This window comes from Megascapheus bottae, chromosome 11, assembly GCF_031878675.1.
Source record: "Megascapheus bottae isolate mThoBot1 chromosome 11, mThoBot2.hap1, whole genome shotgun sequence".
NCBI classification, from domain to species: domain Eukaryota; kingdom Metazoa; phylum Chordata; class Mammalia; order Rodentia; family Geomyidae; genus Megascapheus; species Megascapheus bottae.
In genome coordinates this window covers 36653040-36725128 of record NC_143519.1, presented here as the reverse complement: position 1 = coordinate 36725128, position 72089 = coordinate 36653040, and the positions used below count along the sequence as shown (strand labels likewise).

Sequence of the window (72089 nt, the reverse complement as noted above, 5' to 3'; positions counted from 1 at the left end):
ACAACATTTCGTATCTTCCTATGCTGTTGGCTCTGCAAAATCATTGCCTTCCTGATGATGGAATTTGGGTAAATTCACTTATTTCTTTAAAGAAATTTACTTGTCTATAAGAACTTAACATGCATCCAGAGCAGAAGCATAGAAATTACAAAAGGGTAAGGAAATATTATTTATTATGCAGTGAGGATGCTGACATCATCTTGGCACTGAATGTAGACCCCATAACAGAACAAACAAAACCAAACAAACAAAAAATTGAAATCATTCAAGAGCTCCAAGGCATGTTTATTTATATTCCTCCTAAGGTGAAGAATGAGTTGTATTTGGCCCCTCCTACATTAAAAAAATGCACAAATCACCTAGCATACTCATGGATTTTGGAGGGAATTTTTCACTCATCTCAAACAGGAGCTCCAATTTTCCACCCAAAATCCACAAGTGATGTCCAAGCTCAAGTGGGAGAGGACTGATAGCCTTGAGCAAGGGGGAAAAAAAACCCTCAGGCACAACACCCAGGCTTGAGTTCAAGTCCTGGGACCAACACACACATACTCACACACAAAAGAATTACACAATAAAAAGGAAAGAACGCTCAGTCATCACCCATTTCACTCAGAAAGCAATAGGCTGGCTTTCAGCATTTATTTAGCCAGTTCTGGGCTTTGAATTCAGGGCTGAGCACTATCCTTGGGCTTTCTCAAGGCTAGAGCTGTACCACTTGAGCCACTGCACTATTTCTGGCTTTTTTCTATGTATGTGGTACCAATGAATCAAATCCAGGTCTTCGTGCATGCTAGGCAAGCACTCTATCACTAGGCTAAACTCCCAGCCTATTTTTCAGCATTCTTAAGAAAGTTAAAACTGAGGCAAAGAGCATATCCTAGTGGTAGAGTGCTTGCCTAGCATACCCAAAGCCCTGGATTTTATTCCTTAGTATCACATACACAGAAAAAGCCAGAAGTGGTACTGTGGCTCAAGTGGCAGAGCGCTAGCCTTAAACAAAAAGTGTCCACGGACAGTGCCCAGGCCTGAGTTCAAGCCCCAGGACTGGAAAAAAAAAAACAAAGCTAGAACTCAATAACTCAGTTCATTGGGCAAAGAGATCTGACCCAACTATTATAAAAAAAAAAAAAAACTCAAAGAAAACCACTTATAAGAAGGTATTTGACAAAAAAACAACATCCATTCATGTTGAAAGCATTAGAAAAACTAGGAATACATTCCTTAAAATAATTAAAGCCATAACTGATTGTTTGAAATAGGAGAGGGAAGGGGGGAAATCAAGTTGTGAGGGGGCAGGGGGAGGGAAATGGGAAACAGGGCATGAGAAAGGGTATCAATATTTGTGAAGTAATGTACCCTCTATCTGATGAATATAATGTAACCCTTCTATTAATTACAATAAAAACACATGAAAAAAATAATTAAAGCCATATATGACAAACTTACAGCCAGGATCTTACTAAATGGAGAAAGACTAGAACCATTTACCTTAAAAACAGGAAATATACAGGGATGCCCTCTCTCTCCACTTCTCTTCAATATAGTGCTGGACCCCTTAGCCAGAGCAATATAGCAAGAGATAAACATCAAAGAGATCCACATAGGGAAAGAAGAAATTAAACTATCCCTATTCACAGATGACATGATCCTATATACTTGAACAACCCAATAAGCTCCACTCCCAAACTCCTATAACTAATAAACCACTTTAGAATATGACAGGAAAAGAAAACCAGTTATAACAATAAAATAAGTGTTTTGGATTTAATTAATTAATTAATTAACAAAAATAGCAGTATCACATACACAGATGATAAGATGATTTTCATCTGGCAGTTTGTTTCCCAAAGGAACCCAATATCTGCATGTTCAGAATCATACATGGTAAAAGGAAAATGTTCCAGCAACTCAAGGATACTATGACAGTTCAATGCCTGTTGATGATTTATAAGTTGAAAATATCATATAATCATGACTGGTTCTATAGTTCAATGATATTTAACCAATCACAACATTTTTCTTACAAATATATTTTTATGTCTCCAGTTTTTTCTATACAGTACAAGAGATAATTAAAAATTCAAGCTGGTAATTTGTGTTGCTATTATTTTTCCTATGGCACCTTCTAATGGACAGGTGGCCTTTTTTGATTATGATTATTACACAAATGAATAGCCGTTGCATTCTGCTTTTCTAGTTACAAGTTTAAAAATAGACAACTTATTGATATTCCACTTATATTCTTTTTTCTTGTAATGATTTGATAAGAAAGTGTTCATATTAGGTAACTTTCACAATGTCCTACCTACCCTGGCAGGCAGACTTCATGGAGCACCACTCTTTATTGTCATTGAACAACAGCATGGGGTGGGAGGAGGGAGGAAGGGACGATGGGAGGAGGTGAGGGAAGTGAGTTGAAAGTACAGGAATCCAGTTTTTGAGATACAGAAGCTCCCAAAATGGAATTATTTTTCATTGGATGTGTGTATATCTATACGTATATATGTAGTTTTATATATATATTGAATTGTTTAAAGTGTGGTATAGCATATATATAGTATTACAAAACTTATTGATAATAGCTGGTGTCAATTCTCAGTAGAAAGTAATTTAGGTACATTACTCCAGTAATAGTCATTGAAAGCTCTAATAACATCAGATATTATTTCAAATTGAATTGGAATGTAACAGAGTGGGGAATTCAAAGAAAATTAGACATAAAAACCATATTATAGTTCTCAATATATAAAGTTTATTTAATTTTTTTTCTTTGCCAGTCATGGAGCAACTCAGGGCCTGAGCACTGTCCTTGGCCTTTCTCAAGGTGAGAGTTCTATAACTTGAGCCACAACACCACTTCCAGCTTTTTTCCATGTATGTGGTAACGAGGAATCGAACATGGGTCTTCGTGCATTCTAGGCAAGCACTCTACCATTAGGCCAAACTCCTGGCCCTTGTTTTAAAATGCCTTATCACTATTGTATTTGTGTTTCAAATAATTTGAATGTTAAAACTATTTTTTAGGCCAAGAGGTTTTTTTTCTGTATCTATTGGTAAAATATGCAAAGTTTGAATATTTAAAATGACAAAAAGTTTCAATATTTAAATTAAGGTAGGAGATTATGCTTATTGAAACTGTTTTAGTGCCAAAAGTGATGTTACTATTTTTTAACAGAAAATGTTATTATCCATTCATGTCTTAGTCTTTATATTAAAATTATGTATGAAATATTTAAATGAAGAGAGCAGATTGTGAATACATCAAGGGATGTTTTTATTTAGAAATTTCCCAGATATATAAAATTGCACAATAGCTTAATATTTAAATATACATTCCACTACCAATGCTTTATTTACAATATCATTTACAAAATCTGACTTTTTGATTCAGAAGTCAGTTAAACTATTGAGACCACTGTGGGAAAATAAAAGAAATGCAAGGTTTCTTGACATACTAATAAACTTTCCACTGAACAGAAAACTTTTCTTTGTGCTTTTTAGATAGTATTCAATATAGATGATAGATAGCCTATATAAAGTAACATATGCACAATTAGATTAAAAAAGACACTGGGATAAGATATATGCCAATACTAATAATATTGAATAGTAAGTGAATATATTATGTTTATAGGTAGTATATTCAATTAAAAAAAGCATATAGTATCTAGCTTCTGGAAGAGTTTGAAATTATGGTTTCAGGCCAGTATGAATGGAAAAATTTAGTAGGTTCCATCTCTAAAAAAATGTCCCCTTATCTTTTGCGATAATTAATATTCCAGATAACAATTGGTATCAGAGAAGAACTGGGTAGAGATGGAAAGCCTGTAGCCACTTCCATGGCCTGAGATTTAGATTCACATGAGTGACAAGCTGAGCAGTCAACTACTACCACTGTTCCGAGTGATAATTGGAATTACAATTGGATGTTAGTCAACTGAATGCAATGTTTTTTTATTTCCATTAAAGTAAGGAACATTATTTCTTTTAAAATTAATGACACTCATCCATCAAAAGTAATTAGATCAGTAATGTGAGTTTTTGACAAGATGAATGATTTTATCAATAAATATTCAAAGACAAGTTCTCATAGTATTCTGAATCTACAGTGATAACTTTAAGGTATGACTGCCTCACAGTACTAGAGATTCAATTTAATATTGCTATTAATCTTGCATGTGGGAAATATAAGGAAATAGAGTTGCTACTAAATTCAGTACTTTGCCACCAAATTTGCCTCCTTATGTCCTGAAATTAATGACAAATTTCCAAATATAGTGACATAGATGTCACTGAGAATGGCTAATTTCCACCACCTTAGATATTTAGAAAATTTGTAAAAGAATATATCTAAATAGTATGTCCTTTGATTAAACTATTGAGTGAATGATGTGCAGAACAGAGCTACAAAACCATGGATTCCTTCTTTTTGTGTATTCGTGTATATATATATATATATATGTATATATATATATCTATGTGTATGCTTAAAAAAACTTAGACTTTTAAAGGAAGTTTTGGATATACTCTCTAAAAAGACAATCAATAAAATGATACAATAAAGCCAAAGATTTTCCTAAACTACAATATTCCATCAGTAAATCCATATTGGTGTAAGCATTTATTAATATAGAACTGCGTATCCCTCCTTTACAAACAGCACATTTATTGCTTCAAACTATTTGAGAACTCTTCATTACAATATATTCTGCAGGCCAGAAAACCCTACTACAATAAAAGCCCATATATTGTTTCATATTTCTGCCACCTCATTATGTGACTTACCCACAATGCTCTACCCCATTCCCACTGATGTCATTCTTGGTGATCCAGAGCTTCTCTCCTGCTGTTTCTCTGCAAATCACTTGTCATTCAAAGGTTAACTCAAATGCCAAATCTGTGAGCACTTCTTTAATTTTCTTTATCCTGTCAAAATTCACATTTTCTTCTGATTTATCACAACCGTTTTTGTTTGTTTCTTGTAGCATTTAGATGATTTATCTCCTATTTTCTTCATTCTTTAAATCTGCTACAAATACCAGACATATGACCACGTTTTTGTCAAGTATTTGTGCTCCTGTATCCCACAAATTGCTCAGACACAGACACTCAATACATATTTAATGCATCAAATCCATGTATTCATAAGGGATAACTGTTATCTGTATAAAAATGATTTATTTAACAGCAGAAGCAGCACCTAATAAATTGAAAATAAGAGAAACACTTCTAAATTTAACTACATTAGGAAAATGGGGCACTTGCAAGCAGAACTTGTATCTGTGAGTATTTTTTCATAAAATACATTTTATCTTAAGAGATGTTTTCCTTAGTACTGTCATTTCTTGGTACCAACTTTTATATATGTTACTATCCTTTAGATTTCTTGATCAAGATGCATTACATTCACGAATATTAAATTTTTACAAACATTTATGGATAATAAAAACAATTAAAAACAAATAATATATTTTTAGTCCTTGACATTTTTTTCATAAAATTTAACTTAGTGTTCTTAAAGATCTCGTACTAAATGAACAATTTTAAAATCTAAAATGTCTTCAGACATAATAATGATTTTACTACCAAACTTAATTAATTATATATTAAGTGATATAAAAGTTTTACATTCTAGATATTTATGTAAATCATGTTGACATATATTATGCAACTAAATGGAATACTGTCTTTGGAAGTTGAAGTAAAATCCACTGTGATATACTGCAACATGTTTGCAAACTCTTACAGGTGAACTTTATTTTTCTTCATAATGACATATTTTAAAAAACATGTACAACCAGAACTACACAGACTATAGATATTAAGATGATAACTTTTCTGCATAAATACCAAGGGAATTATGCAAAAATTTATTTCTCAAGCAGTACAGGGAATGATTCTTGATTTTTACTTGCTTGGAATACAATCCTAACTCAAGGTTTCAAACTGTTTGGAACAGTAATGTCTTATTGATATAAGCACCTAGATTATTTGAAAGACAGTATAATGTCCTGAAAGTTTCTCATATAAAATATTTCCATAAGATTTATTCATGACAAGCATGTTGAATGGACTTTTATTCTTTTTCCCCAATCTATTACTGCATTCTATATTGAGTTTTATATGCTGATATGTACAAAACTATATCTAAAATTGCTTCTTCAAAAAGAGTGGTATTTATCTTCTGGGTGTTTTAAACATAGCAATATTTTGTAAGTTATTAACCATTTTGGATTTTAGTCATTCCTAATTCACAGTAGAGTTTTGTACAACACTCAGCTATTAAAAGAGCACAGGGTTCTGTTGTATTTATGGTTTGAGGAATTATATCCTAAGCCAATATGACTAGATGGGTCAATGACTAAATCAATAATTTTTGTACTATACTTACTCATATTTGCCAAAATATTAAACATATTATGAGTTTATTAACATGTATTAATTCTTAAAATATCAAAAAACAAACAAAAACATTTTAAACTTGTCTAATTTTTATTTAGGATAAAGATTTCCAATTTTAGAAAAAGTCATATACAGAAAACATATAAATAGGATTTATATTAAAAATAAAATTCTATCTTACCACAATAAACATACAATGATAGAATTTTTACTATGGTGAATGCAAATTACATATCAAGTAATCTAAAAGACCCATTGCTTAGCAAATACTACATTCCAAAAACCATCTTTCATTTACTTCACAACTTTTTGAAAAATTGTCTTCTGGGATTTGATCCATAAACTTTGGAGTTGGGAATTTTTCTCAAAATTCTTATTAAGTACTAAAATCTTTTCACTAATTTTAGAAGGTAAGATGGTATTAGATAAAATTAGTTTAATAGCTTTTTACAAAACTACTTTTCTAATGAGACAAAGGAAATATGTGAGTTTCTCTGAAAACAAGTTTTATATAAAATGAGTTATACCTCATTGCCAAAACGATGTTATCCATTGAATTGAGGATATTATATTATCAGGCTCTAAGAAGAGCCTGTAAGGTAGAGTGGTTTTTCCAAGCTTGAACTCTAGAAAAATGCTTAAATAAAACTGATGATTACATTTTTTCTACTAAATATCTAAATTGAATTTCTTATATTTTAATTGAGAGCTAAATTCTATTTGGTTTATGATATCTAAGAACATCAAGCTATTTTATAAAACACTCCTGTAGATAGGTGACATTTTAAACAGTAAGTGCATTGTTGGACACTAAACTGCAAAGAAAAGATGTTCCTCTCAATTGGCTCTAAGTCCAGTGAAGAATGTGATTCACAGAGTGCAGAAAACAACTTACACATTTGGCTATAGACACAAAGTGAAAGAGAGTACAGAAAAGGGAAAAGGCCATGGTATGCTAACTCAAAAAATGTCTTCAAAAGCTAAAAAGCAGTATCAAGGACAGAATATGATTTCCCTATGCAGAAAAACTAGCACTAGCAATTTTGAATGAAGTGCTTAAAATCCAAGAGCCTTATATTCCACCCATTGCAAAAATTTAAAATATCACATAAAGCTCTTAGAAAGATAGCAAGGTTAGACTTCTAAATCCTAGAGATTATAATCTAATTAGAAATATATGTAAAAACAGACAATGAAATGATGTCGTGTGTGTGTGTGTGTGTGTGTGTGTGTGTGTATGTATATATATATGTGTGTGGCTTGGGTTTAGGTGGTTATTTAGAGATAAGTTTCATGGACCTTCCTGACTGGGCTTGCTTTTAATCATTATACTCAGATCTCAGCTTCCCAAGTAGCTACAATTGTATGTGTATGTTTACCTGTCTTTCAACCACTTATATTTGAGACTTAGGAGGAAGAGAATGAATTAAAGAGCAAGAGAATATAAAATAACTCAGTGGAGAAAGCAAAGCCTGGCTACATTATACAACAGCAACTTATTTTTCTTTTTTTCCTTTTGGTCAGTTGTGCAACTTGAACCCTGGGTCTGGGCATTGTCCCTGAGCTCTTTACCTCAAGGATACCATCCTACCCCTTGAGCCACAGCCCCACTTCTAGTTTTTTTTTTGGTGACTAACTGGGGATAAGAGTCTCTGGAATTTTCAGTGGCCAGGCTGGCTTTGCACCATGGTTCTCAGATATCAGCCTCCTGAATAGCTAGGATTACAGGCCTGAGCCACCACACCACACACAACAGAAATTTCATAGGAGTGTATCAAATTCAGATACTCAGGTGAGAAAGGTTCATGACCTTGTCATGAAATATGTAGATTTGGGTTTTTTTTTTTTTTTTTTTTTTTTTTTTTTTTTTTTTTTGCCAGTCCTGGGCTTGAGCTTAGGGCCTAAGCACTGTCCTTGGACTTTCTCAAGGCTAGAGCTCTACCACTTGAGCCTCAGCACCACTTCTGGCTTTTATCTATGTATGTGGTACCGAGGAATCGAACCCGGGTCTTCATGCATGCTAGGCAAGCACTTTAACCACTAGGCCAAACTCCCGGCCCAGATTTGTTTTTTTTATTGATCTATTTTTAATTAATTGTAAAGTGACATCTGTGTACAAAAAACTGTGAGTCTAAGTTCCTGCAGCCTAGAAAGTGTTGTATAGTAATGAGCAGAAGCTGACCTGTTAAAAGTGAGTGTGTTCTGTCAGGCCACGTAAAATATGATATAAAGCAAAGGAAGACACATGTGCAAAATCCATCTAGTGTTATCTCTTACTAGTACTTACTTCAAACATCGTGGAAGGGGAGCTGTGACTCAACTGTATAGTGCTAACCTTGTGAGGAAAGAGCTGAGAGTGCTCAGGCTCTGAATTCAAAATACAAACACACACACACACACACACATACACACAATGGCACATATACATGCATGCATATATACACACACTCACACATATAATCTGCCTCTTGCATTCTTCTTTTAGCAAATCCATTAAAAATTTCATCCTTCAGCAGTTATTGATTCTGGTCTTCTTTACTATAAAACTTTAGAAAATGTTGACGGGACTAATGGCTGCCAAATTCTTTGTCTCTTCTGTTTTGAAATCAATCCAATTAAGCTTTTATCTCCACTATTTTATTTAAAAAATACGTTGGTCATAGCTTTCACCAGTTCTTTACTTATCCAATAACTTTCTATCATATTTGGAAAACATTCTTTGCTTCATTTTAAGGACATGATGCCATCAAGTCTTTCCTTACACCTATTGGTCTCATTCTTAGTCCTCTTACATGCTCCTGTCCTTGTCTTTGTCAGCAAATTTGTTCTTGGGCACTCTCGGTTTTCCAGAAGTACTCAGTTTACTAAGGAGAAAAAATAAAAATTTTGCCAATAAAAATTTCTGCCACTCAAAATCATTTCTTATACCACTAGTCATTTATATGCACACAATAGCTGAAGTAGTAAAAGAGTCTAACTAAAATAAGCAAGATTTTCAACATGAATAGGACTTCCTAAATTTTCAAAAATGAATAGGAGAACATACTTGCCTTATAAAACGATGGGTAATCATACCAATACCACTTTGTTTCTTTATTTCAAGTAAAATTGTATTTAGGTATTCAAATATGTATCCTTCAAAATTCTACTCATTAGATTGTAAATATCAAAACATTAGGATAGCAAACAAAAAGAATTATGGTAATCAATGTGTTCTCTCAAACAAAGGACTTGAGTTGATACTACAAATGGTTATGCGTGATTGTTTACAACATTGATTTCTGTCTAAAGTACTCCAAAATCTAATAAAAATAAGGAATGCATGAAGAACTTTGGTAGATTAACTAGGACTGGCTGTAGATGCCTACCATCTGGTGCCACAAAGCATGGATGGATTAGCTCTAACAGCAGACAGAATGAAACACATTACATGATCAGATGGTAAACAGTCAATGAGGAGGATCTCGGCATACATTAGATGCACAATGTGAGCCAGACAGAATTCTGACTAGATGTCAAAGAAAGAGGCTAAGTGATTCTACCTCTGGAAAACTCCCAAATTAGTATCATAAGGACATTACCACATCTAAATGGGAAAAATGTGTACTATATTCCACTGGAAAGTTAGAATTGGAGAGGTTTTTCCTTTTCCTTTTAGATAACTGTGGTGTCTGTTGGCAAGTCAGTGAATTACACTGGGATTTGTAAAACTGAAATTATAACACAATGAATGTATGTGCAGATCAGATTTTCTGTGCCACTCTACCAAAAGTCTAACATGTAGGAGGTACAAGAGAAGGGAGTCAACTGAAATGTTGTGGAATGTTGTAAAGAATCAGCAATTGGGAGGAAGATGGTGCCGAGACAATAGGGACCCAGCCTAGCTCTCTCCCACAAAAAGAGAGAATCAGGGAAGCCCACGAGCCAACTATCTTAAAAAAAACCCACAACTACAAATTCAAGGAGCAACTGAGAAGTACACAAACCTGAAAAGAAACCCAGATAAAGCTGTCCCTTCCCCCAACAGCTCCCTCCCCAAGGCCATTGACTGGAGACTGACAGGCGGGCGGGCACTAAGACCCAGCACCCCACCAAAGGGGGCAAAGGTGTCCCTACTCCCACCTTCCCAACAGCCTCCTCTCCCAGGCCACTGAAACTGGAGACTGAGGGGCACTGAGACTCTGCCTTCCAACAGCAGGTGGGGGTGTGTGGCAGTCTGGGAGCCAGCATCTGACTGACCCAAACCTAAGTGAGGCACTCTCCTGCCAGGAGTCTCCAGCAAGACAACACCAAGGGGCCCCCACCCAGTCACAGAAAGACTCTCAGCCAAAGCAGCTGAAACACTGCAGGGAACTGAAGGGCAGACCAGCAGGGGCTGAGCTCCACCTCTGAGAACTAGAAAGGTGCAGCTCCGCCCTCAGAGCCCATATCCTCAGCTGGGCCCCTCCCCTGGGAACAGGGGGGAGTCTAGTCAGCCTGGTTTAGCTGAGAGCTACCAGAAATTTCCAAACCCCAGGCCCTCAGCTGGGTACTGCCCCTGGGGACAAGGTAGGAAAACTAGCCATCTGCCAGGCTAGCTGTAACCAAAGTGCTCAAATCCATCCTACAGCCCACTGTGGTTGGGCTGAGAGCTTGCTGTGCAGCAGCACACAGCTTCTGGGAATGGGCTGAACAACTGTAAAAGCTGCAAATTCTGACCTAGTCAGTGGCAGAAATAATTTGGCTGAGAACCACACATATACACAGATTCCCAGAAACACCAGTCCCAAACCAAGTAAAGACCTCCACCTACCGACCACAGAGTGAACCTACAACAGTATACTATGCCTTGGAAAGCACAATGACGAATTATGACATGTAAAAATAATCAAAGTCCCACACAAAGCCCAAAAGGAAACAAGAGTGAAGGGACGTGAGAGATGTCACCATTCCAAGAAATGACACCTGAAGATACACGAAACAGGACTCTATTCAAGGAGATGATTGTGGACATGACTAAAGAGATTAAAGCAGAATTTCAAAAACAAAAGAAGGAAATTACCAAGGAGCTCCTCAAATTCAAAAAAGAAGTGGAAGAAAAGACTAATATCTCTCAGCAGACACGATCAGCTCAGTGTCCACAATTCAAGCAAAAATGGATGCATTAAGCAATAGATTGACTGAGATGGAGAACAGGACATCAGGAATGGAAGATAAAACACAAAAGCTGGAACAGAAATCTTCAGCCTGGAGAAATCAGGCAGAATTCGCCAAAGAGAACTCCAGGACCTGGCAGATGCAGCCAAGAAATCTAATCTTTTTATAATAGGGATCAATGAAGGGGTGGAGTACCTTGATAAAGGAATGCAACCCTTATTCACCAAAATCATAACAGAGAACTTCCCCAACCTTAAAAGGGAAAATACTCACATTATTGAAGGTTTCAGGACTCCAAACACAGACGCAAAACTCCTCAATAAAATATTAGCCAACAAATTCCAGAAACAAATTTTAAAAATTATACAAGTAGGCTTCATCCCACAGATGCAAGGCTGGTTTAACATTCGCAAATCAGTCAATGTAACACATCACATCAATAGAGCTAAGGATAAAAATCATATGATAATTTCTCTGGACGCAGAGAAGGCATTTGATAAAATACAACTCCATTCATGTTGAAAGCACTAGAAACAATAGAAATAATAGGTACATTCCTTAAAATAATTAAAGCCATATATGGCAAACTTATAGCCAGTATTATACTAAATGGTGAAAGACTGGAACTATTTACCTTAAAATGCGGAACTAGACAGGGATGCCCACTCTCTCCACTTCTCTTCAATATAGTGCTGGAACTCTTTTTTTTTTTTTTTTTTTTTTGCCAGTCCTGGGCTTGAGCTCAGGGCCTGAGCACTGTCCTTGGATTTTCTCAAGGCAAGGGCTCTACCACTTGAGCCTCAGCACCACTTCCGGCTTTTTTCTATGTATGTGGTACCAAGGAATCGAACCCGGGTCTTCATGCATGCTAGGCAAGCACTTTAACCACTAGGCCAAACTCCCAGCCCAGTGCTGGAACTCTTAACCAGAGCAATAAGGCAAGAAAAGGACATCAAAGGGATCCACATAGGGAAAGAAGAAATTAAAGTATCCCTATTTGCAGATCACATGATCCTCTATTTGGGAGCCCCAATAAGCTCCACTCCCAAACTCCTAAAATTAATAAACTTCTTTAGCAAAGTGGCAGGATACAAAATTAACCTTCAGAAGTCAGTAGTCTTCTTGGACACCAACAATACACACAGAAGGTCAAATCAAGAAAATGATCCCATTTGCAATAGCTCCCAAAAGACTAAAATACATAGAAATTAACGTAACCAAAGATGTAAAGGAATTATTTAAGGAAAACTATAAAAGCCTAATGAAAGAACTTAAAGAGGACACTAGGAAATGGAAAGATTTCCCATGCTCATGATTAGGGAGAACCAACATACTGAAAATGGCTATACTGCCAAAATTGATATACAAATTCAATGCAATCCCCATCAAAATGCCAAAGACATTCTTTACTGAAATAGAATATACAATCCAAAGGTTCATGTGGAACAAGAAAAGACCTAGAATAGCCAAAACAATTCTAAGCAAAAAAAGCAATGCTGGTGGTATTACAATACAAGACTTCAAAGTCTACTATAGTGCCAAAATAACAAAAATAGCAAGTTATTGGCACAAAAATAGACCAAAAGATCAATGGAACAGAATAGAAGATCCAGAGATAAAACACATACCTCTAGTCAACTTGAATTTAGCAAAGCAGCCAAAGATATACAGCGGAACACACACGGCCTATTCGATTATTGGTGCTGGCAAAACTGGGCAGCCACATGCAGAAAACTAAAAATTGACCCTAGCCTTTTGCCATCCACAAGCATTAACTCAAAGTGGACCAAGACCTCAATGTGAGACTGGAAACCGTGAAACTGCTACATGATAGAGTTGGAGAAACACTGGAACTTATAGGCACAGGCAAAAGATTCCTGAACAGAATCCCAGGGTCACAACAGATTGTAGAGAGACTCGACAAATGGGACTACCTAAAAATAAAAAGTTTCTGCACAGATAAAAGCATCGCCACAAAAGTAGAGAGACAGCCAAGCAACTGGGAAAAGATATTTACCAATAATACATCTACAGGGAGCTCAAGAAACTAATCCCTACAAACCCAACAAAGCATTCACTAAATGGGCAAGGGAACTAAAGATTCTTATCAAAAGAAGATATTAAAATAGCAGAAAAGCATATGAGAAAATGTTCATCATCCATGGTCATAAAGGAAATGCAAATAAAAACAACCCTAAGATACCGCCTTACCCAAACAAGAATGACAAAGATTCTGAACTCAGACAATGACATATGCTGGCAGGATTGTGGAGAAAAAGGAACCCTACTGGACTGCTGGTGGGATTGCAAACAAGTTCAGCCACTCTGGAAAGCAGTGTGGAAGTTTCTTAAAGAACTGAAAATTGACATTTATATACAATGGAATTCTACATAGCCAACAGACAAGATAAAATAATGCATTTACAGGGAAGTGGATGAATCTAGAGCGAATCATGCTGAGTGAGACAAGTCAAGACCAAAGGAACGAAAGGTGCATGGTATCCTTATTAGGTCCAAACAGTTCAAGAGCCAGGACTCAATAATTGCATACCCAATGGTATGGACATGGTACTGGAAATATAAACACAACTACATAGACATAAAAACTTATGATTCTATAGACACAATATTTTATTACATAGATTAATATGTATGTATGACATACAAGCCCTCAGCCTAATTTTGAATATGTTCTAAAATCCAAGTGCCAGTCATTTTATATAGAGATTCCCTTCTTGAATACTTGTTTGTCAGACACGTTATTTGAAATACGATGTAAAAATCAATGTTAATAAATTCTGTAATAAAAATATAAATTAGATACATCATATTATTTTATGATAGAACCCAAAATACATATTTATAAATCAGATATTTTGATATGAATGTACAATGTAGACAAGAACCTTTTGACACTGAAAAGGAAAGCTATATTTTGCTCTGCTAAACAGAACTCTTGCATATGCATATAAAAACTATTTTCCTATTCTGTAATGAATAACTTATAGAATTGTAATTTTTCTTGCATATAATCAATATATGTTTCCCATGAAGCCACAAACTGTTCATTATCACACCCAAGCCACAAAACTCTCAAAGACTAGCTAATATTTTTTTCTCCTTAGAGACAAAATTTAGTCAGTTTTAGCTGGATGAAAATTTCACACTGCTGGCTGTGGGGATGGACACTTAGGTTTATTGCATTGGAATAATTATTTGAGAAAAATTTGTAGGAGGCAATGTTTCAGGTAAAGCCAGCAAGGTCAGTGTCAGCTTACATTAACTGCTGCATGGTATCTGTCATCCAAATTAGTTCTGCCTAGGAGGGAAGTTTAATGTGAGTATTCAATGCTTCAGGAAGGCTGTCCTTGAATCAGCAATTCTTTCTGCTTCTTTTCTTCTCTGCAAGGTCAAAAGAGTACTACTATCCCTGTAGGACTTCTCATTGCTGATTACTTTTCACCTTTTTGTAGCTGATGAGTAAGTTGTTGTCTGCTGTATTTGACAAAATAGTGACAAACAGAAGTACATTAGGATGTGAAAAGAAGCATATGTGTTTGTGCTGTATAAAATTTTAGCATACATATGAACCGAAGTCCTTCTTGGATATATTCTTTTTTATCATACAGATATATGGAATGGTTTGCTAAAAGTGAATCCAGAACGAATCTCAATCGAATTGTGGTCAGATCACAGATCTTTACTTGGAGAACTTCATACATTGTACACAGTTCTCAAAATCTTCATTATATGTTGGGCAAGCAAAAGACAATAAAGAACAAAAGCTTTTAAAAAGTCTTCTACGATGTATTTGTCTCAAAACCTCAAGGTTTAAAATATTGTCTGCCAATGCAGTTGTGCAAGTGGTTAGCATAATAATATAATAAATGGAAAGCCATCTTTAATGGTGACTTCTTCCCAGAGATAAAACTCTTACACTGTTTCACCTGAGTTCTTGCCTTTTCAAGACAAACAAGAGACAAAGAGGGTTTGCTATGGCTTGATTATTTCTGTCCAGATGGGGGTCTTCTATGAAGTGATCTTTTTTTCTCAGATTCCTTTTCAGCTAGCTGAGATATTCTCATTAATGTTCTACAGTCCTTGGCATTTCCAAACATTGTTGTAATGGGAGAAATGAAGTGTGTTGCTATATCACTTGAAATCTATAGCAGGGCCACATGATACTCCAAAGAAATGATTTCCAAAATTATACAGAGAAAAAAAAATGACACACAGAAAATTTACATTGACTCAGGTGATCCTTGAAATGACATTAGTGCCAAGTGGTCCTGGAGAACCAGGAGATGACATTATGATCAAATTAAAAAAGAAATTTTTGCTTAATTATATGGTAGACATATTATAACCTATTTCCCTAAGGAAATGCTTGATTTTAAAATACATGACAGATTTTGCTTAAAATTTCTTAGTTCATTTTTTGCAAAAGTATGATGGATTCCTATATGATGTGTTGCCATTTCCATTTCTATATAAATGAATTGGAAGGATGAAAATCAGAAGTTATGTATTCATTCCTCTCAAGTTCTATTGTGAACAAATGATGTGACTTGGAATAGCTTTCCATGAGAAGGTTTATAAATATGCTGTTAAGTTCACTAGATTACTTTTAGTAAAAGAAAATAATTTATATCCATATTGAAACTCACACAAATTACAGAATTGTCTCACAAAACTAGTAGTATACAATAGAAAATAAAGCAAAGATCACTACATTTCCAGACAAAAACAATAAAATAAAAAGACCAGTTGCTTAATTAAGAAAAAAAACAACCCATTTGTTATTAAGGATAGTTATCAAGTTAAATTCCATTCAAGCTACTGAATTATAATATTTCATTCTCCTCTTATAAATTATACTTACTTGGAGAGTAAAAGAAGCTTATAACGTGAATCAAATAGTTCTATTATGTTCTGTGGCATTCCTCCAAAATTTGTTTCAGGTGCAAACTAATAAAAAAATGTGTGAACTTATTTAACTACGTGAAAAGATTTGTCTTGATTTTTTAACCATTCTATTGGTTCTCCAAAGTAATGTTGAGAAGATATGCACTTCTGGTACACTCAAAAAAACTTTATGTACATTATCTTAATTAGTTGTCACCAAAATCTGGTTTGTATAATGAAACTTTTTACCTATGGAAATAATTTAAAATAGAATGTCCCTGTCCCAAAAATCCAAAAAAAGAATAAGAAGTTTAGTTACATTATTTGTGACTGCTGGAGCCAGATGTAAAAACATTTTTTCTAATTGTATTAAATAATATTTTCTGGGTGCCAATGGCTCATGCTTGTAATCCTAGCTACTCATGAGGCTGAGATCTGTAGTTTCTGTTTTGAGGCCAACCCAGCAAGAAAATCTGTGGGAATCTTATCTCCAATAAATTATTTGGAAAAAGCTGGAATTGGTGCAGTGAATCAAATTGTAGAGCTCTAGCCTTGAGCAGAAAAAGGCTCAGGGACAGTGATCAGGATTCTCAAAATAAAATAACACAAAATAAGAAAAATAACACTTTTCTGTGCATCTTGGTTACTCACATATTTTGCATCTCCTCTATTTCTCACCCTTTTGCTTCAATCTGGTGTGTGTTTGTGTGTGTGTGTGTGTGTGTGTGTGTGTGTGTGTGTGTGTGTGTATACCTGCCAGTGCTGGGCTGGAACTCAGGGTCTTGTGTTCTCACCTGGCTTTCTTCTCAGAATACTGGCCCACTACCACTTGACCCACAGTTCCACTTTCAGAATTGTGCTGGTTTATTAGAATCTTGGGGACTCTCCGTTCCAGTTAGGCTTTGAGTCATGATTCTCAGATCAAAGCTGAAGAAGTAGGAATATTGATATACATACCCAGCCACCAGATGTTTAAACCATGCTCCTATTGTCAATAAAGTTTACATTTCTGGTCCATGTCTCTGGGTTTCATGTCTGTTTATTTTCTGTTGTGGTTATTATTGTTTTTTACTACTACCATGCTAATTATATCATGAGTATGAACATTTCTTGTCTCCAGAAGTGGGTTTAAAATTGTTCTTTCAGAATTCCTGTATGTTTAATAATACAACCTAAATTGAAGATTTAGTTAAATTGCAGCTATTTTAAGGCCTTATTCATGTAGATAATATTAGCAAACATTTTCATTATCTATCTGCTTACTTCCGGTACAAGCAGTGTTTTGTAAAAATCAACATAATCTAAACAGAAGTAAACCAATACAGAAGGAAATATTTTTTATTATTTCTTTTTTCCAGTCATGGGTTTTGAACTCAGGGCCTGGGCACACAGTTTTCGGACAGTTTTTTGTTCAATGTTAGCACTCTGCCACTTGAGCCACAGGGCCACTTCTGGCTTCCTGTGTATTGTGGTCCTGAGGGTTGAACCCAGGACTTCATGCATGCTAGGCGAGCACTCTACCACTAGGCTATGCTCCAGCCCCAAAAAAGTGTCTTTGAAGAACTCCAACAATAGCTTTTCATTAAGCTCCATATGATATATTTCTGTGCATGTTATTATCAAGAATAGAGGAGGTATACTTTCCTAAATAGAAAATACAGTGAATCTTGTCCTGGATATATTTTTGGTATGAACAAAAGATTTTCTATAAAGAATTTCTATTTATCAAGAGTAAAGCTCCAGATTCAAATCCCAGTACAACAAAAATAAGGACAAAATATATATGAAGATCCAAACTATCAATATTTATTGTGGTTTTTTTTTTGTTACTGCACTATCCAGAGTAAACTAGCTTTATTTTTTATTCAGCACATTGCTTTCAAAATGCAATTTATGTTGGATATGTGTTATTTAGCTCTTAAGTTTGAAAGAAATAGAGGGTAAATTAGATTTCTTCAGGTGATAAGGTTTTATTGTAAAAATGCCCAGGAAAACAAACATGCAAAAGAAATTGGTTTAATCAGTTGCAGAAATCAGACCTATGTCTAACCATAATTGCTTTGGTGTAGACTACAACAAAATTCCTAAATACCCTAATAACAAGTCTAGTGGTCTACTATTATTTGACTCCCTCTCTCTCTCTTTCTCTACTCTCTCTCTCCGTTTCCCTTCTCATCTTTCTCTCACTTTTTCTCTCTCCTTCCTCTCTCTCCCACATCTGTGTTTACTTTTTCCATTGCTTTAGACTTACCCAGGCTTTCTGTTTGCTGGAGCCTCTGTGTTGTATGTTTTAGCTTATGCTCTTCCTAACTGACTTTGTTGTTGTTTATGTGTCTCACATTGGAACTTTCCAACTGTGAAAAATAGATTCAATATTTTTATTGTTTTAGAACATCTTTATTGATTCAATGGTTGGTATATAAGCACTTCATGAAGTTCTATTCCAGGCAACAATTTTCCTTTATATGTGATGTATATCATCAGACATACATCATTATACCATATATATCATCTTTTATCCTTCATTGTTGAGGAGAAGTTTGAATAGCTGAGCAAAACATATGCTGTAGACTGTACAAACAGGCTTGTTCTGATAAAGAATTTTTAGCTACTCTATGACTTCCTGAATTTGTAATAGAGTGAATTTTTCCTCAATTTTAAAGTTTTATTAGTGGTGGTGTAAATAAATAATCCAAAATGCTGGTTAGAATTGAGGTATTTCTGTAAACTTATTGGGATGATGTACTCTCTCTGTCTTAAATGGCATCACTAATTCATGCATCGTTTATTTTTCACTCAGGGTTTTCTTTGAAGAATTATGTAATGATATAAATTTTTAAAAGTCTCCAATAAATGTGCATGATTTGACTGTCAGATAAATGCCAACTTAAAACAGAATAAATGCTACCTTTGAATTTCAAAAACAAACAAGAAACACTGAGAAAATGAAAGCTTGTTCATTATGGAATACGGTTTTCAAGTTCTATTTTGTAACTCAATCTTTAATTGCTGTATAGAATTTATTGAATTTCTAATGGTTCATATTTATAGAGTATGGTAATGCTTTTGGGTAAGCACATGTATATATCCTTTTATAAAAATTGATTGATTTGTGTATCATGTATTACTCAAATCCACATGAAGGAGAATCTTATTAAATTAAGCTGAGTTGATGTTTTTAGATAAAAATTAATTGATATATTGAATAAAAAATGAATACGCCCTACTTTTAACTTGACACACAACCAGTGTCAGAAAAGAATTGTGAAGAAGTCATTTAAAATGACATTTATATGAATTATGCAAAATATGCCAGAATAAAGTTTAAGAGATTAGTCTTCTGAATGATGGGAGAATTACCCAATACTGAAGTAACTAACAAAAATTCTTACTAAAAATGTTAAACAACTTCTGAAAGCATATATTTCTTTTTAAAAATATTATAGACTATTTGGCCTTTTGTAAATCTCTGCTAGGAGAGCCCAAAGTTTCTACTGATTAGGACAAATGAGGGAGACTATTGGGCCTATGTTCCTTTGAGTCTGGCTTACTTCACTTAATATGATTTTTTCTAAGTCTTTCCATTTCCTTACAAATGGGGTGATATTCTTTCTGACAACAGCATAGAATTCCATTGTGTATAAATACCACATTTTGTTGATCCACTCATCAACTAAGGTCAAATAGTATGACACTAAATGTAAGGACCTCCAGGATAAGGAAACAAAAGCCATATAATGAGTAATTGTCCTTAATGTACTATGTTATCTCTCATCTCTTTTGCCATCCCTTGGTTATCTCATATTGTTACAATATTTCACCTTGTTATCTGATATATTTTATATGTGCTTAATGGTTATTTGAAATTGGATAGGGAAGGGGGGAAATCAAGATGAGGGAGGGAGGGTGGGAGGGAAATGGGGACCATGTCATGAGAAAGGGTATCAATGTTTGTGAAGTTATGCACCTTCTATCTGGTGAATATAATGTACCCCTTCTATTAATCACAATACAAAAAATAAAAAAGATTATAGACAATTGCTATAAGCAACAGTAAAATAATCTAGGAAAAACAAATATTTATGTCAGTTTGGATATATGCCAAAGAATAATAAATAATTGAATGTTTTATGATATCTACTTGATGAATAAATGTAAACTGTGTGTGTGTGTGTGTGTGTGTGTGTGTGTGTGTGTGTTTGTGTTGACACTTCATCTTGAACTTGGGGCCTAGAGATGTTCTTACCTGCCTTTCTAGTTTATGGTTAATGCTCTATCACTTTAACTACACAGACACTTCTGTTTATGTAGAGAAAAGGGTCTTAGGGATTTTTCTTCCCAAGCTTAATTCAAACATCAGATTTTAGATCATTTGCCTCTTCAGTAGCTAGGATACAGGTGTTAGGCACTGTGGTCAAATATTTCATAAATGCCTTTCATTATTTTTATTTCTCTGTGTCATAGAATATAGTGAATTTTTCTAACTTTCAAAATAATAAGTGCAATTAATTTATGCTATAAGAACTTGGTAAGTATATGATCACAATAGTATTATATATAAAATGAACCCTAAACTCATACTTAAGCAAATAATTGTCTATTTTAATAAGAATGCTACTTCTTGTTTGCTTTATGTATACCAGCATGACTCATGGCTTACATGCGAATGATACAAATAAAAAAATAAATAAGTGAACAATCTGGCAATTCACAAAAATAAAATCATGTAAAGAAATACATTTCAAGAAAATCTAGGAGTAGCTTTAATGACAACTAAATATAATTTATGCTCTTATCCCTAGAATCCAGAACTGATAGACCTGGAGAACTAAAGACCACCCACATTTTTTTTGGTGCTATTTTTGAGACATGGTACTAGCACAGGTTGTCTTTGAACTCATTAACTTCCTGCCTCAAACACCAATGTTCTGTAATTACAGTCCTAGGGCACAACACCAGTCTTAGATTATACATTTTTTAAAAGATAAAAATAATCAGTAGCTTAACTTGATCTCTAGGCTGTTCCTGTTTTCTTTTTTCTTTTTCCAAATAAACTTAGAGCTTTAAATAAAATGGGTTTGGAGCACAAAGATCAATCATATCAAGTGTTTACTGAATTAATTTACCACTGCATGAACACTAGATTTTCAAAATGTAATTAGATTTACAATGGGATTTAACAGGAAATGTTGGTTTTTAAATTACTGAAAGGTTACTTTCTTTCACATTGCAAATGAGGATAACACTCTTGCAACTTAATCATTTGGGGCTGTTGCTCTTATCACAGCCCAATGTTTCTTTCAAGTGATGTTATTTTTGTATGACACCATGGGAAAATCTGTCAAGCTGTAAGTTAATAGACAATGGTTGGGCTGGTAAAGTCCATTTACTCAAAAATTTAAAAGAGGTAAGTGAGATTTTTTGTAAATAATACAGGGGAAATGAATTCTATAGAACTTGAAAAATAATTATTAAAAGTTCTAAATGGAATATAATATAAAGGCATTCATTTTCCAAACTTTGGTCTTTTCAAAAGTACTTGTGGGCTTGGTATTTGTAGCTCTGGCTAGTCAGGAATCTGAGCTCTCAGACTAGAAAGTTGAAGCAAGCTCAAGCAGACTAATTCATATGATATTTATGTCCAATTATGCAGCAAAAAGGTTGGAACTGGAGACACACATAGTAGAGCACCTAGTACAGCTGGGGAAAAAAAAGGCTGTTGGAGGAGATAATGGGAAGGGTTGAATGTATGAAAAGGTGACAGGGAAAAATGCAATTAAAATTTATATATATATATGTGCATCTATATGTTGTAAATGAAGTGGAAAATGTAAAATGAGTTTGAAAAGGGAAGAGACAGGATGAGGTAGAATGATCAGTGGCTGATCAAGAAGCACTGGCAATTTGATGGACACATCATAGTAGGTCTGACTGCTGGACAATGCTCATTGTAACAATGTGTGACCTTTAATTTACAACTTACCTTAATGACTAGTATCATGACAAATGTTCTTTTTTCATTATTAGGAAGTATATTTTATTCCAATTATGCCAGTTTAATGGAAAATAAGACAGTTTTAGGTAAGCAGTATATATTTATATTATTTAATTGTGCTTTCTTTTGTAAGCATAAGAGTGAAGGAACATTATTATTCAGGTCTATAACATCAAAATTGCTTTCTCATCAAATGCTGAACATAACAGGTAGGAAAACAGAATTGATATTTTAGCAGGAGCTAGCTATAGGTATTATGGTTTTCTGTCAACACACAAACTATGAGTTACATGTTTTAAAGATAATAGTCCAATTGTTTTCTTCAGTAAATAGATGCTGAATTCCTGGTGTGACAAAATTATGTTTTCTAAAAAAGCAAAGAAATTGTGTGTCAAACACAGCATAAACATTGGTAGCCATTAGACACATATAACATGAATAAGCAACATTACAAGTCAGTGGATAAAATTATGCATGTTAATAGGGAAATGCCACATGATTATTGTAGGACTAGACTGGAATGAAGACAATGCTCTTACTATAGGCAGAATTATAAAATGCACTAAAATTGTCAAACTTTTAAAAGCACTTAAAAGCATAGTGTGGGTAAAATAAACATACAAATAGATCAGATTCTCAAAAATCCTGAATAATTAATTACTATTTTCTTGCAAAATGTTATAACACTTAAATTGCTCATATAGATCTTGAAAACATATGAAATATGGAATATTTGGAATCCTAGTCTGAATCGCTACAATTGTTTACAAGGAAACATATGCAGAAAATGCTTTTTAAAAATAGCCCTGGGGGGCTGGGAGTTTGGCCTAGTGGTAGAGTGCTTGTCTAACATGCACAAAGACCCGGGTTCAACTCCTTGGTACCACATACGAAGAAAACAAAAGCTGGAAGTGGTGCTGAGGCTCAAGTGGTAGAGCTCTAGCCTAGAGAAAGTAAAAGGAGAGTGCTCAGGCTCTGAGCTCACGTCCAGGACTGGCAAAAAAAAAAAAAATAGTCCTGGGAAGGTCAATGATTCAAATATATCGTGGCGATTTGACTTTTGACTTTCTTAGACATACTGTATTTACCATGTAGATCCTTTAATAATCTATTTAAATGAACAAATTCACACTTTTTTCCCAAGAAATACTCTTAATTTGTCAGCAAACAAATCATACACACACATACACATGCACACACACACACACACACACACACACACACACACACACACACACACCTATATACACACAAGTTTTAAGTACTCACAATCAATTAAATTTTGGGCCAGGTACAGTAGCTAATCCTAGCTACTCAGGAAGCTGAGATCTGGGGATCAAGTATCAAGTTTCAAAGCCAGCCTGGGCACTAAAGGACCTGAGACTCTTAGCTCCAATTAATTTCTAGAAAACAGGCAGTGGGGTTGTGCTCAAAGGTAGGATGGTAGCCTTGAGCTGAAGAGCTCAGACACAAAGCTCAGGCCAAATTCTAGCCCGACCACTCCCCCCACCCACACACAAAATTGTGCGTATAGCTTTTACATGTCTGTGTCCTTTCTGCAGAAATCCCTAAAGAAATTCAGGGATTTTTTTCTTCCTAGAGTGGATAACAAAATCTAATTAGGTTTCTGTTTAGAATGGTTCAGCATTGCACATTACATTTAGCCTAAATTTTCAAGTTGTTTTCCAGCTAAATGATATTGCTTACCTGCAGTTACTCTTTAAACATTGATAGAAATGGGATTATTATGGAAGGTAACATGTCCTGATATTTTTATCAAAGCAATGCAAGTTCAGCTATGTAGGTGTATATGAGCTTTGCCTATTATTTCTCTTGGACTTGCTTTACTGGATTTTCTTTTCAGATGATAATCAATGGAAAATCAATGCCAGCTTTCATTTTTTAATCGACGGAATTACCTTATATTTCTCAAGGATTACTTTGGAAAAATAAAAACATATTTTAAAGTAGATAAAAGACTGGAGAGGAAAAGTTCAACTCCTTATAATATTGAGTTATGTTTTTTTAGAACTAAGGTTGAGGAAGATTTCAATTATTGTCCCAGCATCTTAGAATTCTAAATGAGAATACTTAGGCTATGTTTGAAAATCAAATTTGATAGTTATTGTACTTCTAGTATTATTTATTAATTTTTATTATTATATTTTATCATTAGGGTGCTGTACAGAGAAGTTACAGTTACATTCATCAGGTAGTGGGTGCATTACTTCAACACTGATCCCCTTCTCATGTTATTCTCCTACTTTCCCACTCCACACTCGCTCCTAATCATCTTGTATTTCCACTCCTCTTCCCTATTTCAAGTAACAAATTAACTTATATACAAAATACAGGTACAGTCAGATGAAGTAACAACATTAGATAAGCCATGAGGGGACAAAAAGAAAAAATATCTTATGATATAGGAAAGAGAAGAGGGAAAACAATATGAGTGGTCGGGGGAAGGGAAATGAGGACAAAAACATGAGAAGAGATATTAATGTATGTGAACTAATGCACCTTCTATCTGGACAATATAACTGTAATCCTTCTATTAATTATAATAAAAAATCTAATAAAGTATCTTCACATAGTACATTAAGAACAACAATCACGAAGATATACCTCTTGTTTCCATATACTGGAGTTCATTTTGTTTAGCCTCATTTTATATGGCCATATGTACATTGCTTTTGAGCTATTGTGATCCTCTGCTTATTTTTTTCACCTTAAACTTGGGCCTTTTTAACTGATTACAATAACAATTAATCATTAACTCTTTTAGTTTTAAATTTTAATTTTCATACCGTGGCTAGTAAATTTACTTAAAGTAAGATCAAAGATGGAAATATTTAAGATTTAGTGTACAAGGACAGTTGGCAGAACTGAAATTTCTTTTTATTTAATTATTTATTTTTTTAATTGTAATTAATAAAAGGGTTACATGATATTTGCCAGATAGAAGGTGCATTAATTCACATATGTTGATACCCTTTCACATGACTTGGTCCCCATTACCTCCCCTCCACCCCCCCCCCGTCTTGGTTTTCCCCCCTTCCCTATCCAATTTCAAATAACCAAATACAAATAAATCCAATATATCAGATAACAAAGTGAAATACTGTAACAATATGAGATAACCAACGGACAGCAAAAGAGATGAGAGATAACATAGTACATTAAGGACAACAATCACTTATTACATGGCTTTTGTTTCTATATCCTGGAAGTACTTTCATTTAGCCTCATCCTATATGGCCTTATGTATCTAGGTTTTGCTCTATTGCAAATCTCTGCTAGGAGAGCCCAAGATTTCCACTGATTATGACAAGTGAGGGAAACCATTGAGCCTAAGTTCCTTTGAGTCTGGCTTACTTCACTTAATATGATCTTTTCTAAATCTTTCCATTTCCTTACAAATGGGGCGATGTCATTTTTTCTGACAGCAGCATAGAATTCCATTGTGTACAAATACCACAACTTGTTGATCCACTCATCAACTGAGGGACATCTAGGCGGATTACATATTTTTGCTATGGTGAATAATGCTGCAATGAACATTGTTGTGCTAGTGGATTTAGTATGCTCTTGTTTCTGGATGGTTGGGTAAATGGCAAGTAGTGGAATTGCTAGGTTATAGAGGATCTCTATGTTTAGCCTTTGGAGACACTGCCATATTGCTTTCCATAGTGGTTGAACAAGTTTACATTCCCACCAAAAGTGTAGCAGAGATCCCTCCTGGCCACATCCCCTCCAACATCCCTTGTTATTCGTTTTCCTGATCCTGGCCATTCTAAGTGGAGTGAGGTGGAATCTTAGAGTTGTTTTGATTTGCATTTATTTTATGACCAGAGATGTTGAGAATTTCTTCATGTGCCCATAGGCCACTTTTGTTTCTTCTTCAGAGAAGACTCTCTTTAAGTTGTTGGCCCATTTTTTAATGGGATGGTCGTTACTTTGGGGATTAGTATTGGAGTGATTCAATTTTTTGAGTTGTTGATATATTTTAGATATGAGGCCTTTGTCCGTTGTTTGGTTGGTGAAGATCTTCTCCCACTCTGTAGGCTTCCTAATTAATTTACTAGCTATGTCCTTTGCTATACAAAAGCTCTGCAGTTTAATGCAGTCCCACTTATCCAGCCTTTCTCTTATTTGCTGTGATTCTTGGTCCTTATTAAGAAAGTTTCCACCTGTGCCAAGGAGGCCTAGTGTATCTCCTATTCCTTCTTGTAAAGTTTCCAGGTCTTTGATCCATTTGGAGTTAATTCTAGTGCAGGGTGACAAAGAAGGATCCAACTTTAGTTTTCTGCAGGTGCTTAACCAGTTCTGCCAGCACCACTTGTTGAAGAGGCTTTCTTTCTTCCATTCTATTTTTTTTTGGCTCCCTTATCAAAGATTAGGTGGCCATAGCTCTGTGGGTTAATATCTGGGTCCTCAGTTCTATTTCATTGGTCTTCAGGCCTGTTCCTGTGCCAGTACCAAGCTGTTTTGAGAATTATAGCTCTGTAATAGAGTCTAAAGTTTGGAATTGAAATTCTTCCAGCGCTGTTCTTTCTGCTAAGAAGTGTTTTTGCTATACAGGGTCTCTTATTATTCCATATGAAATTTTGGATTGCCTCTTCTATTTCTTTAAAGAATGACATTGGGATGTTGATGGGTATTGCATTGAATTTGTAGATAGCCCTTGGCACGATTGTCATTTTCACAATGTTGATTCTTCCAATCCAGGAGCATGGGAGGTTTTTCCATTTCCTTAGTTCTGCTTTAATTTCCTTTTTAGGGTTTTAAAGTTTTCATCAAAAATGTCCTTTCCATTCTTATTTAAGCTAATTCCTAGGTACTTTATTTTCTTTGAGGCTATTGTGAAAGTAGTTGCTTTCCTGATTATTGCCTCGTTCCTCTCACTGTTAGCATAGAGGAAGGCAGTTGATTTTTGAGGGTTAATTTTATAGCCTGCTACCCTTCCAAAGTTTTGAATCAGCTTAAGGAGCTTGTGAGTAGAGTCTATAGGATTCTTTAAATACAGAATCATGTCATCTGCAAAGAGGGCTAATTTTACTTTCTCTTTCCTTATTTGGATCCCTTTTATGCTTGTTTCTCGCCTTATTGCATTGGATAGGATTTCTAATACTATGTTAAAGAGTAATGGAGAGAGTGGCCATCCTTGTCTCGTTCCTGATTTTAGAGGGAATTGCTTTAGCTTTTCACCATTAAGTGTAATACTAGCTGTGGGTTTGACATACACAGCTTTTATTATATTGAGGAATGTTCCATGGATTCCTAGTTTCTCCAGAGCTTTTAACATAAAGGGGTGTTGGATCTTGTCAAATGCCTTTTCTGCATCTATTCAGACAATCATGTGATTTTTGTCCTTGCTCCTGTTGATGTGTTGAATTATGTTAATTGATTTCCGTATGTTGAACCAGCTTTGCCTCCCTGTGATGAATCCTGTTTGATCATAGTGTATAATTTTTTTGATGAGTTGTTGTAGATGGTTGGCCAGTATTTTGTTGAGAAGTTTAACATCGATGTTCATCAAAGAAATAGGTGTATACTTCTCTTTCTTTGATGAATCTCTGTCTGGTTTGGGGATGAGGGTTATACTGGCTTCATAGAATGAGTTTGGTAAAGAACCTTCATTTTTAATTTTGTTGAAGAGCTTGAGGAGTATTGGTGTGAGCTCTGCTTTGAAGGCCTTATAGAATTCAGCTGTGAATCCATCTGGCCCTGGGCTTTTCTTAGGTGGAAGTTCTATTATCGCAGCTTCTATTTCAGAGCTTGAAATAGCCCGGTTTAGTTGTGTTAGTTCTTCTTGGTTCAGTGTGGGTATGTTAATATTGGCTAGGAATTCATCCATTTCTTCTAGATTTTCTAATTTGTTGGCATAAAGGTTTGAGAAGTATTCCCTCATGATATTCTGGATCTTGGTAATTTCTGTCGTGATATTACCATTTTCATCTGCGATTTTGTTTATTTCGTTATGCTCACTTTCTTTTTTTGTTAAGATTTGCTAACGGTTTGTCAATTTTGTTAATTTATTCAAAGAACCAACTCCTTGTTTTGTTGATTCTTTCTATAGTTTTTTTGGATTACATATCATTTAATTCTGCTTTGATTTTAACGATTTGCTTCCTTCTAGTGGGATTAGGGTTGATTTGTTGCTCTTTTTCCAGGAGCTGAAGGTGACACGTTAAATTGTTGGTTCGCGATTTTCCAAATTTATTATTGTAGGTACTCAGAGCTATAAATTTTCCTCTGAGTACTGCCTTTGCTGTGTCCAAAGGCACTGGTATTTTGTGTGCTCCTGTTTGTTACATTTCATAAACTGTTGGATTTCTGTTCTGATCTCTTCGATTACCCATTGGTGATTCACCAATATGTTGTTCAATCTCCATGAGTTACAGAGTTTTCATCGGTGGAGATGGGTGTTCAGTTCCAATTTGATGCCCTTGTGGTCTGAGAAAGTGCAGGGAATAATTTCAGTGTTTCTGAATCTGTCCATGTTTGTTTTATGGCCTAAGATGTGATCTATTTTGGAAAATGTTCCATGTGCTGCTGAGAAAAACATATATTGTGTTGTTGCTGGGTGGAATATTCTGCAGATGTCTGTTAGATCTAATTGGTCTATATACTTATTTACTTCTAAGGTTTCTCTGTTGAGTTTTTGCCTTGTTGATCTGTCCATAGGTGATAGTGGTGTGTTAAAGTCACCAACAATCACTGTGTTTCGATCTATGTATGGTTTCAGTGAAAGTAAAGTTTGATTGATGAAGTTTGGGGTCCTGAATTGGGTGTGTAGATATTTAGGATCATTATGTCTTCCTGGAGAAAAGATCCCTTTAGTAGTATATAGTAACCTTCTTTGTCTTTTCTTATTAATTTTAGTTTGGAGTCTATTTTATCTGATATGAGGATGGCACCTCCAGCCTTTTTATCGGGGCCGTTAGCTTGATAGAGTTTATTCCAACCTCTCACTTTCAAAAATGTTTGTTTTTTGGGGTAAGATGTGTCTCTTGAAGACAGCAGAATGATGGCTCTTGCTTTTTGATCCAACTAGACAGCCTATGCCATTTAATTGGAGAGTTGAGTCCATTGAAATTGAGAGTTAGGATTGAGAGATATTTATTAGTTCCTACCATTTTTAAAAGCTTTTATTAGGGCCTGTGTCTTGACAGTTCTTGTGGTCCTTAGATGGTATGCTGTTTAGGTCCCATTTCTTTCCCTATATTTCATTTCTTTTGGTTTTCTATGTGTAGAACATCTCTGAGAATTTTCTGTAGTGTTGGTTTCATTGCTACATATTGTTGCAGCTTTTCCCTGGAGTGGAATATTTTTATTGTTCCCTCAATTATGAATGAGAGCTTTGCTGGGTACAGTATTCTTGGTTGGTAGTTATTTGACTTCAGGGCATGACATATGTGCTTCCAGTCACTTCTTGCTTGCATGGTCTCTGCTGAGAAATCTGGGGTATTCTGATTGGTTTGCCTTTATAGGTGGTTGATCCCTTTTCCCTGGCTGCCTTTAGGATCCTTTCTTTCGTCTCTATTGATCCGGTTCGGATTACAATGTGGCGGTGGTATGTTCTTTTCTGGTCAGGTCTGTTTGGGGTTCTAAAAGCTTCTTGTATCTGGATGGGCCTGCCCTTCTGGATATTTGGGAAATTCTCTGAGATGATTCCCTGAAGTATATTTCCAATACCATTGACCTCTTTCTCCAGACCCTCCTCAATACCAATTAGCCTTAAATTAGGCTTCCTAATTGTATCTTGGACCTCCTGAAGCGCTCTCATATTTCCTAGATTTGGATTGACCCATTTTCTGTTCTTTTTCTATAACAACTAAATTATCTTCAGCCCCGGAAATTCTCTTCTTTATTGTCTAGCCTGCTATCAAAGCTATCTACTTTATTTTTCATCTCCCTTGCTTCTAATTGCTCATTTTTGATGCCTTGCATCTCTTCTTTTAGACCGTGTATGGATTTCTTTAGCCCCTTGATTTCCATTTGAGTGGTTATCTCAGTAGCTTTATTTTCTTTGGACATTTGCTGGAGTTTGGTCACCTTTCTATTTGTGTATTCAATGAATTCATCCTTTATTATGGCCTCCTTTATGGCTTCTTCTTTTTCACTTATCACCTTGTTTATGGTTTCCTCTTGTTTACCTATGGCTTCCTCCCTTATCTCTTTCTTTATATTTTCACAATTTTCATTAATGATGTTTATCAATTGCATTTGTATAGCACTTAGAAGACTCTCCTTTAGGTTTGCCAGTGACTGTTCCATTGCTGTTTACATTGGGTGGGGGATGTTGTTTCTTGATTTGACATTTTTCTTGAGTTTCTTGTTCTGCCCATTTGAAAATGGGAGCAAGATTAATACTAAACACGATTATAGTTTTTCAGATATAACCAACCTAGACCTCTGTAGCTGGTAGACACTACATGTTCACAAGTTTTGATTGGTGTGATCACTCTTTCTTTTTGTGCACTTACAGACCAGTCTAATACATCCAATGATAAGTGACTTATACCCAAAACAATAAGCCTCTCAATCCAATCTCTATTGTCTTTAAGTTCCTCTGAGCCTAGAGAATAATTAAACACCTAGATATACAGTGTTGCTCAACAGCCATCAAGTGTAGATCCATGCATTATAAGGGTTGAAAGATGAACAGAGGACTAGAGAGAAAAATAGAATGAGAGAGGTCAGGGAAGGTACAAGAAGATTAACGTAGGAGTGTAAGAATATTATAGTAATGTAGAAAAGGTATAGCGTAAGGAAAACTGACCTAAGTTGGTAAGTAGGTAGCGTATTTGAGTACGAAGTTTGGAAAGTATTAGAATAAAACTTACGTGTTGCTGCAAGACTGGCTCTTAGCCCAACCAGTGGCCTCACAGTGGACCATGGGATGGATCTGCGAGCTGGGCAGACGTTTTCCTGTGCTGCCTCCAGGGGCGGCCCCCAGCCAAGGGTCTGGGGATTGAGAGTTTCCAGGGCCTCTCAGTAGGACCAACAGGAGACCGCTCTGTTCCCAGGGGCGGGTCCCAGCTGAGGAAGTGGGCTCCAATGGCAGAGCTGCGCCTTTCTGATTCTCAGAAGGCGAGCTTGGCTGCTGGTTGGCCCTTCAGATCCCTGCTGTGTTTCCACTGCTTTGTCAGAAAGTCTGTGACAGTGGGGGGGCCCCTTGGTGCTATCTTGCTCAGGATTCCCAGCTGGAGGATGCCCTGCTCAAGATTTGAGGGGGACAGATGCTGGCTCCTATTTTCCCACACACCCCACCCGCTGCTGTAAGACAGAACCCTTCACTCTCCTCATCCAGTGGCCTGGGAGAGGAACCTGTTGGGTGGGTGGGAGCTAGGACAGCTCTGCCTCCCCTGGTGGGGTGCTGGGTCTTAGTGTAGCCCGCCTGTCAGTCTCTAGTCAGAGGGCTGGGAGCTGAGCCTGTTGGGTGGGTGGGAGTTGGGACAGCTCATCCTCCCTTGATGGGTGCTGGGTCTTAGCATAGCCCGCCTGTCAATTTCCAGTCAATGGCCTGTGGGGGGGGCTGTTGAGGGAAGGGACAGGATTGTAAATTCCTTGTCCCTCTGCTCCTGCCAGTCTTTCTCAGGTGGAGTGGAGGGGTCTGAATTAATTGCTTGGAACCAGCTCTGCTTTTCCGATGGGTTTGGGGACCCGCTGTGTTATGCCTCTGCATTCCATCTGTGGGTGTTCCACAGTGGTGGGGAGTCTTTCACTCCTCTCAGGTCTCCTCCGCCGCCTGTGTTCCGCGTCTCGGTTCTGTTGATTGCTGTTCTGGTTCCGCTGCTTCTGCAGCTCACTGGCCCGGTCCTATGCTGGTTTCTGCAGTGGTCGGGGCTGGCCGGCCTGACGCCCACCGCTGCCGCTTTTCGTGGCTCAGAGCAGGCGGCGAGGGGTGGGGGGGAGGGGTCCCGGCGTTCTGAACTCTTTGAGAAAGTTGGATGTTAGCTTTATCTGGATTTCTTTTCTGGTTTGAGTCCTTCTCCTTTGCTTCTTGAGTTGTTGTTGCGTATTTCTTAAGGTAGTTGGCTCTTGGGACTCCCTGGTTCTCTGTTTTTGTGTGAGAGAGCTAGGCAGCGTCCCTATTGTCTCGGCGCCATCTTCCCTTCTGAAATTTCTTTTATAACTGGAAATTTCTCAGTAGTTCCCTCAAAGCAGACATCTGATTATTACATACTTATGTTGATATGAAATTAATTTGGGTATTTCATTAAATGTTAGTCAAAGGTTTATCTTTACCATTTGTGTAAGGGATAGAAAAATTTTAAGATGGCAAGAAAAATAAATTTTTAATATGTTCGAACTTTAATGTTTAGAATGTGAAAGTAAATTATGTAAGATAAAGTTCTCCAAAAGTATTCACATGTCTTTAAATGTTCTTCCAGCTTGTCTTTTCTGTGAATGTGTTTCTCATCCACAAGCATATGGATTATTTTATGCAACATAATACTAATTGTGTTAAAGAATCATTTATTTTAATGTTTTCTTAGATGTACTCAATTAGGAGGACATATCTTGGGTAGATTCAACTGTTAATGAAAATTCTTGTATTTGGAGAGTAAACAATATTGTTTTAGATTCTTAGGCTGGATAAAATTCAAGCAGGATGGGTAGGTTAAAGCATATTTCTCTGGTGACAATAATGTACAGAGAACCATCTAGGAGACTCTAGAAGGCTTAGAAGCTCTTTTCTGGGGCTTCTCGGAAAAGCAGTCCTGTGTTGTTATTGATGGATGTGGTTTTGGTTGTGAGTGCTTAATTTTATTCATTTGGCTTCCATGTAGTCCAAGCAGTTTAAGGAGAAAAAGGTAATATTGCATTAGGAAATATTGTCTTCATGAAGAAGAAGGCAAAAACCTGGATATGAATGAAGTTCCCGTGGGAAAAAAAAGAATTTTGAAATCTAATTGTACCTAAGTTCTGAAATCTTAAGATACATAAAGAAATTCCCACTAGAGACTTCAAATTTCTATTATCTATTTATTATTTATGAAGTCCTTGCTTTGCGTCACAGACATTATATCATAGTATTTATTTACTATTTTATTTTATTTTTTATTGTCGGGGTAATGTATAGGGGGATTACAGTTACATTTGCCAGATGGTAGGTGAATTACTTCTCACACAATGATAGCCTTCTTCTGGTTTTGTCCCCTTCTTCTTCCCCCTATCTCCTCTCAATCATCTCTTTTCCCCCTTCCCCTTCCTATTTCAAACAAACTAATAAATAAACATACAGTATACCAGGTAAGAAAGTCAGATACAGTACCAATAAGAAGTTCAAAGAAAAAATATTTTCTGAAGATGCAGGGCAGTACATATTTAAAAACTTTATGCATTACACTCTCTAGTATTGCTTAGATAGAGTTAGGTGGTCTGAATACACCATTTACTTTTCAAGAATCTGGGAACATAAACTGTAGACTAGTTGAGACAAACCAAAATTGTTTCTGTGTGGCCTCTCTCTTTTTCATATACATGTACTCATACACACTTGCATGCATTAAATATGAGCAGAGTTCTATGTCTCTCATCTGGCATATGTCACAACCAAGTTGATACTCCTCAAACTAAATATTACCTTTTGTTTTATCAGTAAATGATAACTTGGCTCTTCTTAATGCTAATTACATATGCATTACTATACATTAGAAAATGTATAAAAATTTATGAATCAGTAATATGATTTAGGAAAATATTTATAAAGGTGCTACTTGGTGATATGTACAATAGAAAAACTTCTATGCATGCAACATCCAAACTAATGAAATATGCGAGCACTGACTTTACCCAGTAGAAGAAAAAATAACCTGTATACCTGAGTAGATATTTATTATTTTATAGTCATGGTTTATAGAAAGTATTTAGAAGGCAAAGAAGCTAAAATCTAATCAGTCAGTAAATTATTTCTCCTTAATTAATAACTATAAATGTATGCAGTGTACTTTATATAATTAGTTGACATAAAATATTAAGACACAAATAAATTTGATAAACACATATACATATTGTCAGCAGGTTGAATTCAAAGGTCAAAAAGTATTTGTTTACAATAGAACAATTGTCTGAAAAAGTACTGTTATATAATTGGCAAGCATGAGTGAAAATAATACATTAAAATGTCCCAGAAAAGGACTCATTTTAGAACATGATACTGATTGAAAATATTTATCCAGGAATTAAAGATTATAGATATTTTGTCCTTATTTTATTTTTTACTAAAATATTAGCATTTCGGGATAATCACAATGTGAATGATTATATTCTTCCTCATTCTAGTGCACTGAATAATTATTGTTTTAATAAATAGTAACATAAGTTAATTAGTGACTTCAGAATCCAAATTCAGTTAAATAAACTAACCTCAACTCAGAAGCAGTTTAACAGTTTGCCCACTCTTCTGGGCAACTAACAAGTGACAGATGATATGATATTTGATGCTATCACATATTCTAATCCTTTCTCCTTTTCACAGTTACAGTGTTAACAAAATAAAACAAAGCAGGAAATATCACTGGTTTTATCCCCTATAAAAAGGATTCAATCAAAGAGCTTTGATAAAATGTAGGTTTTAATGAAGGACAGATGATCCCAAACACATACCAAATGACTGTATTTTATGTTTCAAGAGCTATTCTTGCCAATTTTTTTCCCAGAAGCTCCATATTGTGATGAGAAACTTTCATTTGTAAAATCGATATCCACATATTTTGTTATTTCTGAACTTAATGGTAGAGCAAAAGTCCCATCTGTTTAACTGAGCTTTGTCTGCTGGTGTGGGAGAATCAGTGAGAACATTGATGATCTTTAATTTCCCCTTGCTTTCTGAAGCTAAATTTACTACAGTTCACCAACAGGCACTGGAGTTGGGAGTTAGTTGAAGATAAAGCACTGAGTCGTTGTTCTTACAATGTGTACTCTTTATGAAGTTACCTAATAGTTTTGTGCTTATGTTTTCTTACATTTAGTAGAGGCAAGGAGTTAAGGTACTTAAAAAGCTGGAACTCAGGTTTAAATTTTAAATCCTCTACCATACTGTTTGCTAACTACATAATCATGGATAACTTTACACTATTATCATTTGAAGTATAGCGATACCCTTAGATGGTTTTTCTTTGGGAAGCTTCTGGGTAGCTTCATGACTATCTGAAAGTTTCAGATATAATATGGCTGAAAGAATATTCTGAATTCCTACACTTATACCAGCACTGTCCTTTCCTACTTTTATAGCCATTCAATGGTTGAAAATGAAAATTAAATGGTGCTTGTTTCTGTTTTTCACTCGATGTTCTTTTATCATATTACTTTTGTTTTATCATTCTATACTTCAATTATACAGTATACTGCCATTTTATCCTGCAGCCTTCTTTGTATATTTCCCTTATATTTTGCAGCCTTCTTTCTATATGGATATAGAGAGATAGACAGACAGAGAGACGATGGAGAGACAAAGACAGAGAGAGTCAGACAGACCGAGAAGAAGTAACTGAACCTGTGTGTGGGGTGTGTGTGTGTGAGAGAGAGAGAGAGAGAGAGAGAGAGAGAGAGAGAGAGAGAGAGAGAGAGAGAGAGAGAGAGGGAGAGGGAGAGGGAGAGGGAGAGGGAGAGGGAGAGGGAGAGGGAGAGGGAGAGGGAGAGGGAGAGGGAGAGGGAGAGGGAGAGGGAGAGGGAGAGGGAGAGGGAGAGGGAGAGGGAGAGGGGGGGAGAGATCTTTATCTATAGATATAAGGTTCTGTGTTGATGGTTTTAGGATTTCAACTCAGAGCATGAACACTGTTTCTGAGTTGCACTGCACAAGTCTACCTCTCTATCACTTCAGTCACATGTCTACTTCCAGGTTTTGTTTCTGTTTATTTTTTGTTTTGTTTTTGATAGTTGATTGAGGATAATACTGTTATGGACTTTCCTTCCTAGACTCACTTTGTACCTTAACTATCAGTTTTCAGCCCCCTTAGTAGCTTGGATTATAGGCATGAGCCTCCAGCATCAAGCCACTGATGATATTTAACATTAATAGTATATACAATATTTGTTTATAATTGTACTGCTCCCTTGACACAAACTTTCTCTTTAGTACTGATATTCATGCTTGTGGTTGGATGTGACCTTTTTGTACACTCTTGTATCTTAAAATAAATTATTTAATAAGAGTTTACATTTTCTCTTATATACAACTTGTATTATGTACTTACATTATTTTAATTTTTTGTTTAAAGGAATATCTAATTATTTATGTTTAGAAAAACTGTATGAAAAAGGACCTGGTAAGTGAAATTAACCTAGACTGTTTGAATAATCAGGCTGAGTTTTACCTTGAAGTCTATCAAAATTTACCTCTCAGCAACTTATCCTACAACTGTAACTGTGAATTAGTATACTTGAGTTGATTTGACAAACTCATGTCACATGAATTGGCTTGATCTATATGTGCATGTGGCATGTGTTTGCAAGTACAACTGTAACACACACACACAGACATGAGTGTTATTCTGACTACTATTATCTGTACCTATTGAATATCTTCTACTTTAATACATAGCACACACACACACACACACACACACACACACACAGAGAAAAAAAACGAAAGAAAAGAAAAATAAATCTTCTGGTTTTTTTTATTTAGTTAAGCCTTTTCTGAATGTTCTTATGTTAAAAAAAAGTGCCAAGGTGCTCCCTGCAACATGCAAATAACGAGCTAAATTATGCCGTAATAGGGATTATTGGTTTTGCCTATTGTGCAGTAAAATACTAGCTCAGCAATCTGGAGATGTTCAAATCTTGCACATTCTAAAGAAGTTCTGTGACCCACCTCTAGAAGGTAACTTTTAAGGCCTTAAAACATCCAACTTAATGAGTTTATTTGCATATCTGTTGCCTTGGAAATTGCCAGCTAGTTTATGATAGCCATGTTTTTATGTAACTTATAGAGGTGGTTTGGGCTTAGACCTCTGAAGAAACTGAGGGCTGAAACTGAGTTATTGGGATCCATAGCAACTGGCACTATATTCTTAGACAATGTAAGTCCAATAACACGCCCCAGATATCCAGGTGGAAGTTAGAATTTCTTGACTGATAATACCAGCCTTGTTCTTCCACATTACTTTGGGGAGAGGCAACATGCCAGTGTAACTCTAGTGAAAAATGGCAGAAGGCTTATGTTTACTTTGATTAGTTCTATGTCTCTTTCACCTGTGTAGAACATAATCAGTAACTTTTTCTGACATAATCTACAGTGGTGAGTATAAACAGCTTTCCTGTGTTATGAGATTCCTGTGAAACTGAGAGCAGCCAGAGAGAACTCTGCACATCCACTTGTTCAACCAACTATGACGCATCTGCTTCCTGCCATACCAATCTTCAACTTCAGAGGAGGCTTCCCTCTTGACCTGACTTCATAGCACATGGTAACTTTTTTTTCAGATAAAGGTAAAAAAAAAGTGTTTGAGTTTCATTGTTAAAGATGAAGTGCTAGAAATGCTGCTTGCCTGGGGTATATTGATAGTTCTTGAGAGACAAGCTTCACAGATAAAACTTCAAAGAGAAAAAGCAGAAAATGGTTGCTCCAAATGAATAAGGTATATGACACCTTAGAAACAGAGTTGTTATACAAGGACAGCAAACTTATTAAAGTTCAGTGATTGGTAACCTGTCATCCTTATAAACATTCATACAAAATTATATGGATATCTTCTGAAAACAGTATTTTCTTTTTTTTGCCAGTTCAGGGCTTGAGCTCAGAGCCTGAGCACTGTCCTTGGATTTTCTCAAGGCTAGAGCTCTACCACTTGAGCCTCAGCACCATTTCCGGCTTTTTTCTATGTATGTGGTACCGAGAATCGAACCCGGGTCTTCATGCATGCTAGGCAAGCACTTTAACCACTAGGCCAAACTCCTGGCCAAAAGCAGTGTTTTCATTTGCAGGTACTAGAGCTTTAACTAGAGTTCTGCTTGTCATCTCTTAAATTTTTTGCCCTACCCCTTGCATCATAGCCCTATTACGAACTTTGGTGGTTTATTACAAATGAGTCTTGAGGATTTTTCCACTCTGGTTGGCTTTGAACCTTGATCTTCAGATAGCAATATACTTTATAGTTAGAATTACAGACATAAGCCATTGGCTAGGGATTTATTGTTGTGTTAATAAGACTATTTTTTATTTTCTCAATATAAGGACAATAGCTTGATATAACAATTTATTTAATAAATTAATGGCTTTATTTTTGTATAAAAATAATTTTTTCAAAATATGAAAATTAGAAAAATAATAACAGAGTTCTATAAGATATTACAAAGGCCGGTTAAGATTTGGATGGAGTGGTATTGCATTCACGTATTGGATAAAGTTTCTATATCTTAAAAAATGAAAATTACCTTGGTGTTCTTATGTGGTATTATATTAAATACAAGCTTCGGAGAGAAAATGTGATTTGTGCAGCCAAGAGCCTTTAAAGCATCAATAAAACCAAATAAATTAACTTTGAATACCATAATAAATATGTGAGTTCACCAAAGGCAAGTCTTTGGAGTTTGATCTCAACTCTGTATTTAAAAGCTCACAATGCAATCATTTAGTCTGGACCTGTGAATCAAAAGATCTTTTATATTAACACTGAGAGTACAAATTCAAGGAGATTTGTATTATATCTTTAAAATACTTTCTCTGACCTCTATTTGGTTGTATAGAATTGATATGCAGAATTATACCTGTCAGCCTTCTGCACTGATGGAAATTCTATTTCAAGGATATAATACAGTAATGCCTGGAATGACAGTAGGGCAAAGAATATGACTTCTATTGCAAATTATGTATGTCATTTCTGTACATTGAGTATAGGTAATAAACAGGATTAATTATGAATGCATATATATATATATATATACATATGTATAATCATTTGCTGGTATTGAGACTACAGTTTATAGTTTATAGCACTTGTTTCATTAATATAAAATTTGTACTTAAAATGACAAAGAATAATTTATAAATATTGTACTTATTGAAAAATGATCATATCATTATATGATAATTTTCACTATAAAGAGCTTCAATATTGCTGGGCCCTGGTAGCTTGTGCCTATAATCTTAGCCACTCAACAGACTGAGATCTGAGGATCAAGATTTGAAGCTAGATGAGGTAGGAAAGTCCATGAAACTCATCTTCAATTGACCACCAGAAAACTGGAAATAGAACAATGGCTCAAAGTGGTAGAGGGCTAGCTTACAGCAAAAGAGCTCAGGGACAAATCCCAGCTCCCCCAGTTCAAGCTCCACAACTGACAAGGAAAAAATATAGACCTTCAAGATCGACATTATGAACTTCAACACGTTTTTAAGCAGAAGAATGATGAAGGAAGTATTTATGATGACCCAGTGTTTCAGGCGTTCTTTCCTTAGGTCCTATAGAAAGTATCTGCTATTTGAGGATCTCAATCAAGCAAGTTTATAGATTTTTCAAGCAATATCTAGAATGTCTGTCTCAATGAGACACATTAAATTATTCAACCATATTTTTGTCCAAGATGTTACTCATTAGAATATTTGCTTTTAAAATAGTTGTTAATTTACTGGCTTGTTGTTTGTATTCTGAATTTTGTTTATCCATTTTTATTATTGCATAAGGAAATAAATAAAGAATAGCAGCAATCTGTGAGGAATATTTAATTTTCATTTTATTTTCCAAATTCTTCTTCCCTTCTACCCTATTTCGATACACAGACACACACAGACACACACATGAACAAAATTCTACTTCAAAACCCAAGTTTTTTCTTGTCTAGTTTACACATATAAACACATGCACACACACACACACACATGCAAAGAGACTTAATCCATACATTTACCATCATTTTGTTTGTTTCATGAATGTTGTCCCACTTCATTGTGCACTAAGGGTGCTAAGGGGTGTATGACTTGATCCTGACCAATTCTATCCAATTGCTTGTAATAAATTCCAGGAAGAGAAGCAAAATCTTGTTCTTCCCTATCTGTGTATCTCTTTGTATCAGTAGACATGATGATGTTGCCTCATAATGAGAAAACCAGAGTATAAGATAGAGGAAATTTGCTCTCTTGACGGTAGGTAACTGTCATATCAGCTCCTGCCAACCTACACATTCAGTCTGCTACGACTAGGAGAAACTTCATTCTGAAAGTTTATGTAATATTTTCAGCATCATTGAAGCAGATGTATCTGCATGCTACTTAATATTCTTCAGCTTACAAATAAACAGTAAGAATGCAGTGAGGAATATTTTTAGGTTTATTTGTTTGGATTTTGTTGGTTTTGTTTTCTTGTTCATAAAAGGTTACAGCTGAGAGGTCAAATTTCTTCAGATGGCAGCTTCCTTCATTATTGTTTGTGGCATTAAAAAATAAAACAAACAAAAATGATTGGTGCTTCTAATAATATAAGCAATCTGCTTTAGTTATTACTTTAGAAATATTCTCCACTCTCAATTTCCTTTTCACAATCCTTCCTCACTACTTCCTCCCCCTGCCTCCCTCCCTTCCCACGTTCCCTCGTTCCCTCCTTCCCTCCTCCTCTTTCATTGTTATGTTATGATTTTCTATATGGTTATTTTCAAGTCAGTAACTCAGCCTTTCAAGCATTCAGAAGTAGCCAATATCTTTGTTTCTGCTGTTTATTTTGTCAAAGTTAACTGCTATTGTTCACAATCAAGTCTTTACACATACATGTACCTGAAAAATCTAACACAAGTAGACCTCCCTGTTATTTAGTTTATCTCCTTAAAAGCAATTTTACATTTTTCAACATATTAACCAAGTAAAAGTTTCATAGCCTAAGTTTATAAACTTAGTACTAAGAAGCATATTGTCCAATGCTTGCTTTATGTATTAAAATACATAAAGCAGAGCTGTAAATAACATGGAGTTTGGATGTCCATTTAAGGTACTAGAAAAAAGATTCTTAAAACTTATTTTTACCAATATGGATAACAGGAAATCAATCTAAATTCCCTAAAATGGTAATGTTCTTATGAAGTTCTACTTTATCTTCTCAAATGTGCTTTCAGGAAGCTTAAATATATTGCAGAAAAAGAGGCATGTATTATCATTTAAAAGTCATATGTACTACAGATGAATAATATAAAATTATGACATAGAATTATAAATCCTTTGGGACTTTTTTCTGGAAATAGAAAACAAATTCTTTCTCAGTAAATTTCATACTTCTATAACATTTAAAAATCCTGATTTTAAAGCTGCAATTAAGAATTGAATGTGTAATTATAATGACATTTTGCTGCCATTCTTTATCCCCATATATGTAAGGAAATAAATGGAAATACATCCTGGCTAATTCTTCAAAACAATTCACTCAATTTAATTTTGCTAGTGAGGTTAAAATATTTATTATATCTCATTCACTAGTACCAAAATTAGCTTCTTCATACATTGTACCCTCTGCCTTATATTCACTTGTTTTGTATACATCCAAATATACATAGAAGGAAAGAAATGTATTTAAATTGGTCTCAAAATAGTGGGCCAGATATTATATGTTCTCATTCATTTGTGGAGTATTGATCTAAAAAAGCTAATGAAGATGTGGTAATGATAATGGGAAGTAAAACGTCCAGCTGGGCCCTGGTGCCTTATGCCTGTAATCCTAGCTGTTCAGGAGCCTGAGATCTAAGGATCCTGGCTCAAAGCCAGCCGGGGCAGGATAGACCATGTGACTCTTATCTGCAATTAACTATCAAAAATCTGGAACTGGTAGAATGCTAATTTTGAGCAATAAAATGGGGGACAGCATCCAGGGCCAGAGTTCAAACTCTGGCATGGCATGTACAAGAGCATGCATGCTCACACACTCACACACAAACACACACACATACACACCACACCACACACACACATACACACACACACAATGGCTAGGAGAGAAACAACAGGAGAGGGGGAAAGAAGGATGCTGCATTATGAAGACAATATAGAGGTGTTAAATATTTACAGCAAATATATTATAATATGACATAAAGAAATTCACCAAATGCCATTTGAGAAAGGTGAGAGGGAGAAGGGTCAGTGGTGAGTTGATTCAATGTACATAGGAGTTGTGCCTATGGAATTATTACACCAAAACTCTAGACTGTTACAAATGTATGACAACTCAAAAATAAAATAAAAACCAGAATCAGAAAACATATTATTTCTTATTTTGTCTGTATGCCAATTTACAAAATACATTGGAGAAAAGAGACTCATAAATTAATGCAATATTTTATCAGGATAAATTCTGATATATTGTAGACAAATAATCAATTCATTAACTGAATTCAACCTGTCAGCTAGTTCTATAGTATATGATAAAGTATGTGACAGAATTAAATGATAAGTGTATTTAGAGGAGGAATTAATGTTTCATTCATCTTTTCAGAACCCACAATGACTGTATTTGGAACAGATACAAAGAATATATTACAAAATTAGCTTAGTTTTTTAAATCATTTTTCTAAAAAGCATTGCTCTTATAAATTGCAAATAGGTATAAACTTATGTTCTGGCTCACAACTGGTATTTTGACCCTAATTACATATCTAAGAAACATTGCTAAATACAATTTGAATCTAAAAATCCAATAAATTGCAATAAATATATATCAAAATCAAGTGAAGAAATTAGGCAATATTTAAATTATTAACATTTCCCCATGCCTTAATGAAGTTGACTAACCTGAATGTGAGACAAATATAAGTAAAAATGCCTTATGAATGAAAGTTAGCAATTTATTCTAACATCCATTTCAATAGCTTCTCAGGTTTATGCCCACTCCAGATTAAATAGCTTACTATCTTAAAAACATGGCTATAAATTTAGAGGGAAAACAGACCAGCTACTTAAGGGGTTTCTGGGGTTAGCTTTGAGACAAAGAATTCCAAAAGAGGCAAATTAGCCCTGGAGGACCTAGAAATAAGCTATTAACTGCAAAAAATATTATTATTTTGTCCTCTTATATGAAAAAGGCAACACTAAGTATGCATAATTTCATAGTAGAATTCTTTTGTAAGTTGACCTATATCTTATAATTCAATTAACTTCAAATGCTCTTAAAGTCATTGTAATTGGAACACACTTAGTTTCTTTGTGTTTTCATTGTATAAAATTTTCCCAATATATATTAAGCAGTCTTTCATCACAGATGTAATATCATCTTTCCAAACTGGAAATGCATGATTTAGATTGGACTTGTCAAGTTTATTCAGTCTATCATATGTTACTTAATTATAGTTAAGCTAATTAATTCTATTTATTAAGTTTTTCTTATTTCCTTTACCCAATTGCTTCTTTAGTTTTGTCTTATGGATTTTAAATAAAAATTATTTATTTCAATTTTACCTGTAGAAATTTGAAGGTTATAAACTTACATAATTTTCTGTTATTTTCTATTCTAAAGATTAAAGTAAGCTATTTAAAATAATTTTCACTGAAGAATGAATTACAAAAAAGAACTCATCAGTCAAATATTAAACTTGTTAAATTATCTCCAAGTAAATCTCCCTTTATAGCTACCTCTATGTCTATTTTGAAGTAGTAACTTATTAAGACTTTAAAATATCTCTCGATAGTCTTAGAATTATCTACCTTCATTTTTACCAGAGATATTAGCTACTGTTTATACAAATGAAAATTAACTAGCATTAAAATTATACTATTACAACTAATACTAATTATTTTTCTTTGCTTATTTTAAATATGTGATTTAAAACATACATTTAATAAGACTCCTGTCTTTTAATTTTTTTTTTTTTTTTTTTTTTTTTTTTTTTTTTTTTTACTTTTTTGGTTATAGGCTTGAACTCGGGGCCTGCGCACTGTTCCTTAGATCTTCAGCTAAAGGCAACAGCTCTACCACTTTGAGGTAGAGCTCCACTCCCGCTTTTCTGGTGGTTAATTGGAGATAAGATCTCATGGACTTTCATGAATGGGCTGGCTTTGAATTGTGATGTTCAGATCTCCCAGCCTCATGAATAGCTAGAGTTAGACAACCCAACCACTGGTGTTTGGCTCAATAAAATTTTTTTTGTGATGATCTATACTCATTTGTGAAACATGGTTAATTTATCATTCTTGCTGTAATTTATAGTGTTACAATACTAAGAAACTTATTAAAGGTTTGTTTTTGTTGTTTTTTGTTTTTGTTTTTGTTTTGTTTTGTTTTGTTTTTTGTTGTTTTGGGGGCTTGACCTCTGCCTGGGTGCTATCCCTGAGCTCTTCAGCTCAAGGTCACTGCCCTACCCTTAAGCCAGGCCCCATTTCCAGTTTTCTAGAGGTTAAGAGGAGATACAAGTCTCAGGTCCTTTTGTGCCCAGGCTGGCTTAAAACCTTGATCCTCAGATCTCAGCCTCCTGAGTAGCTAGGATTACAGGCATGAGCCACCACGCTCGGCACTTATTAAAGTTTTGACTTTTATTTAAAACAGATTCCTTAGGATGATTTCAGATTTTTGTACCTGAATTTTATGATTGTCTCACTACTTTAACAATTGATACTTTTGGACATCAAGGGTCCTGTTACTATAACAAACCCAAGCAAGTACTGCTAAGGAAACACGTATCAATTTTATTTCTTTTCAATGTATGTTGCATTTTGTTCAAGGACTGTCTCTTTCAAGTTTATGACTGTGATTTGTTTTTGTTTTCTTTTTCCTTGATTAACATTTCCATCTTAAAAAAATATCATTCTTTTCTAGACAGAATGACAAGTCATAACTCAGAACAATTTTGCATTTCTGCAAAATATAAATTTCGTGAGGGAATTCTTGAATGTCGCCATCCATTCAACTGCAATTCTATTCAGTCACCAGAAGAGAGAAAAGGAATTACAAATTTCTTTTTACTCCTTGTAAACAAATAAACCACTTATCTCTTTTTTTAAAAAGTCACTGAAATCTGTTATGTAATGACTATGTTATGCAATGACATTTCATTATCATTCATCATATGTTCTTTTCTTTCATTTTTTAAAATTTATGGTTCATCTACTATGGTAAAAGTTTTATGGAAATAACTTAGCCATATGATGGTATGAATTCTCCCCAGCAGATGTACACTTGAATCTGCTAGTTACTAATCAGTCTGCTTCAGTTAGGATCTGTCTATTCCCATTTTAGACCACTGTGAATTGAAACTGCACTGCACTACAATTTCCTGTGAGGACCTAAAATACCTCTGATTTCCAATGGCTGCTAGGGTGCAGTGCTTTAGAGCCTCTTCTTCCTTTCTAAATTCCATTTCCTGTAATTCTATCTCCTATAAGACTATGAAAATTTCCTTGAGCCTACAAGCATCCAAATTGCTCATTTTGATTTGACACAGACCTGGATATAAAATGTTAGTTCATAACATACAACATCATTTTTCTTGCTTTTTTCAACATCTGGCTTAGAAAGTTAAGTAAGTGTCATCGTTTGTTTCCAATAAATATTAATGCACTCATAAATTAGCAGGGAAAATAATTAGCACAATGCCAGACTCAGGTAGATGATAATTTCAACAAATGTTTAGGGAGAGGAATTTCAGGCTTTGTTTTTCTTTTCTTTATTTGTTTTCTTCTTCCTTCTACTTTATAATGTTCTTAAATATTTATGGCATAGACTAAAAAGTAAAGAAAATATGTATCCTAGAAGTATTTTTCTTTGACATTGCAGAATCATGAGCTTATAACCACGTGATTAGGTTTCATAGAAAAAACAATTTATGCCCAGCTAAAATACATTATTTCACTGTGCTTACTTTGTTGTTCTATTACAATATGCACATGACATTTTGTGGTTAAAACCTTGTAAAGTTATAAATTATTTCCTCATATTTTTCATTCAATCTGTTACATTCAGTTAATATTATTCTCAAATAGTGTTGAAGGAAATCATTGTAATTGAATATTTTTCTAAAACACTTCAGTTCAGTCTCTTCTTTATTGACCATGGAGTACCTAAAAGCATTTTAATGAGGAAAGTCTCTGGAGAAAATATATAACAAGATCCATGACAGTCACAAAATTCACAGAAAAACTAATTGATATGAGATTATTATTACTTGTGGAAAAATAAGGCTAATGATAAATAAACATTCATGAGAATTACAGAAAGCTAAACATATATCTAAATTTGATGTATATGTTTTAATTCCTGCAAACACATTCCTTCAGTATTTTTAGTATAAACTTATTGGAAACATTTAAGTTGTGTGGTGTTTTGTTTTTTATCTGGATTTCCAATATATAAATATATATAATCTTTTAATATTCTATGTTTAAAAATAAGCTGGAGTGGGGTGTCAGTGGATAATGCCTGAAATCCTAGATACTCAGGAGGCTGAGATCTGAGGATTACAGATCAAAGCCAGCTTGGCCATGAAAGTCTGTGAGACTCTCATCTCCAATTAATCACCAAAAACCTAGAGTTTTCTATACATTTGGTTGATATTTTATTAATTCAATGAACATTCATATTTTTCTCAGAATCTGTTTGAAACCTAGTATTAATTTTGTGATCATAACTGTAGTTGAATCCCTAAATCTTGCAATAAGTATTACATTTTTCTTGTCATTAAGGACTATTTATTTATTTATTTATCTATTTGAAAATCCTGGGGCTTGAACTCAGGGCCGGAATGCTGTCCTTGGGCTTTCTCGATGTTAGAGCTCTACCACTTTAGCCATAGCACCACTTCTGGCTTTGTCTATGTATATGGTACCTAGGAATTGAATCTGGGTCTTCAGACATGCTAGCCTAGCACTCTACCACTAGACCAAACTGCTGGCCCCAATGATATTTTAAACATTGGTACTTGCTAGAGATATAGAGATACCCAACACATAACTATTGTTGCCCAAATTCAAGATAATGTGGATAAATCAATTACAAAGATGTACACATAGACAGGCATGAGAACCAAAATTTGTAGTAAAACATGATTGAGATTTTCAACTAAATTCTGGCCGCAAAATTATTTCAAAGATGATATGTCAAAACTAATTACTCATAGCAAGAATAAAGATTTTGAATATCTGAAAAATTAATGTTTAACTCAATTTTTGTCATTTTATATAGGAATTATATTATTGACAAAACTAATAAAATGTTATCCTGTTTAGGGACAAAAGTTTCATTGCAGGTAGTAAAGATAATGTATCTTCATTTCTCCATGATGCTCATTTCATATTTGAAGTTCTTTCATGAGCTCTTGATCATTGATATCTATTGTCAAAAGAAAACTCAGAAAAACACACAGATTATGGGAATGATTAGGCATATGTTATATGAAAATCTAATTGAAGAGTTGAATGGTGCTACACTGATAAAATGGGTCTATATTATAGCTATCTTAAGTAATTGAACTGCTATTTCAATAACCTAAGATAAAGGGTATGTCTCCTATGAACTCACCTAGGGCCAGTGAATGTATCTTAATGTAACACTTAAGAAGACATGACCCTACCGAGTGATTGACTGATTGATCTATTTATGCTGTGCCTGGGCCTTAACCCTGGACCTGGACACTGTGCTTAAGTTTTCTGTGCTCAAGACTAGCACTCTACAACTTGTGCCACATCCCCACTCTCAGCTTTTGTGGTAGTTAACTGTAGGTAAAGGTCTCAAGGACTTTACAGCCCCAGAGGCTTTGAACCTCAATCCTCGGATTTCAACCTCATGAGTAACTAGGATTAAAAACATGAGCCCTAGACTTTACCACACTAATCAAGATGCAGAATATTTTTTTTATCATGCATCAACATATCTCACGATCACTTTCAGTCAAGGTCTGCTTCAATCATAGTCGATTTCATCTTGACAAACACTTTTGATTTCTATCACCATGTTTGTTTACCTTTACACTATAGTGAGTTTCTAAATTATGCAGTATTTCCTGTCAGTAATGCTTTGTGGCACATAATACCACATACTATGCAATACCTTTTTATTTTGTCTTACAACGTTTTATATACCAATTTATTACTCCCTTGTCTCTTAAAGGTTGAGAGTCAATTGAGCTTTGCTGGAAGAAATTACTTAATTTTATTCTACAATCACGATCAGATAAGTTTTGCTGTCCTATCTCTCAGTCATCTAGCTGACTGTTGGTGCTGATAGTTCACTAGCTTCAGTTGGTTCTACCAACCACTGTGCCCATACATAGCTCTTCCATGGGAATTTGGTGTCTCTTAAAGTGGATCTGGGTATAATGAGAGTCTATAATGACAACAAAGAAAGTGTTCCAAAAGACTCAAAGAAAAGGCTGTGATCATTATTCACAAGCATTACAAAACATTATGCTTCACAATTGTAATTTTGTGTCAATCAAAATAAAATCATAGAATCATATGAACTCAAGGGAGAGAGGTTCATTGAGGCAGGAAAAACATGAAGTACAGGTCTCAGAGTAGTAGGAAAAAGCTACTCAATTATTTCTATTTCTCCTATTATTCAGGAACATTTGGAATATTTCCAGTTCTTGTTTATTATTAGTAAAGCTACTGCCTATTTATTATACCAATTTTTAAGGGATACATATCTAATTTCTCTTACCATTTACCTAGTAATAGAAGTAAAAGAAACAAGTCATGGTTAAAAGTTTTAAGAAAATAATTAAATTTTTCCAAAGTGGTTGTGTAGTTTTACAATCCTACTGTACTTTATAAGAAATTTATTCTTCCCACAGCCATACCAATATCTTCAGTTGTGCTTTTTCAGCTTTAGGAATCTTATTGGGTATCAAATTTAATCCAATTTTAGATTTAGCTAGAATTTTCTTCTTAAATAATAAACAATGTCCCAAGGATTCTCTTACTGGTCTTATCCATTCCTGTAATATCCTTTGTGAGGTGTTTCAGCATTTTGCCAATTTTAAAAGTTGCATATTATGTTAGTTGCATAATTTTAAATACTCATATACTACAGATATGACTCACATGTGTCATAAATATACTTCTGCAGATTTCCACAATTTATTGAGGATTTTCATTTATGCTATGAGAGTCTAAATTCAAGGCTTTGTGCTTGCTAGGCAGGCAAGTTCCTGGCTTATTCTTCTGAAACTCAGGTTTGGAAAGTCTGACTTACTTTCTTGTGTGTTTTTCTACCACTTCGGTATTGTCTCTCATGATTTTTGCTGATTATTTTAGAGCTAGAGTGTCACAGACTTTTCTATCTAGGAAAGGCTGGAATTGATTCTTAAGATCTCAGCCTCTTGAGTAGTATAGGTATGAAGCACTAGTTCCTAAGGGAAGTGATTTTTATTATCGTAAAATTGTAGTTTCACATGTAATTCATCTTATAAATACCCACATGGGAAGTACTTGGGAAAGATGTCCAATCCAATGATTATTGGCTTCTAGTATTACGAATATTAATACATTGGATGTAATTTATAACTTGGTTTAAATAAACATAATTTGTCTTGTAGTCAAATACTGATTGATTTAAATTTTCTATCTGGCTTTTTTATTTGGGTGTGTATTGTCTCTGTAAGGATAAATCCATTCATATATAATTGTGATTGATTTATTTACACCTATGTCTACGTTTTAGAATTTTCAGGCAGTGTTACTAAAACGTGATTTTTCAAACTATTTTCTTACTTATTCCTTTACTTTTTGTATACCACTGCATGCATGATAGCCCACTTTTTGTCATTTAGATCACTTGTCTTTTAATTATTTTGTAAAATTTTTTCTTAGTTCTATGTTTCATAATAAACTTCATCAAACAGTAATTGAAAAAATGGGATTTAACTGGATGCAGGGGGCTCACAATCATAGATGCTGAGATGTCTGAGATCTTAGGATCATAGTTAAAAGCCACCACTGTCAGGAAGGTCTGTGAGATTTTTTTAAGTTTAAATTTTATTGTAAAGGTGATGTATAGAGAGGTTACAATTACATAAGTTAGATAATGATTACTTTTTAAAAATATTATTGTCAGGATGATGACTAGAGGGTTTACAGGTACATTTGTAAGGTAGTAATTATATTACTTCTCAAATATTGTTACCTCTTCCTATGTTTTTCTCCCATTTCTGCTCCCCTTACACCCTCCCAAGTTGTAAAGTTCATTCCCAATATATTTCCTTGTGACTATCACAGCTAAATTTGTTTACCTTTTGTCCTATGTCTTATCACCTTGTCTTTCTCCTTCCCTTCCCTAATTCAAATAAACCAATAAATATATTTACAATATACCATTTACCAAAGTCTGATATAATAACAACAGCGGATAAACCATTATGGGGAAAAAAGAGAGAGAAAAGGGATAGTACAGCCCTCCCTCATTTTTTTCCCAGTTTTTTACCTCCAAACATCCCTCCTCCTCCTTTATCTTGTGAGGTTTTTATTGCCAATTAACCACTAGAAAGCTGGAAGTGGCATTGCAGCTCAAAGTGATAGAATGCTGGCCTTGAGTGGAAAAAGAAAAGGAAAAAGAACTGAGCACGGTGGCTCATGCGTGTAATATTATCTACTCAGGAGGCTGAGATCGCAGGATCAGGATTCAAAGCCAGCCATGGCATTAAAGAATGTGAGACTCTTCAATTAATCACTAGAAAATAGGAAGTGGTGCTGTGGCTCAAGGGGTAGGGTGGTAGCCTTGAGCTGAGAAGCTGAGGGACAACACCCAGGCCCAGAGTTCAAGCTCCACGACCTAAAAATGAAAAGAAAGAGAGAAAGAAAGAAAGAGAGAAAGAGGGAGAGAAAGAGAGAGAGAAAGAGAGAGAGAAAGAGAGAGAAAGAGAGAGAGAAAGAGAGAAAGAATGAGAAAGAACGAGAGAGAGAGAGAAAGAAAGAGAGAGAGAAAGAGAGAGAGAAAGAAAGAGAGAAAGAAAGAGAGAGAGAAAGAAAGAGAGAGAGAAACTCAGAGTGAGTTCAAGCTGCAGGACCAGATAAATAGATAAATAAATAATCAAGTGAATAAATAGCCAAATAAATGAATAATTGGAAGAGTAGGGGGGTATAGGATTATAATAGAGGGGATGAACTTGTTCAAAGGAAACAGTCCATGGAATCATCTTAGTATCATTCATAATGTTAGTGCATACACATCCCAAAATAAATCAATTAATACATAACTATACATTTTAGTGACTGAGTATTACTTTAAATTTTTCATATTTATAGCATATTTTTGATAGTTAAAATATAACAACTATTCTGAGTCCTGCAATTCACAGTTTTATTCGTGATCACTGCGTATCTCCTCAGTGATGACCTTATTCTGAGAGACTTAGTCTAGTATGGCCAGCCAGTTACTGAAATCTTTCTGTTTGGGCTTTCAAAACTTAGTCCTTTCCCTGGTAAGTTCTTCTTTCAGGCTCACAGCAGATGGTCTTTGCTAAACTTTGCAGTCTTGTCCTCATAGTGTACAGGCATTTATTGGCCAAGTGTTCCCAGTTAATCCTCCTGTTGATAGTTGAGGGTCCATCTTTGTTCCAGGCTTTTCTTTTTTCAATTCATTGCCTTTCAATTTCTATGTTAGTGTACTGCCATTTTTATTTCATTGCTTTGTGCTCAGACACACCACCATCATTCTGCTTGTGTTATCTGCTTGTGTTACAGCTTCCTCGTTTATAACAGAGAAACTGGGTCATTATGGAGTTCACCTTCTATACGTCCTTCATGGTAGGTACTTGAGCATCCTATTGGAAACCTCAGTGATTACTACATGCTCATTGACAGTTTTACAGCTGGTAGAACTTTGTGGGAAAGTGTTACTATGGTGGTTTTGTCTAATTATTTACCTGCTTTCAAGACACTGTGAACTCTTGGAGGACATGCCACATTTTCTGTCATGATATCCCAGATGCTCAGCAAAGTTGCATCTAACTCATATTTGCATGTTTCACTGAAGAGGGGTGTGTTAATAGTAAATTCAAAATCTTTCAATTGATAGTAGATTAAGTTAATATGAATAAAATCTTTGAATACTAGTGGGGATTTTATCCTACTTTAACTTTCACCTTCAATGTGGCTTCTTGTCGGCAAGCCTAGAATGAAGGCCAATTCTACTGAACAACACATAAGGTTATAGTGGTGGAAATGGAGAACTGGTATAACATTGAAGCAAGTAATTGCTTAAAAGTATTCACATTATTTTATAAAATGATTAGTTGAATCTGAAGTAGACGAACTACTTCATCAGGATGAATGACTTTGATCAAATTATTTGACATGGTTTTGGATCCTTATATGTATATAACAGGTGACAGTTTCTATCTTTTGCAAATGATATATATATATTTCCTAGATAGTACTGGAAGAGAACATTGGAGAGAATTGATTTCAAAAGTAGTAAGCCATGCACATTAGCACTCTTCATAGCTATTTGTATTACTACCATAGAAAAGAAAATAAACCTTTTGCAATATAAATTGAGACAAGAAACAAAGAAAGAGATATAACTTGAGTGCAATCATAGGAAAAATCTAGAGGAGAAAGAGAAAAGGAAAAGAGAAAGCTGAAAATAATCTAGGATATATTATAAAAGAAGCAGTATAGATGAGGCTATTTGAAACTGAGGAAAGTGTAAAATTTATGTGGGGTCATAAATAGGAATACAAAATGAATTCAATACTACCTCCTATTCACTAATTATTCAGTGATAATCGTATTACTCTCTGAATATCGTTAACTGTTTTACATTTTGTCTTAAGCTAAATTATTTGGGAAGGGAAAAATAAAATGACGAGACAAAAAACAAAGGGTGAACCAATGTAATAATGATATTCATAAGGCAGTATGTTAGAAATGAAATTTAATACCTGGGAGGAGTTGAGGGGATGGAAATTAGGAGAAACATAAAAAGGAGTATATTCAAGAATAATAAGCTCACTATACGATAAATGTGACTGTAACCCCTCTATTTATCACTCAGACAATAACATAAATTTTTCAAAAAATTAAAATGTCTTTTCAGTGAGTAGCTTCTGTCTATAAACACACACACACACACACACACACACACACACACACACACACATTTTACAGTTGTTGTCAGGGGAGCTGACTTTTTCCAAATGAAAAACTTCCTATATATTTCATTTTTGAATCAGCACATCACATTATGAAAGAGGATTGAAGCCACCTAATATAGCAGCATGACCATAGGTTTATTATCTTAGGTGTATGAAGACATATTGTTATTTCTTTGAAGAGAATCCTGCTGTGTAGCTTTGCTATGTCTGGAAGCCTATGGGGCTTCCAACAAAGCCAAATTCACTGTACGAGTGCTCTAACTAGCCATATTAATGGCTATGGGTTGGATATGGATGTTGAGGGGTGTTGCTTGGATAAAAAGGGGGCTTCGATGAATTAAGTATATGTTTTCCTGGGGGCATATGAAAATAGAATCATAATGAAATTTTAACCCTGCAGCTGGATTTCACATAAAACATTCTGTTAATAAGATTTCCTTTTCTCTTCCTTAGGCTTCTAACTATCTGAGAAGAATATAGAAGTTATGCTCTTTCTAACAGAAACTCTAATTTTCACAAATTCCATATGGAAATGCATGTGAAAGATAAAAAATTGTTATTATTGTTTTGAATAGACATCTTACCCTAGCAGTACTTTAAATAGTATTATGACATAAATATTTCAGTGTGGGTAATGATTAATACAGAGATAACTAGATGTTTTAGTATAAAACTTAGTTGCCAGGCACATAATCAGACATTCTCTGCTAAGTGTTATAATTAAGCCATTATAAATTAATAATACCTCTTGGTTTTTTTTTAAACATTTCTTTGGGTTTTGTTGTCGTTGCTGTTATTTGTTTGTGACACTCCTGAGGCTTGAGTTCAGGATCTGGAAGCTATCTCTGAGATTATTTTTTTGTTTATGGCTAATAACCAATCCTTGAAACATACCTGTACTTAAAGAATTTTTTTTTTATTAACTGCAGGTCAGAGTCCAATGGACTGGCTTGCTTAAATTATCTTCAAGCTGTGATCCTCAGATGTCAGCCTCTTGAGCAGCTAGGATTACGTGGGTGAACCAATGGCATCCTGCTCATCTCTCGAATTTTAAACAAATTGATGCCCTAATCAATGAGGAGTCAAGGATAATGGGTGGTTCAAAGGTACATGAGGAATGAGATAAAATATTATCCATAGTTCATGATCACTGCATATTTATGAACAGGTTTATAAAATATCAAAATAATCCCATGTAACTAATGGCTATGACAGTAATCGCAGCATAACATGACAGATGGCATGATGATGAAGATCTTACACTCTTTGAGGACACTTTCATCCACACAGATGTCTTTCACACATCTTAGGGATTTTTTTGTCACCTTACTGTCAATTTGTGCAATCAATTAATCTCTGATCAGGAAGCCAGGAGAAGAGGCAGCAGTTCTCAGAAGCAACCTGGAGAAGTATGATCTTGCATGTTGCAGTTCACCCTTTTTTCTTGTGATTATCATATCCCAAATGGGGTCTCCTGATTCACTCTCGATTCTGACAGAAGGATCAAACATGAAGCAAGAACAGAGCCATAAACTTTTACATAAGCCAGAAATAAAACTTTGTCATCATGAACCACTGAGGTTTCTTACTAGAGCAATGCTGACTTTCACTCAGTAAGTCTTGTTAAAGATTATATTGCCTCTTCTGAAAGTAGATCAATAAAGACTAGTAACAACTCTTTCACAGTAAGCTGTTTGAGAACAATAATTGAATCTAATTTAAATTGAAATTTCCAAGGTCTCATATGTATCATAAAAATAATAGTTTATCAACACTTACCTGTTCATTGATGACTTGAAGAAGGAATGAATGAATGGCACATGCACAAAAAATACAAACTCAAGCAATATATATATATATATATATGTGTGTCAGAAAATATTTTTATTAACTACTAAGGAAATTCAGGGAAAATTTTGATAATGAGTAATAAAATGAACTGAAAAATACAAGGATGAAATTATGATATAAATTTTACAAGTGATTATGGCTATCACTAGAATATTAGAACAATATAGAAAGATTAAATTGTTAATGCTCCTTGCAATTTCCCTCACACAAAAGTCTGTCCTTCATGTAACAGATATTAAATTTATTTATTTACTTGTTTATTTATACAAAGATTTGAACTTCTGGCCTTGGATATACTAGACAAGTAGTCTCCCCCTTAAGCCATGATCTTATTTATCAACAAAGGGTCATATTTTTGCCTAAAGCCATTGTTAGTCCTTAGTTTTTCTACATACATTTCTAACATCGCTAAGGCTTTTTTCCTCAGATAGTATATTCTTTATGCTTTTGCACCAGTCTAGCATGGATCTGCAAACTTTCTAATGTCAGCCTGTTGAGGACCTAAGGTTATGAGCATGATTCACCAAACTTATCCCTGAGTTTGCAAGCAATTACACCTTTAAATTTGAAAATTTACAGAACTAATCACTATTTTAATCACACCATAAATGTTACTAAAATTCTCTTATCATTTTCTCTAATCTGCTGAAGTATTCATTTAAAGTAATGACAAATCAATGTGTGAGAAGTAATGCATCTACTATCTGGTGAGTGTAACTGTAACTCCTCTATAAATTACTCTGACAATAAAAAAAATTAAAAAGAAAAATGCTAAACTTCCAAAAATTAAAAAAAATAATGATAAAAATAATGAACATAAGAAATGAATTACTTGCCAAAAGTTTTATATAATCCCTAGAGTCTACATTTTCTGAATATTGCATTCACATTATCCATGGAACTTTGGTAATACTATAAATTCTTCATAAACAATATAAACAGTAAAAATCATAGAACCTTATGTAAAGATATTTTCACATCATTTCTGCCTTAATCAAATGCTCTGCAAACCATACCATGGATCATGTTTTCTGCCTTACTTGTGTGGTTGAAGGGATACCACACATCATTTTGTAAAGATTCAGAAAGTAGCCCCAGCATTTTGTGAACTACATTATCTCCTTCAGCAAATACAGTCTTTCTGCTTGGTCTCTCACTCTAAGTTGTCAACTACTATCAGCTACTGGGAAATTTGGATTAAGCTATCTACACTACAAGGTAGGGAAAGATAATTAAAGCTTTTTGACACTAAACTTATCACGCAGTTTTTAATTTGTGAAATGGTAACTCTTAACCTCTTGATTGATCTCTGCCTTCTACAACTCACAGTGGAGAAAGCAATGGGTCTTCGTTTGTAAGACTTCTCAGATGGCAGGATACTGCAAACACACACTACTTCAACAGTCTTTAGGGATTTCCATGTGTACACACTACATTGATTATTAGTTTTCTGATGAGGCTTTTTGGAGTTTAGAAAGCTCCATAGTAAAATTATTTTTTAAAAAGATTCTTGTTCTCTAGAAAATAAAGTCATGATCTATGAGCAAACCAAAAAATAAAAAATCTAAACTGTGAAGAAGCATTTGGAGAAATAGATTTTATATGTGGGGGTTACTAATCCACTCTGCTCACTGTGTAGTTCCTGAAAAATAATTTAGCACTAAATTTGAGTATGAAATTTTTAATTAACATATTTTATTGTACACCTGTGGGTGGAGAAGGGAGGGGGGGCCTGAGAGCCAGTGAAGTAACAGAAGACACTGTTTGAAAGGAAACATATTCCTTCTCTGACTCATGTAAATGTAATCCCATTGTACAGAACATTTATAATAATGAAGTAAATAACAAAATGGTATGATTTTGTATAGCTTATTCAGCTATTCTTAGTTTTTTCATATATTTTTTATTGTAATTTGTAGAAGGGTTACATTATATTCACCAGATAGAAGGTACATTACTTCACACATGCTAATACCCTTTCTCATGTCATGGTCCCCATTTCCCTCACCCCTCTCTCCATACAACTTGATTTCCCCCCTTCCCTCTAATATTTCAAATAACCAATTAAGCATATATAAAATATATCAGATAACAAGGTGAACTATTGTAACAATGTGAGATAACCAAGTGATGAGAGATAACATAGTACATTAAGGACAACAATCACCCGTTATATGGTTTTTATTTCTATATCCTGGAGGTCCTTTCATTTAGCATCATACTATATGGCTTCCAAAACTAATCTCCAAAGAAACAATCAAACCATTAAAACATGGGCCAAAGACTTAAAGGGAGACTTCTCTGAAGAAGAAATAAGAATGGCCTATAGACACATGAAGAAATCCTCGACATCTCTTGTCATAAAAGAAATGCAAATTAAAACAACTCTAAGATTCCACCTCAGTCCAGTCAGAATGGCCAGGATCAGGAAATCTAGTAACAACAGATGCTGGAGGGGATGTGGCCAGGAGGGATCACTACTACACTGTTGGTGGGAGTGAAAACTTGTCCAACCACTATGGAAAACAATATGGCAGTTCCTCAAAAGACTAAACATAGAGCTCCCCTATGACTCAGCAATTCCACTACTTGGCATTTACCCAATTGTCCAGAAACAAGGACATATTAAATCCACTAGCACAATGATGTTCATTGCAGCACTATTTACCATAACAAAAATATGGAACAAACCTAGATGTCCCTCAGTTGATGAGTGGATCAACAATGGAATTCTATGCTGCTGTCAGAAAGAACGATATTGTCCCATTTGTTAGGAAATAAAAAGACTTAGAAAAAATCATTTTAAGTGAAGTAAGCCAGACACAAAGGAACATAGGCTAAATGGTTTCCCTTATCTATCATAATCAGTAGAAAAATTGGGCTCTCCTAGCAGAGATTCACAATAGATCTTAGTTTTTTTTTTTTTTAAGAAACATGACCACTTTAGTCAACAATGTCATTATTTATTTATTTAATTAGTTAGTTAATTACTTATTTTTGGGTCATGGGTCTTGAACTGTGGGCTTGTGTGCTGTCCCTGAACTCTTCAGCTCAAGGCTGCAGCCCTACCCTTGAGCCAAGCCTCACTTCCTGTTTTGTTTTTTGTTTTTTTTTTCCCCTAGAAGTTAATTGGAGATGAGTCTTAGGTCCCTTTTGTGCTTGGGCTGATTTTGAAATTTGATCCTCAGATCTCAGCCTCCTTAGCAGCTAGGATTACAGGTGTGAGCCACTGTACCAAGCTCATCAATGTCATTTTTTAAGTTATACTTTTTATTATTTGCATTGTATTAAAAGCCAGGTACTGTTAGCTCAAGTCCACAAACCTAGCTACTTAAGTTGAGATCCGAGATCCATGTTTGAAGCCAATCACAATAGAAAGTCCTTAAAAGTTTCATTCCCCCAAATCAACAAACCTAGAATAGAGTTGTGCCTCAAGTGATAGAGACCAGTTCCAAGGAATAGAAAAAGCCAAATTCAACAAAACTACTCATGGTTTTAAAATTTCCAGTTAAAATGATATAATACCTAATACAGAATATTTAAAAAAAATCAACTGATTAGATAAAACATTCTACTTTCTTTCCTATCTTAGGGTGATTTGTGAGAATTAAAACAAATCACTTATAATGAATAAATAAGCATAAAAGTAATTTGGTCATTACCCTGAAATGATAATGAAATCTAAGTGTTCAACACATATAGTTTATAGAATAACTTAGTTTTTCTTTAACAGAATTCACACATTATGTCATTTTCTGTACAATTGGGATTACTAATAGATATTACATTTTTAAATATTATGTAATACTATTTAAATATTAGCTAAAATATATTTAGAATAAGGATTTTATAAAAATATAAGTGGAAATAATACATAAAACTGGTAAAATTTGCATTGATACAGTTAATTGCCTATTAATTTTAAGAGAAAAACAAAACCTTATTATATTACACATGCAGTTCTCATGCAATTTAGAAAAAGTAAAGTAGTACCCATCAAACTTGTTCCTGTAGATTTACATTTTAGGATATTATTTACATGCTAAATGCTATAACTGAAAAATGAGTTAAATAATTATGTAATAAATATAAAATTATTTCTAGAGATACTGTTTCAAATTAAAATGAAATAATTGTTAATATTATTTCAAACATATCACTCTCTTGCAGGCAGAATCATCTGAAAACATCCTTGGTTTTTCTTATTTTTTTAGTTAAATCTAATTTAAATTATGTCTGTAAATATCTTGAGTATTGGAAATTTGCACCTTGTAGAGTATTTTATACACTTACTTCATTTCTGTAAAATATAATTATACCTAAATGGATATTTATATTTCACTAAATGATAAATTATACATGCAACTAATAGAATGTAAAGGAAAACAAAGGCAACATCTTTATCAATAACTGATATTTTCTCCCTAAGGGAATAGAATAGAAAATCTACTTGATACAATTAGAATATATCTTTATTCCTTCCTTACCATTAATTTTCTGCATACACTTTCAGGGAGTACAAGTCTTATCTCACTTGAAAACTTATTCAAAAAGATTCATTAATTATATCATGTATATTTGCCTTATATATATTTTGGTTTTATTATATGAGCCCCACTCTCAACTAATTATTCTTACTTTGAAATATCAAACTCTTGACTTATTTTTTAGGGAACTATGTCAGATATTATCAAGCAAAAATATGTACAATCTAGTGAAATACTTGGAACCTCTAATTTTCCTACCTTTATTTGTACCTTAAAGTTTAAATAGTTATCTAGACAGAAAACATAGTAAACACAACTGTCAAATCAGGTATTGAAATCTTGACATTAATAATTGCAATTGAATTTGCTTTATGGTAGGCATTTAGTATAACTCATATAATAGATAATTATAGTTGCTATATCATATATTGTATAAATATGGTCATTTTCTCTAAGCAAAATGGGAAACAAAACTTGGGAAATATAAAATATGCAGTTAGAACACCAGAGTTAGAATTTGTTTCACTCTTGTTAATCTTCATAACTCTTATGAACTATAAAAACAAATAAGTTCTATTGATCATATCCCATGTTTGAAAATATACTTCCTGGGCCAGGAGTTTGGCCTAGTGGTAGAGTGCTTGCCTAGCATGCACAAAGACCCAGGTTTAATTGCTAGGTACCACATACATGGAAAAAGCCAGAAGTGGTGCTGTGGCGAAAGGAGCAGAGTGCTAGCTTTGATGAAAAAGCCCAAGAACAGTGTTCAGGCCCTGAGTTAAAGCAACAGGACTAGCACAAAATTCGGGGAAAAAGAAAAGAAAATACGCTTCCTTTGAGAACAATAAAAATATCAAATTATTTAGCCAAGCATGGTGGCTCATGCCTGTAATTCTAGCAACTCAGGAGGCTGAGATCTGCGGATCGAGGTTCAAAGCCAGCTGGGGCACTAAAATCTGTGAGACTCTTATCTCCAATTAACCACCAGAAAACTGGAAATGGTGATGTGGTTCCAGGGGTGAGGCGGTAGTCTTGACCTTGAAGAGCTTAGAGGCAGTGCCCAGGTCCAGAGCTCAAGCCCCACAACCGACAAACAAACAAACAAACAAACAAATAAATAAATAAAAAATATATGTATATGAAACGATTCAATCATCATCATTTCAAGGAGTGGTAAAGTTATTGTATGACACATCTTGTGGCTTTAGTATCTGTCTCTCATGTAAAGAAATACCTGAGAAGTATTAACTGCCTCAAATGCATTCAACAAAAATATTCCAGTGTACACGAATTGGATATGCATTTATCTAATCGTGATGTTGAACGACCTCTATGTTTTAATGATTATGGAATGGCTCTGGAGCACATTGGTAAACTTTAGAAGTAAAAGTAAACATAATCAGTAACTATACTTTAAATCCCAGAAGAACTGTATAAAAATTGCAAAAGAAGTAAAATTCACTATGTCTTCCAAATCAGAAAGTACTTCATGAAATTACAATGAACTAAACAGTTTGGGAGGATATTGAAATGTGTGTAAATACAAGTTAAAAAATTATGTTGCCACCTAGAATAATAATGAATGTTCTGTGAAATGAACTTTTCAAACAACATAGGACAAGAACTTGTTTTTGGAGAAAACTTTTCTGAAATCTTGAGTTCTAGTGAAAGCACATATCATTATTACCAGAAACCGAGAGGAAGATCATGAATTCTGTGTCAGCCTGAGCTGCTGACATGCAGTAGACCAAAAGTAAAAGAATACACACAAAGTAAAAGAAAATAACAAAACAATACCCATTAAGGACTTAGTGAAATTGTACTGGCTAAGGAGTAAAACACCTGCAAATAAAAGTAAAAAAAAAAGCTTAATTTCATGGTAGGTGATCAAATCACAAACAAATTACTTCTTCACACATTTATAATATACAGATGATTTTTTTCAAAAGCAGTATATAAAGCAGAAGAGAAATTTAAATACCAAAATTGATACTGAGGTCTGAGTGTTTGATTTTAACTTGAAGGAAGTATCCATTCAGGAATTAATAGTGAAGTGGAAAGTTAAATTGGATCTTATTGATGGAAACCACATGAAATATCCCAAATTAAAAATTAAGACATTTGTGAATGTAGAGTTTTAAAAGCATTGGAAAAGAAATTAGTCAAATTTAGTCATATAATATAGTTTTTGATGTTAATGATCAAGAAAAATGTAACTATTCTCTTGGTCAAATAGCATTGCTAAGCACCCAAAATCGAGACTGGATCCCTTCTCTTGGAAACTAGCCATTGTCCAGAATGTCATAGCAAAGATTGATTTGTACATACACACACATATGTATATGCACACCTACATATGTATAATATGATATATATGTACATATACTATATATATAATTTTATTTTGCTTATCTCAATTAGCGCTATGATTGTACACCTTATCCATATTTTTTTCCAGTCCTGGGGCTTGAACTCAGGGCCTGAGCACTGTCTTTGGGCTTTTTTTTTTCCCTCAAGGCTAGCACTCTACCACATGAGACATAGCACCACTTCCTGTTTTTCTATATATGTGGTACCAAGGAATTCAACCCAGGTCTATTATGCATGCTAGACAGGCACTCTATCTCTATGCCAAACTTCTGGCCCAATTTATACATTTTTATAGTTAGTTTATTTTTATTTTTTGTAGCATTCTACACTATGTACATTCAACAATTTATACTTTGCAATTGACTGTTGACCTTTATGATCAGGTTTAATATGTTATGCAAACTGTTTCAGGAAATGCTGTTGTCAAATTAGCATTGTGAAATTTATTACCTATTAATGAAATTACTATAATGTTTGCATTTAAGGCTGCCTAAATATAATAGAAACTATCAAACAAGATTCACAGGAGTATCTTAAGTGTTATTTACCTGAATAAAATAGGGCACCTAAAATGTCAAATAGTGTTCCAGCATATTTTTTTTTGCAAGTCTTGGGTCTTGAACTCAGGGCCTGAGCATTGTCCTTGGACTTTCTTAAGGCTGGAGCTTTACTATTTGAGCCACAACACCATATCTGGCTCTGGTCTGCGCATGCGGTACCAAGGAATCAAACCCAGGTGTTCTTGCATGCTAGGCAAGCACTCTACCACTAGGCCAAACTTCGGGACCTAGCAAAATTTTTTTAAATGTGTATTTCTTAGGTTTTATGTGAGAACTTTCCATTCCTTAATATTTGATTTTGCTCTATGGGTTTTTTGTTTGTTTTTTTTGTTTTTCGTGTCCTAGGGCGTAAGCTCTGGTCCTGAGCACTGTCCTTGGGCTTTCTCAAAGCTAGCACTCTACCTCTTGAGACAAAGCGCCACTTCTGGCATTGTCTATGTCTGTGGTACCAAGGAATTGAACCTGGGACTTTGTGCATGCTAGGCAAGCATTCTACCACTAGGCCAAACTCTCTACCCGAGTTTGCTTTTTAATGGCTCTATGGGGCTTGAACTCTGAGCCTGGGTGCTGTTCCTGAGCTCTTCAGCTCAAGGTTATTGCTCTATTACTATAACCACATCACCATTTCTAGTTTTCTGGTGGTTAATTGGAGATAAGGTTCTCACTAGCTTTGAACTGGGATCTTCAAATTTCATCCTCCTGAGTACCTAGGTTAACAGGTGTAAGCCATCCAGCTTATTAATTGTTTTTAAAGTGTAGGAATTAGATATAAAGCAAAAAAGCCTGTGACTAGCAGCACATAGAGAATTAGTGTACTAACTAGAGTTAAGATAAAACAATGTGGAAAGAAAAATGCACATATAAGTTTTGAATATTTACCAAAAAATCTCAACCTATACTTGGAAATTTTAACATTTATGGTAGAAAATACATGAACACTCTGTAGAGTCTTGCTCTTTAACACTGAGTTTTTGAAACATTTGAAAGCAGCAATCTAGCAAGTCCAAGTATTGACAGAGTTTATCAAGATCATTGAATCACCTCTGAAGCCATTCATGTATAAAATTTGAGAAGATTTTTTGGGGGGTTTGGATCTGATAATTAATTTGGGAAAATTCCATGGATTAGGAACAGATGATCTCTTCTACCTCAGGTCATGCTGCTTCTGATAAAGACAAAAGGAGACTTTGTTTGTTCACATTTTGATAAACATCAGTAACAGTTTTCCTTTACAAGATGAGATGTACATGTGTGTGTATGTGGGGGGGGGGCGTGTGCTAAATTCACGTTCACAATAAATTACTTGCAAGGTGATTTCCTCTTTGTGACAAACTATTCCTCTTAAAATAATATTTCAAACTCAATGAAACAGAACGTTGTTATCATACATTTGTAATGAGACTGGTGGGGGAAAATAATTAATGTTAAAGACTTTATCATTTTCTTTTAACATTGTGCCTAATCTAACAAGTATATATGTAGTAAAACTCATAACACTTTAGTATAAAAGTCAATGACTATTGTTACTTAGGGGAATATAATAACACTGATTTCAAATGCCAAGGATTTAATTTTACAGCAGTAACATACTTCGGAAATATCATTAGATGTTGGTTTAAAATTATAAAAATACATGCAGTAAATCTCGCTGGAAATATAGGATAATTGTATTAAAATTTAGCTTAAAAGTAGTATGGTGAGATGTGAGTTTGCCATAACTTTGTAAGAAATATGCTGCAAGTTCTAATGGGTCACATTTTCTAAGAAGTTTGTTTAGAAGCTGCAATTAAATAATTCAGAAATAATTAATTCAGAAGACAACCCATTAAATCATAACCCTCCCCACAGGTTAACTTAGTGCCAAATGTATTGTTTAATTTATCATTCTTAGTAATTTTAGACGGCCTGGAGGCAGAGAATGAAGTAATAATAAATAGGGAATAGTGGATAATTAGCAAAGGAAATGTGGAACAAAATTACTAAGGGCTTTAGGTGAAGTTCATTATTACTATTTAATAGTGCCCAAGAGCATTCGATCGAATTGTAGATCAGGTTTCAAAGTGGGGTGAAAGAAATCCTCTTAGAAGAGAGTTTTCTATTTTTATTCTCAAATTTCAATGGAAATGTTTCTAGATATTTTTTAAAATCTCCATCATAATGTGCATTTTGATCAAGATATGATGAATAACTCTGGAGGATTTGCATATATGTTTCCGGGATGACAGCAATGTGTACATTAAGCAAGACTCTTAAAGAAGTGTGTCAGTAGCTCACGCTGTCATCTTAGTTACTCAAGAGACAGAGCTCTGAGGATCACAGTTCCAAGCCAGCCTAGGCAGGAAAAAGGCAGAGGAAAGTAAATTGATTAACTTTGAATGCAAATCCTCAGGGATAGCAGTTAGGTCCTGAGTTCAAGTTTCAACACTGGCACAAAAAGAAAAGAAAAAGACATGAAAAGAAAATGGAAAGAAGAAATTATAATTGAAGAGTCTGCAGCAGTTTGGTGGTGGTCTGTGTGCAGCACAGAATGACAGCCTCTCAAGATTAAGCAGTAAGACACTGCAGAAATAGTGAGGTGACTCGTTAAGTGACATGTTGAAGTAAAGCCCTCAGGCACTGTAATGCATAGGGAAATCTTGCCTTTCTAACTGTATAGAGAATTTCTCTTTCCTTTTGGCTCACCCTAGAGCATCATATTTCCATTATTAAACTTTTAAAAGTACACATGTATAATTTATTGTTTTTTCTTATTTTGTTTCATTTCATTACTATAGTCATGATTGTGCAACTTATGAATGCTAACCTGTTCATTTGTTACAGAATATTATTTTCTTCTAGTTTTTTTTAAAGTAAAGTCAGTTTGTTTTGGGGAAAATTTACATAAAGTTTGTTAGCTTTGTTTGTTCAACATATGATATGTTTTAAGCTAAGAGACATGACTAGAAAGTCTCTATGGATTAATTGTAATGTCATTAATCATATGTGCTTCATGAATACTAAGACATTTATGTCTTCACATACAAATTTACTACTTATGATTATTATAATGTTACATCTGGAGATGAATGTTAATAATTTGCTTATATGGAAATAAATGGCACTATTTCAAATATCATTTATAATATTAATAATAGCAGCACTATTTAATACATTCATAAATTGATGTGAAAATAATTTCATTAACTATTTACTACTTGTTTGTACAAGTATCATTTATGTATCATAAACCTCCAAACAAAAATAGAGAAAAGTGTCTTGAGTAAATGTAGAATAACAAGAAAAATCATAACCTTTTACCCATTTCTTATTAGTTGATTCAATAAATATCTTTCAATTATTCAATTGATATCTTTCAATTAATCACATTGTAAGAAGCATAGTTCTAGCACATGGATATATTTATATCTCTGGGGGAGCCAAACGACTTAGAAAATGTAGAAAAAGTCTCATTCATTTAGGAGAATTCTAACAGATTATGGAAAAGCAGGTGAGAATGAAAATTTTCTTGAGGCTTTAGTAATTGAGTTAGACTTTAAAGGCTATGGGTTTTGTTTTCTCTACTGTGTCTGAAGTAGAAGTCTAGAAAAACCATTACCAGAAAGCCCCTCTGACATGTGATGTTGTGTTTTAATGTGCAGTCCAGTTGCTTGAACAGAATACATAGAATAGTAGTTGGATATGAAGATGCAAGAAAACGTGGGCCCGAAGATGGACATTTGTAAAACAATGCTAAAACTGTCAAAAACTATGTATCCACACTGGGAAGTAATAAAATGATGTTAAGCAGAATATAGCATGCATTTACTTCCTTTAAAATAGTATTCATTTATATAAAATGCATGAAAAACAAAGAGGTGGACTTAGAGGATTAGAGGACTATAGGGAAAATTTACAAGATTGGATATTAGATATGTTTAGAGCCATGAGAACAATAAATTATAAATAGAATGTTTTGGAGAAAATGGAATTATTGAATAATTGCTTATAGGTATTTATTGCACTTTTCACAGTTATAGTAGCAGTTCAATGTGAACTTTCAGAATCTGCACGGATTTAGTGTGTATAAGGTGAACTGGGTCATGGGAATAGGTTACAAAGAAAAGACTAATATGAAAGTTTGGAAATGATGAGCTGAGTGCTCTGGGATGTGTTTAACTTGTAGCAGAGATAGGTGAGTTATCAGCATCATTGGGGAGATTGAAGAGAGTATAAATTGTGATCAGCAAAGGGTATTTTCAATTTACTTAGGTAAATGTGGCAACAGATGTGTCATTGATTCTGATTCCATGGTACATAAGATTTTTTTTAATTTAATTTTTAATTTTTATTTTTTGCAAGTCCTGTGCCTTGGACTCAGGGCCTGAGCACTGTCCTTGCTTTTTCCTCAAGGCTAGCATTCTACCACTTGAGCCACAGCACCACTCCCGGCTTTTTTCTATGTATATGGTACTAAGGAATCGAACTCCGGTTTTCATGCAGCATGCTTGGCAAGCACTTTACCACTAGGTCAAACTCCCAGCCCCAAGATTTTATTTATAAATATGAATATGAATAAAGTATACACTCAGATTACAAATAAGATAAAGACCTCAGAGCTGGATAAAATCATCTACAGAGTACAGAAGAATTATTACCATGTTTGCAATGATCAGATTATACTAGTTAAGTGAAAAAAGAAGTATCAATGTAAGATGTGTTCTAGAGATAGGAAACAACCTCAGAAAAGACAATACATCACGAAAGAGAATGATTAAATGTTCAAATAATAGGAGATTGATTACCAAAATTTGACAATGCAGAAGAATTTGAAAACTTGAAAAAGATTTAATAGAAAGCTTAAGAGAAGAAAGCCAAACTGAAATATGCAAATAGGTAAATTAGAAAATCAAGCCAGTAAAGTTTGATAACATTCCAAGTATTTGGATTAAGTGGAGGGAAAGGAATGATACAGTAGCCAGAGGTAAATGTGGAAGCTTTATATTGTCAATGTTCCATGTCATTCTAACAAAATTTCAAAACTAATTGAGAGGTAGAGAAAGCAAAAAATGCATGGGGTATGACAACTTTTATTGAACTTTATACAATTACTAAATTTGAGGCAAATAGTCCTATTAATTTTCTCTACTCCATTTTATCATCCTATCCTTTTCTGGAAAAAAAGAAAAGGTTCATCCTTGAACCTGAAGCTTATCAGGGCAAACCTGGATTTTTCTCTACAAAAAAGTTTTACTCTAAACAGATATACAGGCCTGGAAGACACAATGAACCTCATGAGTGCACAGGATATATTAGATTAATGGCCCGTGATGTGGAAGAGTAAAATTGCCAGAAATATTGTTCATATTCATTTCTCCATCCATACCTAGCAATGTATTTCTTTAGTTACTAGTTGCAAATTTTAGTTATAGTCTTTGGGCAAAAGACATTGCTCCTTACCCTGCTGGGTTTTTTTTTTTTCCAACAGATGTTTTGAAAACTCCACTTATTTTCCTTATTTACTTATTACTGTTTCCAAAGAAGGCAGTAGTAAAGAATCCCCTCACATCTCTGAAGACAAATTTCCCATTAACTACAACCCCACTGCATTCCGATGGCTGAATATTTATTTCTTATTCTATTCGCCATCTAAAATACATTCAGCCACGATGCTTTATTAGTATGTCTTATTGTCTGGAGTGAGAATCAATAATATTATTAGCTCTACAGTGTCAGCAAATAAGATCTCTTTTACATCCCCAAAAGAGTCATAGACTTTTTTTCTCCATCCCCTAAATTTACTCCTGACATTTACAGCCCAGCCAACCTAAAATGGGGACTAATCTGGAATTCTACTAAGTCAAAAGTTTCAATTTACCTCAGTGAGAGAGACACAACTCATTGGAGAAACGATGGTATATCTTCACAAAAGAGAGAAGGTTATTATAAGATCTGGAACGGGTGGAGCTTGGTGCTTGGAGAGGCTAAAAAACAAAGCGTGGCTTTGTGTAAAGGGGTCAAATTCTCTCTGAGTGGGAGCATGGACACTGGATCCTGTTTCCATGGAAACTACAACAGTACCATAAGTGTGGGATACTAGGTCTGGGAAACTATTATCTACATCTGTGACCCTGACTGAAAACTTTGTACCAAAGTGACTTATAAAGCCAGCCTGGAATGGGCTATTTCATTCTCTCAGGTACTTTCCAATAGCAGTGCTACTAATAATGGCACTTCATTTTTAAGAACGAAAATTACTCAGTGCTGAAGAAATCAGTACTCACTGAAATGGTGGATCTGTAAGATACCCTACAGAAATTGCAGATCTTTCTATTTTTTTTAATGTATAAGGGGTTACAGTTACATTCACCAGATAGTAGGTGCATTACTTCTCACGCATTGATACCCCTTCTCATGATTTTTCCCCATTTCCCTCCCCCTAGCCCCTCCCAATCATCTTTGTTTTCCACTCTTCTCTTTCCTATTTCAAATAATCAAACATATATTCTATATACCAGGTAACACAGTCAGGTATATTAACAATATGGGATTAACCAAAGAGCAACAAAAGAGAAGAGAAATAACATAGTACATTAAGAACAACAATCACACAAGATAAAGGTCTTGTTTCTATATCCTAGAGATGCTTTCATATCTTTTTTCTTTTTTATTAAAGAATTTATTAACATTGATTTTTACATCGTATTTCAAATGACATGTTTAACAAGCAAGTATTCAAGAAGAGAATCTCTATATACAATCACTGGCACTTAGATTTTAGAACATAATCAAAATTAGGCTGAGCATTTGTATGTCATAGAAACATATTAATCTATGTAATGAAATATGTCTATAAAGTCATAAGTTTTTATATCTATGTAGTTGTGTTTCTATTTCCATTACCATGTCCATAGCATTGAGTATGCAACTTTTGAGTCCTTGCTCTTGTACTGTTTGGTTCTAATAACCACCTATTCCAGATTTTATGTTAACTTTAGGTTAGTATGTATGGATTGCCTTGTCCTAGTGAGCTGTGGGGCTAACTCTAAATTTTTCAACATATATACAATTTTATTTTCTTATAATTGTCTTGTTGCATATTGTGATCTCTTTTTTCATTTACTATTTTGATAACCTGGGATGTCCTTATTCCTGTATAATAGGTTTTGCAACAATAGATGATTCACTCTGTTGAGCTTAATTATTTCTTTTTGTTTGTTTTAATTACCAGATAAAATGTTAGCCTGTAGATGTGTTTTGTTTTCCACAGCTTCTTTGTACAGTGATGATGCAGGAGAAAGGTAGTTTCTTGTTTATTGGCAGTATAGAAATAAAACCAGGCACAAGCAGTTATAATAAGGTAGTAAAGAGTTTAACAAAGATAAAGGGATTTAGTAACCTGGTACTTTAGTATGAAAATTATATATCTACATAATATGTGAAATATTCTTGATGTATCAGATCTATATATATATGTGTTGTGTGTGTATATATATATATATATATATATATTTATGTGATCATGCAAAGCTTCATTTTGCCCAAGATCTTCTTGGTAATAGGAACCTAAAAAAAGACCAGCCTAGAAATGAATGAGCCTTTTCTGGTCAACATGCCCCAAATGAAAAATGATCAATTATATTTTTTGAAAAGAAAATGAACCCATAAACAGCAGGGGAATGCAACTGCTGAATCTCATCTTTTTATCAAAATTTCTAGGTTATATGTAAGAACAGGGCCTGAAAAAATTTAATCAGCCCATTTGCTTATATGCATACAGCAAATTAATAAATTTATACCTTTCAAAGTTCACACCTATTCTCTCCACACGTCTTGTTATTTAACTATAAATACCAGTTTCTATACTTTGATTTTATAAGCTGGTACACTTTCTAAAAAAATCAAATGTACATGTTGAAATAATAATAATTATACACAAGGATGTTAAGTCACTCTAGTCCTCTCATCACCAAATTTTGGCATGGGGAAGGGGCAATGATGTTGCTAAAATCTCCACTGGATTCAGTTAATTTTATTATACTTGCACCAAAACATAACATCTGAAAAGTGATGTTGTATTACACATCTAAATGATTTGGGGGACAATTCTTTATTCTTCAATCTTTATAATGAATATGTATGTGCTGGTTTGTCAAATTTTTATAACTTTTGAGGGAAATGAATCGACATAATATTTAAAATACTGAATTTATCTTTACATTTGGTGATTTTTTTGCATCTGTGATTCTCAATAGTTATTTCATATTATGTTTATATCACTTTCTCATACATTTTATGTTCATTGTAATTAAGTTACCCTTCATAAAGGGAAATGTTAATTTCAATATATATACACTAAATTTCATTTATATTATAAAATTATGCACCATTCTCATTTACATTATAAAAGTTGTATGCAAAGTTTCTTTGATGCATTAGGATGTTTCACATATGAGTGTGTGTGTGTGTGTGTGTGTGTGTGTGTGTGTATAGATTCTCTGATTTATTTATTTATTTATTGTTTGTCATGGAGCTTGAATTCTTGGCCTGGGTGTTGTCTCTCAGCTCTTCAGCTCAAGGCTACTGTCCTATCCCCTAGCTACAGCCCCACTTCCCAATTTCTAGTGAATAAATGGAGAGAAGAGTCTCCTATTCTTTAGTGCCTGGGCTGGCTTTGAACTACAATCCTCAGATCTCAGCCTCCCGAGTAGGTAGGATAACAGGCATGAGACACCACACCTGGCCAAGTATGTAATATCTTAAGGTTCACAAATTTTTACAGTTGAACATTTAAAATAAACTATTCAGTCAATCTGAGTTCCATCTGCATCAATTCTTTTATGACCTATCTCTATCCTTTGTACTGAGAGCTGAGGTTCATAATGCAGCATACTAAAATTCTCCATTTACTTTCAAATAGGATAAATCATGGTTACACTTTATAAAATAATTATGTGCACATAATTTGTTTCTAAATGTGTGATTATTAAGTTTAGTTCACCAATTTATACAAATTTATTCCATTCATATAGTCAGTTTGTTCTTTCGAGTCAGTATCAAATGAAGTTGCAATATAATACACCTTAATTTGCTTTAAAAATGAGGATATTTATCCCCATATTCTAAAGCAACTTTAAGATTCCCCCCAAAATAATAAATAAATAAATAAATAAATATACATCGTAGAACAATGTTTACCTGGAAATTACCAAATTATGAATTCTAACCCCAGTAATAATTTTAACCAACACTTAGAAATTGCCAAACTATGAATTCTAACCCCAGCAATAATTTTTTAAATCAACATCTGTGTTTCATTTATACCTCAACTATACTGATAAATATAAATTGCTGAAAGGGAAAAGTATTGATGGATCTAATGCCCTAGATAGTTTA

General features: G+C 34.4%; 2 long non-coding RNA genes across 4 annotated transcripts; both read right to left on the bottom strand.

The window, feature by feature from the left end:
* Positions 1-9115: 9115 nt before the first annotated feature.
* On the bottom strand, positions 9116-17256 carry LOC150056902 (uncharacterized). 3 transcript variants are annotated; one of them, XR_016537016.1, is made up of 4 exons: positions 17098-17188; positions 16424-16509; positions 14820-15036; positions 9116-9269 (listed from the first exon to the last, which is right to left on the bottom strand). It is a non-coding gene; the product is annotated as an uncharacterized LOC150056902 (long non-coding RNA). The 3 variants fall into 3 exon arrangements; XR_016537015.1 differs by lacking the exons at positions 14820-15036; positions 17098-17188 and adding an exon at positions 17241-17256; XR_016537014.1 differs by lacking the exon at positions 14820-15036.
* Positions 17257-54596: 37340 nt separating this feature from the next.
* Positions 54597-68649, bottom strand: LOC150056901 (uncharacterized). Its single transcript, XR_016537013.1, has 2 exons — positions 68572-68649; positions 54597-54940 (listed from the first exon to the last, which is right to left on the bottom strand). It is a non-coding gene; the product is annotated as an uncharacterized LOC150056901 (long non-coding RNA).
* Positions 68650-72089: the final 3440 nt, after the last annotated feature.